We start from the raw sequence: 72,089 nt of genomic DNA on the forward strand, positions 1-72,089 counted from the left end.
TGCTGCTCTCTGAACTGCAATGGGCCAGGAGTGCAAGGACCTCAGAGACACCCAGAAAGAGACATTTGTACCTAACTCACTGGGAACTTTTGGAGAAGGACTCTCCTTGGGAAGCAACCCCCTTTCCTCCAAAGGGTTTTACCCAGATCAGTAGCTTTCTTGGGGAACAAACCCAGACACATAAGGAACTCTGGCAAGACTGAATTACTCACGGTCCTTTCAAAACAGACATTCTAGCTCTTACTTCTCCAAGTGTGTTTCCAGGTGTAGGTTCACACTTAAAGCCCCAGGCCCTCTGCAGACACAAGCTGGCTGATATCTTTGTCACATCTCTTGGCTCCTGCCTCCAGTCGTGAAAGCAAAGCCAGCCAGTTCTCAGTGAGAGTCCAGATCCCTATTCCCACTGGATGCTCTTCTAAGCAACATCCAGGACTCTGCTGTGCATTTTGCTTGCTTGCTCTGCTTTGAACAGGCTTTGGACAATGGAGCACAACCTGGCTCAGATCTGGTGTCAGCAAGCCCCAAATATTGGTGGAGGAAGAAGCAGCAGCTGTTTTGCAGTAATGTCCACCACTAAACCATGTCCCTAAGCACCACATCTACACAACTTTTAAATATGTCCAGGGACGGTGACTTTACTACTTGCCTAGGCAGCCTGTTCACATGCTTGACAACCCTTTTGGTAAAGAAACAGAGATCTGGCTATAAGAGAAACCTAAACCTGGATGGAGATTAAGATGAGAAGCTTTTGAATGTCCAGGCAGGGGCAGGAAATTTTGCCTTCAGGACTGAGCCCTTTCAGATGAAGGATAAGCCCACACTGCAGCAGAGTCTGTGCTTTTCACTGCTTGCAGCAGTCTCTCTGTGACATCCCAGATCTCAGCTCCTGGCAAGCAGCAAACTTCCCTTGACTGTCTATCAGGCTGGCAGATGGGCACCTCAGTGCCTCTCAAGCCAGTCACCCACTAGTAGCGCTTGATGCTTCCTTTTGCAGCTTTTTGTACATGCTACCAGGGCAGTTTCTCCCTGTGAATCTTGCTCATCGGTTTTGTCTGCTAACAAGGCTTCACATGCTACTGGTTGCTATGTATGAGGAAGGGGAAAGAAGCAATATCCTGGTCCCACAGGTCACCAGAGACCATGGCACCTCCTTCTCCAAGGCACTGTCTTCTGCTCTTGAAGCTTTTTGTCCAGTGGTCCTTGGAGGTCGGTGCCAAAGGATCCTAGTACTTCTTCTTGCAAAGTTTTGAATAACACTCTGTTTCTCGTTCACCCTCTCTAACACAGCGTAGCCTGCTGATTTTCTCCTGCAGATCCTCTACTCGCTGCCCGAGTGACCCCACCACAGCACCCCTAGCAGAGGTGGAGCTTCCACCCTCCTTCACCCACCCAGGAGGCGGTGTGCAGGCACAGCCCTCCACCTGGGCGGCAGCATCCCCAAAACAAAGCTCTGCCTGGGTAGCCACCTCCACTCACCCCAGGCTATCCTGACCAGTAGCTGATTCCTGTCTGCTGTGGAATGAAGTACTTGGTACTTAAAAAGTAGCTGTGAAGAAGGCACAGACCCTCGCTTCAGAAGGACCCACACAGAGAAGACAAGGGGCAATGGGTAAAAGTTGCACTGGGGGAGGTTTCACATCTGTGGTGCTGCCCTGGGAAGCTGGGATGACTGCTGCTCAGGGGAGGCCCTGTCTGCCGAGATTTGTCCTTGGTCACCCAAGGTGAGACTGCCCTGCCCTCTGCTGCTCCCTGCAGCAGCAAGGCAGGAGCCGTCATCCCAGCTGGGCTCCCGTGCAATGAATGCTCACTGCAGCTCCAGCTGCTGTTTTGGGATGGTGGCCTCAACTGGCTGGTGGAAGGGTGGACAAGAGATGAAACAGCAGTTATGCTCAGCAATAAATACCTAGGAAATATACAGGCAATAGCAGGAATAAAGCTCTAGGACTTGCAAGACCAGCATTCCCTTGCTTAGCACACCAACCCTGTGTGGAGAAGGCCTTTCTCCTAGAATCCATTGCCAGCTTTCTCCTCTGCAGCGTTGAGACCCAGGTCAGATGGAGAAAGATCCTCTTGCACTTTTGAAGGTGGCAGAACCTTCCAAAGTGCAACTGACTCTACTGAAGGACTTTTCCAACCATGAACTGACCTTCCTCCTTTCCATCTCTGCGCACAGCACAGGGGGCAGAAAGGCACGCGTGCTTCAGGGCCCAAGTTTTGCACCATTTTGCTTCCACAAAGAAAAGACGCAGATAAGGTGAAGAAGCTGGACTGCTTATTCATGGAAGACCAAGCAAAGGAATGAGCTAGGAACAGATGAAGGGGCCAGGCAGGGCCTGAAGGCTGGAGATGTCCCATGGGCAGGGAGAGACCAGGAGGCACCCAGCCTTCCACACACTCAGCTGTGCCCAGGATCAGCTCTGCACACAGCTCCAGTAGCACAGAAAGCTGGGATGTGGAAGAGAAGGTCTTCTCCTCCTCTGTGTCCTCTGGAGCGGTTCTTGAAGCACTGCTAGTCAGAAACTGGATGAAGGCTTCCTTCTCTGCAGCTCCTAGGATGAACAGGGCTGGAGATGGAGCAGCTGGTGTCATCCTTTTTCCCTTGAAAGGCTGGGACACAGAAGAACAGAGCCAAGGTCAGCACCCAGATCTGCAGGGACCCCAGGAACCCCTTCTGCCAGGGCCACCCCACCCAGCTCTTCCCATGGCCAGCAGCAGAGTCCAACAGGATCAGCCGGAAGGTGCTGGCCACGAATACCCCACATTCCCCTGAAATCTCTTTGCCCTGCCCACACCACCTCTCCATCCATGCAGGGAGCAGAGCCCTCCCCAGCCAGGACAGGGATTGCAGCTCCCCTGCCCAGGGGTTTTCCTTCCTCCCCACCAGCCTCCGCTGACACCCTGCTGCCCTCACCCTCGACAGATGATCCAGAAAGGGTGGCAGGGAGTCCTGTGGGCAACCTGGCCCCACGTTGGGTGGTCTGGGCTCCCACAGCCACTGGGACGTACCTTATTGCCAGTGCAGCAGCTGGGGCCCAGATAAAGCAGGGCAGGGAGGGACCCCAGGTGGCTCACCGAGGAACCCAATGGCCGCCTCTCTCAGGGACTCCTGTAGGCTCTGCAGGTGCAGCAGGGGCTGGCACACTACTCATCCACTCTGCTGCCATGCTGCTTCAGCTGGGGAGAGCGTGAGGGGACGGAGGGAAGGGCTGGTGCAGACTGTCCCCCTTGGCCCTGCACCAGGACTGGCCTCCTCTGCCAGGACACCCGAGATGCCCAGCCAGCAGCCGGCTGGTGTCAGGGTTTGGAGGGAGCAGAGGGCTGGGTGCTCCCCAGGGATCTGTGGTGCCACCCGGCTGCCAAAGCCCAGCTGGGCTGGGGCTCTGTTGGCACCCCTGGGTGTGGGGAAGGAGAAGACACCGTGGGGCCACGTGCCCAAGGGAAAGGAGCATGTGTGGGGTACAGGCTGGCAGCAGCGACGGGCTACAGCGGTGGGCAGGGGCAGACTCCGGGGTCTTGAGTCTTCATAACATGGGTCAAAGTTACATTCACCATTTTACAGGAGAACAGATCACTAGAACTACTGGCAAGTTCACTGCAGGTTTTATCTATAAAAGGAATAAACTAAGGAGTACAACGTTCACATTCAAGACATACAAATGACATAGGAAAAGATTTCTAGAAAGGAAACTTATCTCAATTTACATTGCAAGCTCACTGCCATGGAAGTCAATGAAAGCCAGAGTCCTTCATAAACGTTTTTACAGGAAAGCACACATATTTCCACATGTAAACAAGTAACGCTGCTATTGGTAGTGCTATATCTCCCAGGGTCGTGTAATGCACAGCTTACAGTAAAGTTAGGTCACATGAAGCAGGAAGAAAAGAGCCGTAACCTTTCTGATAACCCCTCATTACAGTTTTCCCTCTAAAACTATTCCATTTTCAACTGCAAAGACAAGCAAAGCAGCAGCTCTAATGAAAAATGCACGCATGTGCTGGCCTCCCCAGTCAGTAAACTGCACCTCAGTCAGCTGCACCCTGAAGTGAAAACTTCCCCCACGTACAACAGGGCTCCATATCCCTGTACTGAAGCAAACACCAAAACACACAAGAAAGTCTTGCCTTTACCATCTCGGACAGCAGACACGAACGGAGCATGCTTGTGTGCACAGAGGCAGGCCTGCGGGCAGGCTTTGGTTTCTAGCCAGGCAAGAGATGTCTGTCTTTGCACCGGTCAAGGTGACTCACCTGGGAAATGTTCCACTTCAGCCAGAATTCCCCTTCCACCCACTAACTACTCATCTGGATGCCTCACGTGGCACCCATCTCAGCACCCATATATATATATATTCTGCCTGACAGCCCTCAGACCAGCTGCAAGTCATAGTAAAGCATATGGAGTATGATAGCCATTGCCAGGCAAAAGGAAAAGACCTAAGCCTTCAAAATCAAACATCTTGGCAGACCATTCCTAGATGCCGGGGATGAAGATGGATACAACGCTTTGCAATGTAAATAAATGCCATTTCAAGTGGCTTCCCTTCAGCTGGTAGCGTACCCAGTTATACCACACAAAATGCCACAACACTCAGCTGCTATTTTAGACAGAAAGCAGAAAGGGCAACCTCAGCATAGAAAGCATCGCAATATTTAAAACCGGCCATCAATCACTGCTTCGTTTCAAGATGCAAACATCCACAGACATTTGAAAAAGTTAAATGAATTACAATGCTCCCAATACACAAATTGTCACTTAAGAAACCAGCAAGGATTGCACACAAGGCCTTCAGAAACACTTTTTAGATTAATTAAGTCTCTCCCATGTGGGGTTGTAATAGCTGAGCTTCTGCAGTTCTAGGTGGAGTGGGAAAGGATTCCACACGGTTCACGTGAAGTCTGAGATGTGGGTGCAGGGTTGAACCAAAGGCTGTCTTCCCACCGAAGGATGGGGCTGAAATACGTTCTGTCATGCCAGCATTACAGACCACAGCAGGGCTGACGGACAGACCATGCAAGTAACAAGCTAGGCCTGGCTACTACATGAAGGAAAGGGAAAGGAGATTGATTCATTAAGACAAGCAATTAGTGGCTAAAGGAAACCCACGAACCAGCCCCTTTGAGTGAAACTGAAAAGCGAAGTGATTTTGGCAGTAGCAGCAGCACTCTTGGAATTAGGAGTGCTTTTTAACAGCAGCTGACAAGAACTAATTGCTGCCATTGAACATTGGGGAGATGAGGAAAAGGGAAAGCTTGGGTAACATGGGAGGCCAGCCAGGAGATACAGTCATCTACATGTTTTACCACCATTTTGCAACAAGCAGAAAGGGCCGTTTCATCAAAAAAAAATAAAACCGGAAAAAATCCTAGTGAGTCCTGCTGAAACATTGACACTGGTGGATCAGTTACCGTTTGCCTGGTGGTTACTGTCAGTTCAGAGAAATTCCTCTTGATGAATCAGTACCTGTGTGAGCAGAAGAAGAAATTTTAGAGTAGACTTCCTAGTCTGCCTCAATATTTTGCTTTTATCCTCATGACATTGGCTTGGAAAACTGGATGTCTTGTACAACACTTGGGATCAAGGAGCTCTTTGCAGCACCCATCCAGAACAGGGTGTCTTAGTGGAGGAGCAGAGATTATTAGTTGTCAGGAACTGAAAGCACCTGCATGCAAAGTGTACCTGGAATGGCTAATCCAGCATCTCCTACTGAAGACAGTCAGCACGGATGCAAGTACTCCCTTTCAGATGAGATGGCATAATAAACATGTTTGCTACCTGTGAGACACTAACCCCTCTGTTCACACGGTGATGTTAGTACTGTGGACTGCTGAGGCTCAGCTTCAGAGTCAGGACAGCTCGCATGCGAAACAGTTCTATCACACCTGGGATACCATGTAGAGAGTTTGCCTGGCATGAACTGGAAAGGCCCTCCATCATCGCAAGGCACTTATTATCTATAATGAGAGGTCATTTCCACAAACTCCATCATAAACAGGTATCTTCTCTTCCAGGCTAACTGTAATTCATTCACCCCTTTCTACAGACTACATTAAGACTTCCAGTTCCTCTTGTCACTGTTCTGAACACTCTCCAGCCACTCCATCACCTTCCTTGAAGCTTAGTGCTAACACTGGATTCTGTACCCAACAGAGGATTTGTTGCACTGTGAGCAGCAGGATTACTTCACGCATCACAACAAAACACTAGCTATTTAATATTCCATCCCATTTCAAACACTTTTCTGTAGAACCACCATCTCAGCAGATTTCCCCTCATTTCATGCCTGTGTAGCCAGTAATTCCCAGGTGACTATAAGATCTGCATTTGTTCTTAGTGAATTCCAACTTCTTTTTCAGTCAAACCATAGCAACCTTTGAACTGAGCCGGTGCCGTTTTGAGCGGCGTTGGACTAAATGACCTCCATAGTTCCAATATTCTACAGCCTATTCTGCAGGTAACTTGGCATTTACTGCATCCAAGAAAAAGCCCAGTAACTGGTGATCCTTGTAGATTTTATTAGGTGGTAGCAAATTATTCATAAACTAAACAACTTCAGGTCAAGCAAATATGAAGTTATCCCTGAAAAATGGTGAGACAAGTGATCCAGGAATGTTTGGCACAGGTACAAGTTGTCCTACAGAGAGAGGAGCCAGCCTCTGATGTTCAGGCTGATCAGATTGTTCCGGATTATCCTTGTCAACAGCTACGCTACTTAACCTGGTGTCTTTAAAGACGACAGCATTCTCCGCATCCATCAATATTCTGTCTGGCTTTCAGTTCTTCTGCAGAACTTGATGGAAAAGGACACAAGGTTCATGACTAGACACTGAACTGCAGCTCTGCAGACTTTGGGTCAACCCTTCACTCTACAGTTTATTGTATAGGACACAGGAAGGCTAAAGCAATCCACCATATCACCCCACTTTGACAGTGGGAAAATAAACCTTATTCCTACCCACAACGCTGTCTTTTCTACTTGGCTTTTATATTCCTTGAGTTAAAATGAACCAAGTAAAGCATCCAGCACAGCAGCTCCCAATTTTCCACAGGGATTCCAGCACAAATACAACTGAAATAATCTTGGGCTATTCAGTTTTTCTAAGGCAAGAGAGCAAAACAAGATATTTTAAAACGTGCCAAAAATGGTTAGAAACACCAGATGGAAAATTGTATTTTTCAGAAAAAAAACAACCACCAAACACAACAAAAAAACCCACAAAAACCGAGGAAGAGAATATAGGTCTTACTTCTTTTCCAATATTAGACAATATCAATACAGGAATTAATAATTGATACTAACACTTCTTCCAGAGACATATCAATTTAACACCACAAATGCTGATAACTTCCTGAGGTCAGAGAGTGAATTTCAAGAGGACTTACCCTGCTCAGGTAGCTGTTCTTGGACTTCAGCCGCATTCATTTGATTTTGCTGGAAATCTCTTTCAGAAGGCCTTTCAAATCAGACAGCTTAAAAATTAAGACAAAAATAACAGAAGTTTTGTTTACATCAAGTCAATCTAACACTCATTCCGATAGACGATCACAGCTTGGGATAATGAAAAAGAAAAGAACAAAACAAGCATGCAGTAGTAAATACCTTGAAATACCCTAGAAAATACTGTACAACATCAGCAACAACAGGCATAAACCCCCTTACCTGAACCCCTGCCTCCCTGGCTAGCCTGTGGACACCAGCCACTACTCTGAAAGCAATAACCGACAGCTTTTTGTATTCAGTAGTCACACTGCGGTGGCAAATGAAGCAGCATTAATATTGTTTTCACAGGAAAGCAATGCTAATAAGTAATATAAGTAACGAGTAATTGCCTCTCCAAATGTTATACCAAATGCAACAGTGCTTGAAAGGACACTCCCAATTACAGTTTTCATCAGTGCAATTAATGCAGTGAGCCCTACTGCACACGTATTTCGCCTAGTTAACAAGCAGGCATCACGACAGATACAAGCTTCCAACCATACTCCATCTTTAAAGCGGAGAGTGCAGATCAGTGGAGTTTTGCGGAGCATTCATTCTGACACACGGAGCTGCCCTCAGACCCTCCCTGGGCCATAACTGGAGTCCAGTATTCCTCAGGACATCCACATCAAGGTTAAAGAAAAGTTTACCCCGTGATCAAGGCTTGTGCCTAGGGCTCAGTTATATCCTCGGACTTGTTTTTAAGGCATCATCTCAAGTGAAAGCCAACAAGATACCTCTGGAGCTGCTCACTCAAGGACACTGCTCCTAAGCACTGGCCTTAGTACATTTCTGTCACTAAAGCTGAAGGCATGAACAGACAAACCAGCTTGCAGTAAGGTATTCCCTCGCAGACTAAGAGGCACAATTTAGGTACTACTTTTCAGTCAAGAATTAAGGTTATCTCCCTTTCAGTTTCAGGAGGAGCATCGCTAGACACACACTTGGTCGCTCATCATTTCCATTTCAGTCTTGAAAGCACGCTATTATTTTGCAGTCCAAATTATTTGGCAGCAATCAAAATAAATATTTTGAAGTATACGTGGGCCTTTTCACCCTTGGACTTCTAAAAAGTCTGTTCACACCAAAGCACTCCCCACTTCACAGGCAAAATACGCAATTCAAACCACCCTCAAAAAATACCCATTGTGAAGGTCTTTTCAGTATCACAGTCCTAAAAAATGTGTTAGTATGACAGTTCTGATAACTATGTGCTTTCTTTTTTTAAAAAAAGTGCTTCAATTTACTAAAAGTAAATTGCTAGCTTTAGATTGCTTCAACACAGGATGCTTCTGTGAATCAGATGAAAATTGGTCAATTTAATTGTAATTAAAGGTCTTCCTACCCTACAATATATATAGAGCATCCTTTGTTTACCTAGCAGGTGTTGCCTGTGCTATCCGAAGCACCACCAGGCTTGCCACAATATAACTGACCTGCCACTTCATTTTATAAGCAGAGGCTAAACAACAACAGCAACGACGACGAAGGATTAATTACCTCATGCCTTTAGCACTAGAAGCTAAACTTGACAGAACACGTGTAGAGAGGGGTATACTCGTAAGTATGCAATGTCCTTTCTTCCTATTGGTGTATCACAGGCTTGTTACACAGCAGAATACTGCAGTTTTGTGAGATAGAAGTTTTTACTCTATTCCGTCCAATAAAGAATACTGAGAAAACACTACTGCGGTGCTACACAAGTATCTTTCTTCTTCATTTTCCAGCACAATACGAAGCCACATATGGAATCAAAGGTGCAAAGGAGCATATTTAAAAAGCCCAATTAAAATGGGTCCTGTCAACAGTAACAAAGACTTCACGTGACTCTTGGTGATGTTAATTTTCCTTCTGGACCACTACCCACTTCACCAGATAGAAGCACACCCCGCAGAGCAGTCAAACACAAGTACCTTTGCATCCAGTTGTCTGAATCGATGCACCATCCTGAAAACAGAAAGAGGACACAGAAGAAAGGGCTGAGTCCAGGTATTAGAGAAGCCTTGACTAACCCTCCTCCCCTCTTTGCAAAACTGTGCGGAACTGCTTTGCAGAAGTCTATCTGAAGCTAAGATATCAAGTTCTCATCTTTGGCCAAAAAGTGGTGCTAAGGCAGTCGGAGTCTGAAGCTGTCAGAAGACTGACCGCTTCCCCGAGTAGTCAGAGGCCAGTTACAAAACAGACTGTCTGCAGACACCCCTACTTGGGAACGCCAGTGTTTCATCCTCCCAAGAAGGCAGGGCTGCAGGAGGTTTAGCATTGTTTTTATTACAGGTATATTAACATATGAATTACTGTTAGTGCTGTGCTATTCCATTTTCCTTGTCAAGACACTTCTGCTTCCAGTATAAAAGCTATTTTTTGTGTGTTTGGCTTCTTATCCAATGCTTACTGCCTCCGGGCAGTCTTAATGTAAACACTTACTCGTGAACAGCAATCTCCAAAGCAGGGGCAGAGGGGCATAAAGGAGTCTGGTCTTTCCTCCCCATTCTCATCAGCTCTTCCCTTACATTTGATTTAGTGAAATATTCAACCTGCTGGAAGCTAGCTACAAAATTAAGCCATCATACACAACAGGTCACTGTTCTGGTTTCTAGCTTTCTTTATATTTCTCCTTCCTCTCATGCTATTACTCCAAGAACAGAGACAGATCCCAAAGATAAAGTGTCGTGAGTTGGTACCCGAAGAAGAGTAGTGCAAGTCACCAAAGTTCAAAACCCCATCGCTTCAAATAGCATCTTCCCCTCCCCAGAGACCTTTCCTACTCATGGCTCTTAAGTACAGACCTCCTTATAAACTGATGCTGTGGGAATGCTTGATATTCCAGGTCTAACACTAAATATTCTCTGCTAACTGCATAATCATAGAATCATTTAGGTTGGAAAAGATCTTTAAGATCGCTGACTCCAACCATTAACCCAGCACCGCCAAACCCACTGCTAAACCATGTCCTTAAGTGTCACATATACAAATCTTCTAAATAACTCCAGGGATGGGGACTCCACCACCTCCCTGGGCAGCCTGTTCCAATGCTTGACAAACCTTCTGGTGAAGAAGTTTTTCCTAATATCCAATCTAAATTTCTAATGTTACAAAAGTAGTCAGTTACAGCACTGCTTTCTTCGATGAGATCTCAAAACACTATAGGAAGACAACATTTTCTCCTCTGATGGAAAAATAGAAAGACTCCAGTACAGAAAGGTGAAATCATTTGAAAATTACTGTGACAGCATTTGGAACAAGTGTTTAATACATCTGCCCAGCTACTGTGTGCATAATATACCATTATAACCTTTGCAATGTTTCCATTAGCATTTTACCAACCTAATCAACTAATTCTGCAGACAGTCTGCAGCAGCAGACAAAAAAACCCTATCATTTTACTTAAAAATAAACAGGCATATTTATGCTGGACTTATTTATCTACTCGTTAGTATGTAAACATTTAGAGCGGCTGAAAACTTGCTTCCACTAAAAATATTCAACAGAAAAGTCAAGAGAGCGAAGACAAAGAAGGGCAGACGTACTCTTCTGATGAATCATTTGCTTTGGTATTGATTTTGACAAGGTAATTTTCCTTCATGACAGCTTCCCATGCCAGAATTTCATTGTCCTCATTTTTTGAGCCTGGGAAACGTATGTGAAGAAAAACAACAGCACTAGATTCAGTTAATTTGTCTTTCCGATGCTAAAATGTAAAGAGCCTGGGTTAGTGCTTGCATTAAGTGGCTAATGATTCCCTTTCTCTGCATCCAGAGCATTTGCAGCCCCACTTCCCAACTGTGACACAGCTCTGACAAACATGACATTAACACATTCTACTGCATGCTCCTGGCATCCAGAGTTAGTTAAAAAAAAGAAAATATGAACAAAAACCTTAAGAAGCTCCAAAAGTCTTTCTGGATTTTTTTTGAGTTTCGGTTAACACAAGTGCTTTGTGGAATGGCAGCCACATCAACAGGCATAGAACATACCAGAAAGCTCCTACCTGGGTTTGAGCCTTCCATTTGTTTCTACACTATCCCATATTGGATCATTAAGAGTAACATTTTAAGGACCATGTTATGACTTATCATTGAACTAGAGCATTTCTAAATTATGAAGCATTGACTTCTCTAAAAAACATCTCCTGTTGATGGTGTAAATTAAAGTGACACAAAGCAAATCACTTTGAGGCATCAAAGTCCTCCAGGATGCTACTTCTGCATTTTATCCTGTTCCAACAGGACAGCACAAACCAAACTGGTGTTAATAAACAAAAGTTAATGGTGCCAAGAGCAGCCCACAGCTGGCAAATGACTGAAGTTCCATTTCTTCCATCCGGTGCTCCTCTGCCCTCACACAGCCTGTTATTCTCCCAGATACCAACAAGCATTTAAGCACCCAAGTCCCAACCATTTCCCTAAGAGGGAAAAGCCAGGATTTTGCAGCAGTCAATACATTAGTGTGCTTTCTCCGTGCAGTTCTCGGTTCCTGTCACCAGCTCAGCCACTATCATATTCTGGCTCTAATGAATTCTTCCATTTGCTTTTAGAACTGCAACATTAACTGTGCATCACTTGGGCAGAAATATATGCTGTTGAGCAACATCCCCAGCAAGGAAACCAAACAGGTTTTGTTTTTTGAATGGGGCAGGCAAAACAATTTAGTCAGTGCTAAGGAATCTCATACCCCAAAGCAGGCATCTTTCTCCTAAACTAACGACAAATCCAGCTTGTGCTGCAGGGCAGCAGTCAGGTTGCTGATGGATGGGAGTAAGTCTGTCAATTAACTCAACATATCCTCTCTCATCTGCTTCTGAATGGCATTTAGGAAAAAAAAAAAGAGAGAAAACACACCATTTGTTGGGAGGGGAGAGGGAAATCTTGTTAAAACAATTCATATCTGTGCCCTCTGACAGAGTAAATAAAGGGGAAACAGCTAGAAAACTGACTGAGCTGATTCTGAATTTTTGAGGCAGTTTGCCCATACCCAGAGGGCCAGGAGACATCCTATTATTCTCTGTCAGTCACTAACAGGCAGAAGAGCCTTTAAAGACAATTTTCCTGTACTAGGCTTCCCTAGCAGCTACTAGCTGTATTAGCTGGGAGATTGTAACAGAAGGACAAAAAGAAATGCAACTCCAGAAGGAAGAGTGGCAAGCAGAGGCTAAGTCCACCTCTTGTACTAATTACCTAAACATTCAGAGCATGCAAGATCAGGGATCTCTGCCACTGGGTAACAGCACAGGAGGGATACACTACCAGATGTTAACGACAAACGGGATGGTTTACATTTTCCATGCAGACCATGAAGATAACTTTCAGCTGCTGCAGGCTCTGAATACATTTATTCAGTGCTTAATAAAAAAAACCACCCCAACCCTTTCAAAAGCTAGGAAGCAGCATAGGTAGCCCTAAACTGACAGGATTAATTTGAAGACTTCATTGATGTTTTAATTGATTTACGTACGTGAGGTAATTCTACCTTGAAATGGCTTGGACAAGAAAGCACTGGATAATTCTGCATGGTACTGAAGTAGAGCAGGTCTCACGGTACAAAACAAAAGCTCTCTAACCAGACCAAAACCAACGCTACTGGGGACCGGGGATCACAACAATGCTCAGCTGAAGTTTTAGCATAAGGAGTTAGAAGTGTAATTCTCCAAATCCCAGAGAGCACACCTTGAGTACTGATGAAAGATTATGGCTGAGAAGCAGCCAGGGGCTTTGATCTGAGTCTTACTGAAAAGATTTCCAGCAATGTAGTGGATTTGCATTCGATAGAGAACATGAATAAGCTGCTCCTCATTTCCAGTACAACAGCCACCTCCTGCAAGGTCTACATCACCCTCGAAGATTTCCCACCAAAACACGAGCTCCTGCTTTAAGCACAGTATGCCAGGGAAGGGTTGCAATGCACCTGCCACAGAGCTGATGTGTAGGTAGTAAGGAATAATCCAACTCACAACAAATAGATGGCTCTTTGCTTTCCTTCTTACAGCAGCATTTGAAACATTTCCTCATCACCATGAATATGTAAGCAAAGATGACGAAAGGGAAGGGAATAGTCAAACGACTGCAGTATTCTTGGACCAAGAAGTAACGCTGGAACTTCCACACCTGGTCATTGTTCTCTTGTACAGATCCAACAGTGTAACTAACAGGTGGAGAAAGAAAATACATACAGCATTAGTTTTTCACCAAAACCTCCATCAGAACCAAATAACACAGTGTTTCTCTTTATTATTCCAGGGCATGTTTTTATGAAGTCATCCTGGAGCTGGTAATTTTTACCAATTAGGAGGTTATTGAGTTTGTACTCCTTTTGAGAGAGAAATTTGAAAATGGAAGGAACTAAGACAATAGAAAAAAACACCCTGAAGTTACAAATACACTGGAAAAAATACTCCACATATTTTCACCACCTTAGCTCCAGGCAATTTTCTTCCAGCCCAGACACATGAGAACCAGATACTTCTTCGCGAGATACTGTGTCTCGTTAATTCATCAGCTAACTCCTTTCTAAGCAAAAAAAAAACCAAAAACAAAAAACAACGAACCCTAGAAATAGAGCATTTTAAAAAAGTGAAAAGCTCCTGAGATTTTTAGTAGAGGCATTAAGAATGCTCCAGGCATGGATCAAACCTACTGTAGTAAGCACTGTACAAACCCAGCAAAGCAACAATCACAAGAGGAAACAGCTCACAGACTGCCTGACCTTTCACTGCTGACAATAAACAGCAGATGGATGCTTCCAAAATGTCTGTGGTGAGATCCTAACGGACCCTTATATGAGACAAGCTAAAACCTTCACCTGGTGGAAATTATCTTTTGTTTCAGAAGATAAATACAATCCTGAATTTCAGAAGTATCTAAATACGATATTCACCCTTTTCAATTAATGGATTCTGGATGCAAAGAGAAAGCTGGGTTGTCTGTTGTTTAACATATCATTGTAATTACAACGTAGACACTGATGGGACTAGTGTCTGATAGCCATCAGCATCATTGAAGATTGACAAATACTTTGTACACACTAAGCACAAGAGAAGCGATCGCAGATTTCACACATTTCCAACTGCATCATGAAAAAACCATCTGGGATTGCCATTTGCCCACTGGGCTTCCCGACTTCAGCACAATCCAGCACTCCTGCTTAAGCTGTTCAGTCTATTGTTAAAATGAGCTATGAAAAACTCAGAGTGTTGTTAAAGAACTCATGCTGGTCCTTCCACTAAATAAACTGGACTGGCAAAACCTAGGTTTTTACTGGCATAACTGTATGCACTAGAGCGTTTATCATTAGGTGCTGTTGAAGTAAGTGTTCTAACAAATACCAAAGGCTTCTATGGTAGAGCTGGCTTACTGCTATGCTTTCCTTCATCAGTATGAATTGCTTTCACCTCTTCTGGGGGGTACAAGCATTGTCTGCTGTCCCCAGGTCCTGTGGAGGTTAGGAAAACAATACAATCCATATATCTACCGCACCAGTCCTAGCTGCCTTGCCAAAAATCACATTTCTGTCTTTGGAGTCCAGCTCAGCATGGGAGGAAAGGTTCAGAGCACAGGGGAGAGCAGATCCCAAAGCTGAGGCGTTCTTAACTCATTATACTAATACAGCTCATCTCAGGCCAGGAAATATTGGCACCGTCATTCAGAAGGGAGATCCTCCTGAGGCAAACCAAGAGTCCTTAGCAGTTCCTGTAAATACTCCTGTTGCCAAAGCAAATTCCTGCCAAGCCTGTCACTGCCAAGGTATCATCAAAACACACAAAAATAAACATAGTGGACCTCAAGAATGATGCCCAGGGGTTGTATGTATGTTTGTTATGCTGCAAGGGAGTGTAAAGCAGAAAAGAAGCCAGGTTGGGAAGGAAAACAGAGACACAGCACCGACCCAACTGCATCCACAAGTCAGAAGTGAGACAGGAGAGCAATGCACTCCCAGCCTGATATGAAGGACTTGCCGTTACTAACAACTCCGTGTCAGAGCTTGAAGTGTAAACAGCAAAGATTTCTGGAAGAAGCTGAGGAAACTTTCTTCTCCTCTTGCTGGTCCCAATGCAGTCAATATGTATTAGACAATGTGCGCAACAACCACCATTTTTATTCGGCAAAGCAGTGCTGGCTGTATGATGCAGTCAGCCATTACTAGCACCACATTTCAGGTGTCTGATCCAGAGGCGATAGCATTTTTCAAGACAAAGTCCTTTTGTGTGTCCCAAGGAGATGTGGCCCATTGCCTGTCACGTAGGTCAAAACAATAAATAGCAGGTCCACCAGAGCAATAACAGATCATCACACAGCAGTTATGGCTAATAAAACCATAGAGTCAATAAAACAAGTTCTCCATAGAGTCAATAAACCAAGTGCAATAACTCCTTGTTTATTCAGTCTAACAGGTCAGTTCTGACCAGTTCATACTTGGTAAAGCACTGGCCCAGCTGTCACCCCCACTGGGAACCAGAGGGACTTGTACTAAGTCCACTGTGCAAAGGATGAAGTAGAGAAGCAGTAAAAGGACAGGCAGCAAACCATCCCCAGGACATGGGGATTTTGATCAGACTGTTGTGAGAAAAGCTGAGTAACATTGCCTTTGTTCATCTTCCCACACCATACCCTTAACTTGAGAGCTCTGTTTCAAACAGGGAACCCGCTCCAGACCACTCCCAGCAATTCCTCTGCAAAGACACAGGCAGAGTCCAAGACCCAGCTTCCTGCTGTTTTCCAGGACTTCATTACCTTTCTCAGAGGCATACTGGTACAGAGATCCCAAGGAAGCGATCGCTCCTTTATTACGTACCCAAACATGGCCACGAGCAGGTTCACAAGGAGGATGTTAGTCGAGAGCATGTAAATGCAGACAAGGGGAATGGTGATCCACTCTGGGAAGCGGGGCTGGTTGTTGGCATCCAGCTCCACACACAAGGGCTTGGACTCATTCCCAGAAAAGGTGCAGCGGTCAAAGTTGTAGGTGGTACCTCAGAGAGTGAGAGTGGAGAGCAAAGAGTGAGCCCTCTCGTCCTCTTACTGTTGGGTCCAGCCCCAGGTGCTGCCACTAAGGACAATACATGTAGCCACCTCCCTCCCCATCAGACATGAAACCTTGCCTCCTTGCTGCTGAGAGGAAAGGGGTCAGCATAGGACTGGACAACCACTGAAAGGACAGAACCTTCCACCCATCTGGGAGAGGTTCCCCCAGAAGATACCTACCATCAACATCATCGGGGTACTGGCCAAACATAGCCAAGTATGGCTCGTAGATAACAGATCGAAATATCCACTCCCAGCGGTGCTCATTCTTCCTCAGGATGCCTTGTCTAGCTACACCAAAGGCCACCATCCACACAGCAAAGAGGAAGAGGAAGAAGAAGACATCTATCATCTGAGAAAGGACCACAAGCAAATGCATCAGTGTCTCATTGCATGCCTGTTGCAAGCCACACGTGGCTCTTTCTCCCCATTTTGATGTCAGGGTACCATTTTAATGCAAGTTTTCAGATCACCGCTCCATAAATTTAATCACCGACACACACGTGCAAATAATTACCATTCCCACTCAGACACCTTCAAAAACATGCACACAGCCATAAAAACCAAGGCACATTTCAGAATATAGGATATGCCCCTGGCATCAAACAGGCCTCACCCACAAAAGCCAGGTCCACATACAATGACTATTTATGCACAACTATAGCTACAGACCCCGCAGCCAAGTGTCAGGTGAAAGCAGCCACCACTTCTGAAAATGCCACTCTGGATGGCTTCAAACCAGTATTTATAGTCCAGACACTCTGGCTGAGTTTCATGAACTTCCAGCTCTTGACAGTACACAGATAACTGAAGACTGGTAATATCCCAGTGGAGCTTCCCCTTTTGTTGCAGACCCACCTCCACCAAGATCTGCCCTTCCACTAGCCCCAAGCACCTTCATGGTTAGACTTACTAAAAAAAATTCACCCTTTTTGAAGGCCAAACAAGAGAAAGATGGACAGGAGACAAGCCTGTGTTGTTGCTTGTGTATCGTAAGGCACTGTAGGACCAGGTAATCTCTAGACTTCAGCTTTGCAGCAGTGGTACGTGGCAAAATAAAGGCTTTCTCGGTAAGCTGCAGACCACGCTGTTACTCCCATTGTCACCACACAGCTGGTCTTTAACCTCCACATACAAGATTGGCTCCAGGTGACACATACAAATACGAGCGGACATACCCCCGCTCTCCAGCGCTCTTCATTCCCACACCTACAGTAACACACATTAATCTACATGGAACCCCATTCTCTTCCTGTGACCTTCCCCAGCCTGCCAGCAAACACCCCCGCCAGGCACAAAGGGCAGGATTAGCCCAGCCACTCCCCGAGAGGCTCCTGGCCACCCGCTTCTCCAGTTACTTGTGTGATGGATGCAATGGAAAACAGAAATCCTCCTCCTACGCCATTTATTGTCATCTTTGGTGAATGCTCACATGAACGACACGAGTGATGGAATACACCACTGAAACATTTGAGACATGGAAGACAAAAGCTACCAGGAAAGAAATTTCCTCTTCTGTTCTTCAGCCTGATCTTTATTCTCTCCCTGTGCAGAGGGAGAGAAAAAGGCCCTGCTCTTAAGAAGACCCTATTTAAATCTTAATTAATCCTGTTTAGCAGATTTAAGAGAAGGTGAGAACTTGCTGCCATCATCAGAACAGTGGTGATTTTCACTCTTGAGGAGAAAAAGGTGTCACATCATTTATTTACACTCTCTTGAATAGCTGCCAAACCTTACCATCCTCTGCAGCATAATAATTTTGGGTCCTAGATTCCTGCTAACTGTGAAAATATGGATCAGCCTCAGAGTAAACACTATGTAGTCCAAACAGAAAATGACTCTCCCAGAATACCAAGAGCTTTCATCAGATGAGTGAAGCCTGATGGAGACAGTAAAAGAAAATGAATTCAAGCACTGGGTAAAGCATGCAGAAGTCTGGTAAAAGTACAATGAAACACTGAAACGAGGAGTGGAAAAGTGAGTAACTGGAAAACAGCATAGCTAGCCAGGGCCCCATGCCCTCTCCCACCCACTCCCACCTGATGACTGGTGGCAGAAATGGGGAGCGCACACCTTGTTTACACCCTTCCTATCTTAGCTGCATCATCACTGTCTCCCTCTCCCCCTCTAGAACTATTAACAGCAAAGAAATCTTGTACCTTTAGCACAGCCCTCCAAAAACATCACAGTGCAATGACCACCAGAACTAAGCTACAGCTGACGGAAAAATTACACTGTAAAATGAGTTTCCGTTGTTTCTTTGTCATGCTTGTTAAATCACCCATTCATGTAAAACAGCTTACGTGAGCTAATGAGTCTGTTAGACTATTGTAGGTAAAAGGGCAGTCCCCTTCAATAAAACACACGAAAACTCAGCGTCCACGTTGCCATACTAAATAGTCAATAAAAGGGAGCCAAGGAAAATCCCAAAGAATTCTGCCTCTGAGATATTAACTATCCTACCCTGCAGCTTTGCCTGATATGCTCTGTATAGCCAGTCTTGAAGGCATTGTCATGAAACCTAAGGCTATTTCAAATGTCTTTTTCTAACCATTAAAAAGAGCTGTCCTACTGGCCCAGAAAACTCTGAATTAGGAAAGACGCCTTTGATTCCAGGGATAGACTCAACTTCCAATAAACACAAAACAGAAAATATTGCATGTGGATATTCCCTAGTTAGTTTATTTCTTTATTTGCTTTTACAGATTTAGAGTCAAGACTTGCCAGTATTTGGGGCCTTCTTAAAGAAGAGGGGGTTTCATGAACACATTTCCTACAATCTCATTACAGGTTGCTGTCAAAACCCGGAAAGCAAGCCACAGGAGAAGGTATTACTCACCTGAACACAATCCCTGCTATGAAGTAGAAGATTGCTAGTGTATCCATAACATTCCACAGATCTGAGAAATACTTACTGCCGTTCATGTACCACTGGGAAGGAAAAAGAGCAGAAAGTAATCACCACACAGCACTGGCCAGCCATGGGGAGCTCACCCATCTTCCCCTTATCTCTCCCCACTGAATGCCCTCATGGGTAAACATACCGCCCATTGCAATACTAAGGATTGTTCCCTTGTCCTATTAATTTTTTGTCGCACCTAATAGGTACACCAGAATCCAGATCGCTTTTAATTTCCCCCAAAAGAGTTTTCAATTACTGGCAACACAGTTTTGCTGTTAACTTCTAACAGGGTCTTCTATGGATCAAGACTTTCTGTGTTTGGAGCTCCTTAACACATTTTCTCTGGCAGTCCAGATGCCCTAAGCTAACACTATTGCACTGGGACCAGTTAAGCACATGGGCGGCAAACACGGCACCGCAGCGTGAGTTACTGTGCTCGAAGGGCATAACCCAAGGACACGGGTGCTTGTGCGTGGGGAGAGGAAGGAACAGTTCTGACAGCAGTCAAGACTGACGTACTTCGTTCTCACACGTGTAATACACAAGCTGCCAGAGGACCTCGGGGTAGATCATGGAACGCTCCAGCAGAACACCTGCCAAATGGGTCAAAGGAATCTTGGTGTGACCCACTACGAGCAGATCAAACACTGCGGGCAGGCGGGAGGGTCGCCGTCGTGGTGCAGTTAAGTATGCTGGCTTCTCTTTCTTCACAGACCTCATTCAGTTATCTGTCCCTGGCTACACGCACGCGCTTTTGATCAAAGATGCATATTTAATTTATTCCTTTAATTACCTGGCTCTCTATTTCTGAATTGCAAGTCTAGTGAGAATTTCTGCCTATTCCCAGGCTGACCAGCACTACTGCACCCTGGATCCAATGTTCGTGCAAGAGCCAACTTCTGGATCCGACTCAGAGGTGACTCATTAGGACAAGTAGCTTAACCAGGAGAAACCTCTGCCAGGCATGAAAAAACAGACTTGAGTCCCTGATGATAATTCTTTTTAGTTTTCATGGAAATAATCAAGGCTTAGTAGAGTACTGATCAGTGAATCTCTCTATAACTGACATATCCAAAGCAGACAATTCTGCTCAGCACTTTTACAGGAAACAGATCAAGGGGAATTTTCTTCTAAACCCAGAAGAAGCTATAAGGAGAGCCCCACCTTGCTATTCCAGTTGCACAGTTGTTGCATATTCTTCATGTGATGGGATGCATTGCTAAAGACGGACAGTTATGACACCTACTAGGGTGTCAGCCTCGAGATATTACCAGAAATTATTTCAGCATCTTGGGACACCTTCCCCCACACCTATCTTACTCCTTAAGGTACCAAAGATTCAACACTGAGTAGGGACAGCACGTCTGACACCCAGGACATGGGGTTGTCTCTGTCTAGTAACTCCCTAAACCAAAGGTAAGTCATCTTACTACACAAGACAGTGACGTGGTGTTTTATGTGAATGGCCAGACACATACGGCCCAAATGCCCTTCACAAAACAATGACCATATTGCTGCACTACAGCTCTATTAAATGCAGAAGGTTTAAGTCTGATGCCTCTTCTATTAAGGGCACAATTGTGCATGGATGAAAAGAAACGAGTTCTGGTCTAAAGCAGAAACAGAGAGAAAACAGAGGCAGATGTGTGTAAACAAGTGAGAACAACCAAGACCTCAGTGCAGTTCAGTCCTTCAAATATCAAGCAGTTCCCACGCTAAGAGTGAAGATGCACAGAGGTTCTGTCCACGTTCCTTCTCCATTTGAGGAAACGGGGCTTTCCTGCACAGCCCAGAAGTCTACCCACTCACCTGGCTGGAGGCTACATCCACGTGGCTAAGAAGATAGCAGGAAAAAGGCATCTCCAATTTCACTATTGCCATGACAGCTCTAAACAAGATATAAGAAAGCAGCTCTGGCTAGTTAAAAATATCTAGGACCATCAAAACTAAAAGAGAGCTGAGCCAGTGGCTTACAGTTCAGATACGGTGTAGTTCTCCTGAAGGGTGAAACAATCTGCTTTGAATTTGGAACAACATTTAGCAGCTGCCACCCCCACAGACACAGTGCTCTAACTAGAGGGCTGATTTCACCGCACAACCAGTGACATGACTGCAGCAGCAACAGTGAGACCCCAGGCAGCCGTACTTTTACTTCTCCTTGGATGTGAAAACAAAACCTGAGGTGTGTCTTTTAAAAAAAAAATATTAAAGAGAAAGATCTTATTTTGACTGCAGAGTTAGACCAATGCAAATAGAATCTACCACCAAAGAAGCCAGGGAGATCCTGAGAAGCTTAGAGGACTGGGACACTGCTCTGTGTACTGCTCCTTAGTAAAACAGGTTTGCAGCCAGGACGCTGGCTTAAGTTAACTTTAAATCTTCAATAAAGTCTCTGTTTTAGCTATCTCCAACTCCCACAATCAAATTGGTACAGTCTGGCCACCAGCTGTCAATGGCATTACTGGGATCTGAAGCTGTTCTACCTGCTCAGAGTAGTGAGGAATAGTGACAATGGTAGGAAAAAAGGTTTCTATCCCTAAGGCTTTCCCCAGGACTTTTGCTGGGTATACACGGGAAGTGCAAGGACAGGTCCAGAGACACCAGAACCTAAATCAGCAGAAACAAACACTCCATTAGTGTTTCATTGCAAAAGTGTCTTTTACTTTTCCCCCAATTTCCTTTAACAAGTAAAGTTGCCTTAAACAGGGTACCACCTTGACTATTAAAAAGGAAAAAGACCACACAGCAAGTTAAGCACAGTAACATCAACACTAAGCAATGTCATTTGAGCTCATGTAAGAAGTGTTATTGCAGGGTGGTCTGATCCAGCAGATCACCCACAAACACTCATGTGGAGACTAATTTCTTACAGGATAATCAGAAAGCAGCACTGTGCTGAAATCACACACTCATTTCTCTCCGATTTCCCCCCAGTATCTTCCCCCTGTTCTGAACGCTGACTGGGAGAGACCAGCTTGCCTGAAAACCGCTATATCTCATAAGTCCCCTTACATAAAAAGTGAGAAGAATATCAGCTATGTGGCTGGCTATAAAGGCAGTCCCACACACTGTTCCCACACCGTACCAGCAGCGCAGGCAGGCCAAAGCTGGTCCTCGGGACTACGTGAAACTACCAAGAACTGTATTTCTGATTAAAAAATAAGCAGAAATACATAAAGGTATGTTGCTCATCAGTCAGATAAAGGGGGAGGGGGGAGATAGGGAGAAGAGAGGCAGGAATCACTTAATCTAGAGGTATGCACCCAGACAAATATGTTAAATCTCGTGTATTCTCAGGTGCTTTGACAGCCCAAGCCAAGCATTCCTCAGAAATATCTCCACTGGCATCAGCCTATCCACACAGCCTCAAAGATAATACACATTCCTCTTGGTGCATGAGCACTGCAGCTATTGAGGCACAAGCAGCATTTCAACATGGCAGGGAATAAAATAATTAACTGTGCCTTAAGTTGCCTGAGCACATCTCCCAAGAAGTGGATCCCCTGTAACTTAGAAGCAGCCTGCACTGCCTTACGCTACTAGGCGGGGCGGGGGGGTGGGGTGGGTGGGGGGAAGCACAAGCCTTTTAAATCTAGCACTAAACACTTTGTTTGCATCGCTGCCTACTTGTCTCACTTCATCACAAAGCAGAACGAAGACCAGCACATAAAGGATCATCTCCAGGACAGTAGGCTCCTTCTGGAAATCCATAAGCAACACGTAGGCGAAGAGCAACAGGAAAGCGATGTAGAAGATGACATTCCAGGAGAAGACCACAAAGGGGGAGGTGAAGAAAGACACATAATACAAGAAGAGTTTCTTACTCTTCTCCACAGGCTTTTTCCTGAGGAATTAAAAGAGGGAAAAGGTCTCAAAGCATAGCTTTTATGCCTGGAAACATTTGTGCTCTTCATCAAAATGAAAATCTGAAAGATGCAAAGTCTAGCCCAGGCCATCACTGCAAAAGTAATGCCGTTCTGCAACCACTGACTTCAGGCATGCAAGTAAACTGGCATATATTAACTCCGGATCAGAGTGAGGACATGATCTGTTAAAAGCTCATTCGGACACTGAATACCTTTATTTGACAGTGACTGAACACTGGAATAGGATTCCCAGGGTGGCTGTGGCGTCTCCATCCTTGGAGATATTCAAAACCCTAACTGGGCACAGTCCTGGGCAACCTGCTCTAGCTGGCCCTGCCTTGAGCAGGGAGGTAGGATCAGATAGTCTCCAGAGGTCTCTTCTGGCCTGAATTGCCCTATGATTCTATAATTAATTGACTTGCTTTGCTTCTGCTAATAAAAGCCAGTTGATTACCTGAATGAGATGAAACCGCACCCTATTAAAGGGAAAAAGAACAGGCACAGTATAATTTTCCAGTTCTTAGTATCTCTTGAAATCTCTCCATACCACTGCTTGGAAAGGAAATTCTGTAGGGAAGAAGAATATATCCTCGTTTGTTCTAACAGTAACAAAATAACGTAGGAATGCTATTCCAGGACATTTGTTTTGCTAAAAAAATACCAACCCAAAACTTTGAGATTTCAATCAAAATAACTGGGATTCCCATTTCAACAATACAGAAAGCTTTCTGCATCAGTAACAGGGTACTGGTTCCTTAATCCAGCCATCCTCCAGTCTACATGACTAGGAGTTCAAAACGCGGCTGAGCAGGGCTTGACCTGATTTATAAGGCACTTTATGCTGGGCAGTACATCCACACTGTGCATACACAGAAGTCACCTCAGGCAGTCTTATTCATCCAGCTCATTATGGTTTACAGCTCTAAATCAAGTCTACCCTTCCTGGCTTAGCATTTGTGGGCAAATCAGCTACCTCCTTTTTCAAGGAGAGGAGCCACACACCCCGTGTCCCCCACCAGCCCCAGTCAGTGCTCTCTGGGATGCATTTCACAGCACTGCAGACATTGGTTCTGTGAACATGCTGCAGGACACGGCTATGCCGTCACCGTGCAAGGCTCAGCATTCACAGGGCTGGGAAACCTCTCCCAGAGGTTCTCAATTCCCTGAGGACAATTCCTGAGCATCGGCCTTTCGCAGCCTGTTTACATGGATGTAGCAGTTTCATAGCAAGAACTTTCACTTTTTAAAGTGATCCAGATGACAAGAGTTACAATAATCTATGCACCTCCTTTTCACTGACATTACCTGCACCCCTGGCTGTGCAATGAACTGCTGGTCTTTAGCTTCCACTGCTAGTTCCAGGCAATTGCTCCCTCCCCAGGCTTCACAGGAATAAGTCAGCAGCTGCTCAGCTAGATCTTCGTCATTGCTGTAGCACTCTGTGAACAGCTCTGGAGGAAAGAGGCAGCCCCACACTGAGCTCCAACTTCAGACTCAATCCCCCACCAGCTCAGGTGCAATTGTCTTCAGTGACTTCCAAAGCATATATTTATAATATTAAAGCATTCAGACACAAGAACATTTTCAGCACGATAAAACAACATGTGCATTGCTTTACAATCCCATTTGCATCTATTAGGCTTTCATACAGAATTCATGTCTGGATGGAAAACTGTGATACTAAATCAGCTCACACACAGATAGTATCGAGTTCTGCACTAAAAAAAATATGAACTTCTCCTACTGACTCACTATACCTGCTTGTTTCATCTTCTTTTCATTCATTTATCACTGATCTAGTGACTTACAGGCAGCCGCCTCAGTAGGCCCACATCAACAGCAGGGCTGAACAACAATATCAGAATTTGATGCTTTTTCACTGGGAAATGCATTGCAAACATACTTGTTTTAGAAAAGCCATGAGCATCTTATTCTATAGATTTTTGCCATTAATAATGCACATAGAGTGAAAAATTACTTCTCTTTCCAGCTTTGGATGTCTCCCACTCAAAAGCAGTTCTGTTGATATATCTGTGACACAGCACAACTGCCCCGAAGAGTGATCCAACCTCTTATAAAACACACCAGCCTTCACTAGAAACTCTTCTCTCCAACAGTGCATTTTCCCAGTCATTTCACAAACGGCTGTTACCATAACTGGGAGGATGCAGACATACAGCAATACCTTTGGCTGGTGTTACTGCATACACTGCAATATGCAGAGAGATCTTAATAGACAGACTTCTATGGGACCCGTTCACCTCTCGGTGTCTTGCTAAAAAAAAAAAAAAATAAATAAATAAAAAAATCAAGCCTGAGGGATGTAGATACTTTTAAGAAAGCCTATTTAAGCAGTTTTCACCTTGCCAAATAGGAGATACTTTCTGGTAACAAGCAAGATACTTTCAGTGTGGCCTTGCACCGTTCCTGAGTGGCTACTGAAATAGCTTTGCTGATGTACACACAAACAAAAATAAGGCTCAAGCTCCACAGGTCAATCTAGTCTCCATTGACTCCAAAGAAGGAACAAACATGGTCTGCTTTCAGGAGCGATAAAACAATATCCATCTGTAGAGATTTAAGTTTTGGCTAAATGAAGCCATGACTGAACTGATTTGTTCCTGGTGGTAACACCACCTCAATGAGAAGACTGGACTAGAAGCCTCCAGGATCCCTTTCCAGCAACGTTTCTGTAGCGTCCTATTCAACCTGCAGGGCTACTGCACTTGACCTGTCAGCTAATCTGACTTGTGGTGACAGCAAATTGCTGGGCAGCAATGCAGTTACAGATCCGTTTTCTGCACTAGGCAAGAGAACAAGACCACAACCTGTAAATAAAGCCCCAGAGACAATACTGTGTCGCGTCTTCCTCCAGGTTTAGAAACCAAGGCGCTGTACCACAGGGTACACCACAGATAACATTGTCGGTTCGACAAATTAATCCCTGCTCTGGTATCTGCCAACTGTGCTGGCTTTCATCTCATTTGCATGTTTCTCTGAATAATTTGCAGAATAACTAGACACTGAGGAAATACCAGAATTATTGCTCCAGAAAATGGAAGTCCTAAAAAAAACCCCACCAAAACAACCAACCAACATCAAAAAAAAAACCCCCATCCTCCTGCTCTCCTGTCACCCATTACCCTCATTAAATAAGAAACTATTGGTCACTCTAGCCCATGAGATGCAGAGCTCAGCTCTGAATCACTGACAATATTTGCAAATAGAGAAACTGAAGGTCATACCAAAAAAACACCCAACAACTGAGCTAGATTCTACATTCTCAATGAGCAAGAGCATCGTTTGCCGTCTTCAAATAAGGAAAGTATTATGCTTTTGCAGTTCAGAACTTCAGAATTCAACCAGCTTTTTACCCAAAATTTATTCTGACTCCCCTCAAGTAATCCTGCAAATTTGAAAGGTGGCTCTTCTCAATCTGAGTATCACCACCCATCATGCAGAATGCATCTCTTGTGCTATAGTCCCCTTCCTATTTCTGGGCACCCCTCTTCAGCCTTGCCTTTAGAGCCAGGTAGCTTTGCTTCCCAATGAAAGAAATTCTCTACCCCCCAAAAAAACCCCCACAACACTCACTTTTGGTGGCAAGCTGTTCAGACAGGACACACAGTTTCTACTGGGAACAGATGGTGTGGAAGAGATTTCCAAGCAGCAAAAACACATTTTGACATTAAAGGGAAGCATTTAAAGTTGGTTATCTAGTTTTCTAAATAAAGCTTTCTTTCTACTTCCTTTTGAGATGTCATTTCTCTTTAAAATTCAGGCTGGATTTCTGGGCAGCCAGGATAATTGAATGAATAATCTTGCCTTGCATTTTGCTGAACAAACCCAGCAGGTTTATCAGTTTTGCTTTGCACAAAATAATAATAATAATAAAAAAAAATCACTATGCAATCCCTGGTACACACCAGACCTGGAGATCATTAAAAGAAGTAATGGTCCAAGAAACGAAACAATTTCCTGATCTCTGACCCCTCCTGTTAAATCTCTAAAGGACTTAAAGAAGGTGCTTACCTACTGCTCTTGTCTCATACTCATTAGCGAGCTCCTCAGACTCACCAGCAGCATTTATATCATTCTTCACCTTTGCCATGCTTTTCAGGAGTTTACTGGCCCCAAGAGCTGCCAATGTGCAACCTCTGGTCTATGGAGAGAGAGTTAAGTCACGCAAAGCCCTCTGCAAAGGGAATGTGATATACTTTTTAAAATGTATTCGCCCTTTTTTTGCAGCTGCTCAGTTTCCAGTCAAGACTGGCAAATGAAGATCCAGTTCCACAAAACAAACTGTAACCATCAGCGTACCGGTTTGATTAACAACTTTGCAACTAGTTTGGAAAGGTGTTGTGTTTAGTAGTCATATATTAGCTTTGCATCTCTGGCTGAAGACTCACAAAAGAGGGTCTGGCGTCTCACAAGCTCCATTACTGTTTTCACTGTCCACCAGTCTGGACCAGTTGGGTGTACCCAGAACTGCCCAGACTACATTAGTCTATTCTACTCAAAATGTACACGTGCAGGGAAGCAGCACTGTTTTGGACACACAGGTCAACGTGAACAGGGGCATCCATTAGCTTTACTTGCATAAGCCTCATATTTAGAGCCTGTGAATTATGTATTTGATACAATCATCATTAAATGTAATTCTTAATCAAAATTATAAATTATTTCAATCAAATACCTGGGATAAGAACACATCCATATTGTGGAATGGGTGGGAACTCGCATCCAAGCTTGAATGTAGATAAGAACACACAACTATAGGTACCTGCTAGCTTGGACTGCTGACTCAGCAATGACCCTGGGAAAGTATGAAATCCACACCCAAGCACAAAATGGGTAATATTAAACCTACTTACAGACTCATCTAGCAATTATCTCTTGCAGTTTTGTGTCTGAACATGGATCCAGCGCCTTCAAAGGCCTATAAACCAAAGACAAGGAATGCCACTGTACTGTTTGTAAAGAGGAATAAATAATTCAACTTACTTGCTCCCAAATGACTTTAGACAACTCTTTCTTGTTCTGAAGAACCGACCAAATAAACAGAGCTTGCAACGGGTGCCTTGTGATAGGACACTCATCCTGAACGAAAGAGCAACAACTCCTTAGACCTAAGCTCACCAAACCGTTTTCAACTGGAAGAAATCCTAGCCTGCCACTCTCCTGCTTTTGTATTTTCTTTCTTTTACAGCCAGCCCACTGATCCTCTCTCCTGCCTGCCTAGCACTTGTTACACACTAACGTGAGTTAGGTTATATTTTATATTCACATTAAAGCCTTACATTTTGATGTGGAAGACTCAGCTTCCCCGTTTTTCCTGAAGCTGGCATTAAAGGACACTTGGGTCAAAGTCACTTTCTGCTTTAACCCATGAGCTTCAAATAGCCTCATTCACAGCTTGACTCTGTGTTTAAGTAACACAGATTAACATCCTCTGGAAGGAATACTAACTTTACACCAGTAAGTCTTTTGTGTTTAAGCAAGACCCTGAATTTCACATAAACTTATACAGAGAGGAATTTTTATACCACCATCTTCTTTGCATTAGAGCAATTAGCCCCTGGGGATAGCAAAGCCATCACGAAATGACTCCTGTACAACAAAACTTTTAACCGTCACAAACTTTGGTGGAAACTCTCAAAATTAAGCAGAATCTTCAAACCAAGCTTCCCCCAAATGTCACGTGCTGCATTGCATCTCTGAAGTCAACAACTGATTTCAAAAGTTTCCTATCCAATGCCTGAGGTCCAGTTCTGAAACTCAGATCTGGATCTGATGTTTGGACCTACTGTGCTGCGATAACTAAGAAGCCTAGTTCTACCTGGCAATGAAATAAAGTCCAGAAGGTGCCTAACATCCTTGCAGCAAGCAAGGTTTAAGGTACAAGTGTCTGTACCAAAAAATAAGAGCCCAAATTCCTCACACCCAGCTGGCACCTCTTACCAGACTCAATCCATACCGGTATAAATTACAAGCATAACTAGAGCAGTAATTGCTCTAATGGAAAATATTTTAACACCACACCCAAACTCACCCATTTTTCTTGTAGTTAAATGACCCCTACATGCATTTGTAAAGCAGGGCAGTATATTAAATGTAAACCAAGGCTGAGACCATTAAAGCAAATCTGCTATACCAGAAGCAAAACATCATTTTTGGTTTTTCCTTGCAGGGGATGAACAGTGGAATCAAGATGTTCGCCACTTACCGAAAGATGTATTTCCATCTCATCCTTGTTATTTTTGTCATCTCTTTTGAGACCTCTTCGGAAGTCTTCAACCATCTTCCACACAAATGTGAGGAGGGCATCATTATAGGAGTTCTTTGCAATCTGCAGGTTCTTGAACACCAGGCTGCTGAAGTTGTTTGTGTAGAGCTCTCTGAGGACCTCTGTGGTAAGGAACTTCCTCAGATTCAAGCCATTTTCCAGGAAAAGTCGGACAAATTTGGGCCTGTCTTTCACCAGGGCTGTGAACATGACATCCTGTAGGTCAGCAGACTAGGAAGAAATGGAAAAGCAAATATTAGGGAGCACGTGAGACACGTAAAGCTTACCTAAGGGCCTGACACATGTGGCTAACTGCCACATTTTCATCAGGGTCAGTTTTTTCTGTATGCCTTTGTGGGATGGCCTAGAGTATTTCTGGCATGGGCAGATAACCTTTGCAATCAGTGATGTCAGTGCAGAGAGGAATAGACACTCTTGCTTATCACAGAAGCTGGGGTGCTGAGATAGTGGCCGCTGTCCCAATGTCTCTCTTCCCACTGGTCCCATGTCACTGTACTCAGAAGTTGTCTGTACCTCCCAGTTTCGGTCATTGGTGAAGATCTCATCACTGGCCAAGTCCAACTGGTTCCACTCCAGCAGCAGCTTCAGCTGCCCGTTCCAGTTATCCCTGTCATGTTCGTTGGTGCTGAAAGCTGCAGAGGAGGAACAATGCTCTGGGTAAAAGACCGGACACAGAAGAGCTCCTTGGCATACTTATTTGCCTCCGCTTTTCACACGTTACCTGACAAGACCCCTGTCAAGTGCATGAGTCTGAGGAAAGGCACATCTTCCCGACTGGGTCTTAGAGGATGCTGGGGGCATAAAGACGTATTTATGGCCCAACATAGGCCACGAACAAGCAGCTAGGAGCACCTCAACAACCAAAATTAGAACAACATTTCCTCCAGGCTCCTCAGTGTCCTGCCTCCTTTAAACAAAAGGAATTCTGCAGGACTCCCCATGAGGCCTACACAAGAAGTGTAACGAAAAGCTGTAACATTCATAGGTTTTCTCCATGCACAGGCAGGTAAATTAGGCCAGCCCAGCAACCTCCACCGAGAACCAGTTCTGCTCTGCTGGAGTAGTAGAGGTCCCAGGCCTGAATTACTCATGGCAGCAAGTTATTGGGATTTGAAAGTTAGCAAGCAGCCCTACACGTTGACTGTTAATTAGCCGGATACTTCTCTCCCTGCTGAAGGCCAGTCAAACCTCTTCAGCCCACATATATACCAAAAGATACTTAATTTTACATTGCAGCATGCTGAGTAATCCACTTCTGCAGTATAACCAGAAAAGATCCTTTGCTTGGCTTCCTGACTCCCTGTTGTGTGCTACTTTCAGAGATGCTGTACTAGTGTCCCCAAAGCTCTGCTAAATGCCTTCCCAGTTATCTGGACTGGATTTCAATCTCACCCAAACTAACAGATCCCATAATGCTGCTGTAGCCTGTCCACATCACTTTGGACAAAGACAAAGTCCACACCGTGGCAGAAGCCTAACTTTAGAAAGATAGCACTGCTCCAAGGAAAGCTGTTCTAGAAAGTAAAGAGCCACCTTTTGCCATCTATTAAAAAAACCAAATGCACAGAAACCCCAAAACAACACAGAAAAAAAAGCAATTACTTGCCTTTGTACAGAGCAAACGAAATGGCATTGCTCACAATTTCATCTCCAGCTTCTTCTATTTTGATAACTGTCAGTAAATGAGGGTTCTCAAGGACTTCTTTGATCTACAAAAAGGAAAAGTTCCATTTCAAAGCAACCTAGGCTGTTTAGTAGTTGATCTCCCGGAGTATCTTTAAAAGAAATTTCCCATCACATCATAGCAAAGCTGCTTCTCATCAGTCCTATTTCTACATACAGTTAAAATTTAATCAAGTCCAGATAGAGGTAGATAATGAGATTTAAAGTTGAAGTATAAGATTAATTATCTTCCAAAAATACAAATAACTGTGATTCCCCTATGCATAACCAAAAACATATAGTCTCAGTAATTAGAAACTACTCATAAAGAAAAAAGATCGTGACAGCACAAGTTTCAACAAATGTCTAGCAGTTTATGAGAGAACAGTTTCTACCTCCTAGTGCTTTGTCAAAAACAGAGATCATTTCTCCCATAACCAAACCTTATAAAGTTACTTTCATTCCAGCACATTGAGAACAAATAATCTTAGCAAACCCTGACTGCAGGAAGAGGTACACTCCAAGGCAGCTCAGCAGAAGCTGTGAGGAGTGTGGCCAGGTGACCAAACAGGGAAAACCACCTCCAGCAGCTCCCCACACCCCATGCAAAGCTCCTTCTGCAAACCAGAGGCTCACGGTCTGCTCGGAGGGCAGCTCTTTCTCTTTAGGTTTGGATACCACAGCCCCCAGCCTCAAAGTGCAAATTCAGACTCAGTTTCTGCAGGACTCTCTCTGCAAGAGGCCATGCCCCGTTCCTGCACTTTTTGTTGTAAGCATTGAGGCTGGAAGACATCGCTGAGGACCCAGTCCAAGCCTGCTGCTCAAAACAGCCAAGTGGAGCAGGTTGCCCCGAGGAACTTACAGGTTGTCCCATGACCTCACTCTGCCAAGCTCTGACCAAGAGATTTGAATTTACCACAAACAATAGCTGCTTAAACTTAAAAATTCAGTAGCAGAAGCTTGCTTAGTTTGTACCAAAGAAAATACACACATAACTTTGAGTACCGGAATTCCTTTCTGGGGGCTGCAAAAAAACTTGCAATAGTACATTCATTTAAAAAAAAAAAAAACACAAAAAAACCAACAAAAAACCCACCAAAAACCAAACTAAAAAACCAAAACATCTTCCATCCCCCATCACAAACTTTGAGGTTTGAATATGCAATCGCTCCCCACGCCCTGCTCCCCACTGTGAGCGTGGGTAGGAGATAATTAACCAAGGGAGGAACACAGAATCAGACCCCAGGATAAAGCATAGGGCAGTTAATTGAGAGAGTCAATTAGCTCGAGTTAATGGATTGTTCACTGAGCTGAAGTGTTCTTGGAACTAAGACTTCTGAAAAATAACAGGACACTAAGATTTTTCTGGAGCTCCATTTTGTTCTATCCCTGTTAAACAGAGCAGAAGTATATCTAGAAACAAGTCCACCCGAAGGTCAGATAACCAGAGTTACAACAGTCTCCTCAGACCAGCCCAAGCAACCCAAGACAGCAGACACTCTCCTTACTTCTCCAGTTTTCCCAGCCTCCAGAAAACTCTTGTAATAAACAGTTCTATATGGGATCGCAACAGTGACTACCATCCTGAAGGCTCTACAGAGGCAGAGGTCAAAGAGGCAAAAAGGAGCTAAAGAAAAATTTGCTGGTGCATGCCGTGTTGTACTTTCAGCTGCACCCCATGTACGTGGTATTATTACGTCTATACAGAGTCCCAACGAAGATGGTGTAGGGACGTTACTATGGTGAACAAAAAAAAGACCAAGTCCTAAACATCCCACCCCTAGTCTGTAAGGGAGATATGTCCTGCCCAATATCTTAAGGGATGTGGGAAGAAAGACAAGAACCTTTGAAGAAATGAGAGAATCTTGAAGTGGAATTCCTACAATCCGAGAGTCTGTGGGGTAGCAGCAATAACCCTTTGCCTCTGAGCAATTCAGCAGGATTGAGCGTCATGAGGCCTGATTCAGCAAACATCCAATTTCTCTACCTTCACAAAGCACACAAAGGAATCGCAACATGAACCAGCACATCAGCCAGTGCTCCAGAGGAATCTCAAGCACCTGGGGAGTACACAGTTACAAAACATCTGGCCTTAGCTCTCCTGTACCTTGACACGTGCTGTCTTTCCAAAAGATGACAATCCCCGCTCCTTTTGTTCCAATTCCTGTAAGTTACAGGACTTTGGAAATTTTCTTTTTTAAATCCCCATGGATTTAAGGAGCCCCAGACAACCTATAGGTATCACCTCCTGATCTGGAAGTCACTAGCTGCTCCCAAACTCCTGTTCCTTCTACCCTTCTCCTGCTTTCAGCCCTGCTAGCTCCCTGCAGTAGCCCACACTTACCCACTTGATCCAGCTTTCCGTCTCCTCCTCCGAAAGCCTGGAAATGGTACGAGGCAGATACCTGAGCAAGCTCTCCTTGACGCATGTAGAAGCAAGAGTGCCTTCTGCCTCCATCAAGCTAGCAATAACATCAGCGATCCGGCCGGAGCCTTCCACCACAACACAGGGAATTTTACTCTTGATGGCCACGTTGATAGACTAGGGAGCCAGAGAAGGAGAGGTGATCGCCTCAAACATGACTGTGTTGTGAGAGCCTACTATTTAGTAAGAAAGCCTAGAGATTTTATGTTTGCCTTAAGTGAGAAAAACAGAAAAACCTGTGGTCCAGAGCAGCATTTTTATTACTGCCTGCTGATAGCTCACCAATGCACAACTCTAAAAACAGCATTCACTCAACAATAGAGGGCTGTGAAGAGCCCTACAGAAACTGAGGGACAGAAATCACCATCTGCCAAATTTTAGAGTTGATTAGCAGACCAGGAAAATAGCTAGTAAGTATGTGTTACGTATCATTTCTTAACAGTGGGTTTGAGGCCTCTCCATACATGTAGCTACAAGGCCGCCCAACTAACTGTGCTGCATGGCACATAGAAACGGCTCCTTCGGTGACTGCCAAATCCTCTCTTACTGGCAGTTTGGAGCTAAAAGGAGATGGACGTGTTCAACACGTCATTTTCAGCAAAGCTTTGCTCCAAAACCTGAATAGATGCTTCATTTCAGCTTAGGAGCTCTGATTAACACACCCAACTCTGCATCTGTATTCACCTGTAATCTACCTGTGGGCAAAGCTAAAATTAATCACGCAAATAGAACTGAAACACCCAGGAAACATATAGGGAGGCTGGGATAATGATCTGAAGTTTCACAGAGTGGTTCAGACTAATTTAATAATGTCACAAATGAAGTGGTAACAGAGACTCTGCTTTGGATTCACATTGTTTGTCATCCTGAAAAGCAAAACAGTTTGATTAGCCTCAATATTAACAGCATAGCTCTGATACCAAGATCATCTCTTCAAGATAAGTCATTATATATACTACCCTGCTTCAACTTCACTGTCTCAAACACTGACATACTCTCTTCATTGTACCTACCCTTTTGCCAAATCCAAGCAACACTTTTCCCAGCTCTTTCTCAAGGTCCTTCAGCTTAGTCTGCATCAGCTCTTCTTCTTGCTGTTAGAGCCATCTCATCCTCACTGTTACTGTTCCCTTCCCACACAGCCTGACTGCACATCCCCTTGCTTTGAACTCCCCAGTGCCAGGTCCCTTTGCTCCCTCAGTCACACCCTCTTCACTCCTGCAGGATGGAGGGGGAAGTAGCAATCCTGGTTTTTAACATCGAGACAGATCTAGAAGTCATCTCTTTTTTCACCCCTTCCTTAAGTGTCACTTAGACATCTTGTTTCAAGAAACTTCTTTCTATCTTCTCCATTCTGTTTGTCCTCTTCCTACCTGTCATCTATTTGAGGATGCTGCCTGCTCCCTCCCCTTCTGGGCTTAGAAGGGTCAGAGTCAGCAGGACCCTCCTGCCTTGTTCAGCTGGCTAGGTTTAAACTAGGTGCAGCCCACAGTTCTCAGGAGCAGCAATCACAAGTCAGTAAGAGCAAGCTTTGGCCTGGAGTATCTCCAGCATAGTCAATATTCCCTGTATGTATACAAGAAAGCACTAATTTCCACTGAGCATGGTCAAGCCAAGTTTTCCCAAACCGCAGTTTAGGAAATTTGTATAAGAAGGATCAAGAGCTACATGGCTGACAGACTTCTGATTGCTGCTCAAATAAACACAAGAAACAAACATTCCTGCTCTGGATTTGTTAGGGAAGAACTGAGACAACTGAACTCTCCAAGCCAAGGGTTTTCCAGGATGTCAGCCTGAGGTAGAAACTTTGCACAGAAGATTTTGACTGAAAAAAACTTCACGAGCTTAAATGAATTGCAGGCAAGATCCTTCTATAGCAAATGCTGGGCAAGCTTCAGTAGATAAGAAGACTGTCTACCAAGTTGCTTGTGGAGTAACCTGTCTGAAGTATCAGAGCGATGTCCCTACTGTCACTACTGGAAATCAGTAAAAGAAATAAACTTACTTTCAAGGTCTCTTTCCCTCCACCTTGGGCAAAACACACAATTGGAATCTTCCCACCATAATTAGATTCTGTGAAACATGCCAAAAGGAAAAAAAAAAAAAAAAAAGATTCAACCCATTAATGCAGTTTAAACAACTTATTTTTCCAGAGTACAATGAAAGAACTTCCAAGCAATTAATGCAAACACTCTGATACTAGTTTACTGTTGATTTTGCCAAATCTATTAACAGCCCTTCCTATTTTTAATGAAAACTCAGTTTTGCCTAACATTCTGTGTAGCTAGCCTCAGACAGTCTTCTCCAACACATGCTTTTTTCCTCCCAACAATCATAATTTTAACTAGCTCCAAAGTCCCCAAAACACGATTTTATTGTGTTTACCTACTGATTTGACCATTTTGAGTCTAGGGGCAAGGTTTTTATCAGAAGTTCAAGATTCAGAACATCTGACTTCACATTTTCGATTATAAAGGAAAGCTAAGAAGCCCATAATTTTAGGAGCTAGTGTTTAAAAGACATACCAAGTTTCATAACGATTCTGGGTGCTTCATCATGACTAACAGCAACTATGCTTCAGTTGAGGTACACAGTAAAAAAACCACCCCAAAACACCAAAAAGCCTCAGTCAAAACACTCTTCAACTCAGAATTTCCTGTCAAGGCTTTTGATTTTTTTTTTTCCATTTTGAGAAAGAAGGGGCTGAAATAAATTATTTAGGAGCATGCTGCAGATGGAACAATCACCCTCTCAACTGAATATTTTGGGAAAAGCCTCATTTCAGCTCTCATGTAGCTGTGCTTCAGCTACCTGGAATTCAGTGCCAGGTAGGAAGTAGACAGAAAGGACAGCAAGCCCAGCAGGAAAGGAGGGAAGGGCTGTATGGCTGAAATCGTTCATTTGCCGTGTCCCACAGAGCTCTACTGTGACATGAAGCAGGAAGATGAGGGGAGGGGTATTGCTCTGAAGGGGGCTGGTTGTCCCTGAAAGTGCTGAAGATGCAATGCAGTTACTGCATCCCTTCCAGTTCAGCATGCAAGGGATGTTATCACTACTCTTCTTCCCAGAAAAGTCACTGTGCGTCAGCCCCAAAGGACACAAGGGCTAAGAAGGAGGAGGTTTGCAACCTGATGCCCACACCTACCTGGGATAACTCGCTCCGAAATGTACTTTTCTAACTGAGTTCGTACTTTTGCCTCTATCGTTGGGTGCCCATGGGTGCCATTATCAACAAGTAAGAGATGGGTGTGATTATTATCCAGGCAATACAGGGGGTCTCTCTTGAGATCATCCATTATGTAGTGAGCCAGGTAGTACCCCTGGAAGCACAAGCACAGCATTTAACAGAGATCCAAGGGCAGAGCATGCACCAGCCTTCAAGGACAAGCCAGTGACAAGCTCAACCCCTAGCCACCAACTATTCCTCAGTAGTTAGGAGTCTGAATTTTCTGACTCAAGGCACTGCTCACTGGCAGTTCCAACAGCAGCAGAAGACAGCGAAAAAAACCCCAGGCAAGAGCACAGCATAAATATTTGCATAGAAACTTTTCTTCTTTACAGAGCGGCCTGGTGTGTGATGATCCTCTCAACTTCATCTCAGCCCATGGAACAGTGGAAGTTATTTGCAACAGTTTAGTCCTTTCAGAGATCCAGTTCTGCAACGCATGCTTCCTTCAGCTACCACAAACATTAAATCTGTGGCAAACTCACTTTCAACACCTCCCCAGATTTTTTGTAGGTTGGAAGGGACATCTTGAGATCATCTAGTTCAACCCTCAAACCTCCTCAGAACCCTCAGTAAACCAAACTTTTATTTATCTAGCAGGATGGTTTTTAGACACGTTCTACTGTGTCTAGTAGACAAAAGACAAGGGGAGCTATGCCCATGTTATCTGGCAGGCAGAACAACAGCATCAATGAGCAAGCTCCTTAACAGTAGCAGCAGGTACAATATGTCTCAGCTCATGGGAATGCCCACCATGGGCGGGCGTGCAAGGATTTCACAGCAGCTAGAATAACCATGAAAGAGGTTATTCCCTAATGCAATGCCAGATACGAAATTAGAGCAGCTGAACCTCCACACACATGCTAAGCCCAGGTGAAATCCTTCCCACCAGGCCAGATGTGTGTGACCATCCTGAACGTGAGAACGCTTCAGTTTCCTCCTGGTTCTGGGAAAAGCACCTGATGTTCTGTCTCACTGCTATGTATGTTGAAGAAAAGCTAGCCCCAGGTTGAATTGTTCAGGACACAGTAGGTCAGGCTAAGTAGACAGATGTGCTTCTACACAAGCACTGCACTGGAAAGCATCCTGCTGAGGTCTGCATCGCCAGACATTGAGCAGAGCTTGACTGACCACTCAACTCGGTCATCACATGGCTGATAACATCAGCCTACCACAGATACCGTCATCGCCGAGAGCAGCGGTCAGTCAGGGACATAATCCATACAATTGACAGCTGAGCCTCCTCTTAGTTCCCCCTCTCTCCCCCCCGCCGATACTTGTTTCTTACATCATTGTCACCACTGCGAATCAGACTTTCTCGGTTGGAAATCATGCCCCATGCTGCTATGCCAATAGCCACCACATTCTCCTCTGAGCTCCGACTGATGGTGTTGTCTCTGACCACTTCCCCGATGTACTTCATCAGTCCATAATGTGTGCCTCCTGTGAAAATCCAGGCCCCTGGGGGACAACATTCAATAACCTGGGGAAACGTAGCGGAATACCCACCCTCCTAATGCATTACCTTTGAGATACAACCACCCAATCCCCTCTTAAGATCTTACCTCAGAAAAGGCATTTATTCTTCAATTAAACACAAAAGATATGCTACACAACTGACCTTAGGTTATCATGGGCATCCGATGGCTAGCTCTCAACCCTGTCACTTCCAAACTGTTACGTCACATCTGCCCCAAGGGCACCAGCCAAGCAGGAACAAACCAAACGCTCTGCTTCCCTGCTGACCCTTCGAGCTGCTGCCACTCCAACAGCGTTACGCAGCAAGAAAATAATACAGACACATATGCAGGTCTTTACCTTTGGACTGGGCAATGTAGATCAGTCTGCTGAATATCTTGCGCATCCGGGGCTTGAGCGCAAAATTCTTTGCGCCCCCGGTGACAGAGATGACAAGGTTAGGGGTTTTCAGGTGCCAGTGCTGGGTCATCAGATCATACAGTGTTTCGGAGTCTGTGTCGCATGACAAACGGATGTACTTGGTTGAGAGAAAATAAGAGAACAAATACAGCAAGAGATAAATAGTGATAGCTAGCAACAGACCAGAAATTACATTTTCTTCTCTAACGTACAGTCTTATTCCAACAACCAGTTGAAGAAGGGTGAAGTAACTGTGAATTCTGTTTCTTTCTCTAAAGCATCTTTATCCTTCCTCTACAACTAGGCACCCAATCCACCTTCTGCTCAGAGAAGGCAAAAGGACTGACCTTGGGGTTCAGAGGACCATTGGAAGGATGAACAAACACCAAGGAAGTTTACAGTATAACAACATTAACAATAAATAACAATGTTATTTATATCTTAGATTATGGATTAATGGTAGCATTGTTCAAGGTGAACTAGTAACAATTACAGTTGTATTTTGATTACACTACTAAAGCCTTAATTTAATGAACTACAAATTCCAGGCTCCATTTGGATGGTGTCCCTACATAACATATATCCATAAAACATTTGAAGTATAATATATAAGAACTTCAGCAAATATGTAGTAAAGCCTGAACACTGTATAACAATGCCAAAAAGCACACTAAAAAGATAATCTGACTTCAGATGGACCTACTACGTCTTCATTTATGTGAAAGGTCCTCTGACTTTTTCTTGCTATGCTATTCAATAGGCCCTTTACGATTTTATCACTGTTAGTAGTTTATTGTGATGGACTTTTGGAAGACCATCACGGCTATACAACCCATATCAGGGTATGAAGAGGAGTAACATGGACCTGTATCACAGGGGATTTTGTGCAGATTGCCCGATATTTGCAGGAGAGCAAACCCAAGGGATTGGTTGGAGGAATAAATGTCCATTTCTTGAGAAGCATTTAACCTGAACAAAAGCACATGTTTATTCCAGAACAAGTTCCCAGGAGCAGTTATTACATCTGGGCTCAGAACAGCACGTCACAGAGGAAGTCTAGCAGGCTCCAGCAGGTACACAGGAGAGCTAAGGGACTCCCACAGCTTCTGCTCTAAGCAGCATCAGTCACATGGAGCCTTGGGTGTTTTTCAGGAGACTGTCCCAATAGTAGTGGAGCCACCTACCAGAAAAATTAACTGCTTCACAGAGCCAGTAAGCCATCCCCACAGCAAATCTTGTTAGCTCTGTAGTTAGAAGGCAATTCTCCTAAACCCTACTGATACACAAAGTACCTGGTATCTGTATGACTGCCTTTGCTCCATCAACAAATTAAGGTTTCCAGTTGAATGACTTGCTGTGTTCACCTAAGAAGTCATTTTTATCTTTTATAAGGTGCTTGCTTTAGATAGATGCTGAAGCTGAGCTGCCCGTACAGCTTACGTCCTTCTTTCGTACATCTCGGCGCATAATTGCAAACACACCTCGGTTACACCTAAGTTCCATTCCATGCATCAGCAACTACACCTCTGGCGGCTGCCACGCGGAGCCCTTGGCAAGGCTCCACCGGAGCGGGCGACCCCCCTCGGGGCCACCACTCGCCTTCTCCGAGGTGCAACGGTGCCACCTGCTGGTACAAGTGGCTGCTGCAGCCCGACCATGCCCGATCCGACCCTCGCAACACGGGCGATGCCAAGCGTTTCGGAAGCTGAACTCAGAAAGGTATTCGGAGAAGCATTTCTCAGATTGATGGCTACCAGAGCATACAACGCAGCTAACCGCAACGTTCTCAGATGTCACAGGACCTGTGCAACACGGCAGGAAAAGGAGTGCACAAGCAGCACTTCGGAAGCGTAGAGATTTCACTGGTCTGTTCACACGTAACATTCCTGCTCAGAATTTTTTAAGACTCATCTGGCCTAAAAAGCGCAATGCAGGGCATAAAACCTCCCATCCCTCGCTAATAACAGCAATTCTGGTGTTGCCTTGGGTTTTATGTCCTCCCCACTGCACATGGGATCAAGAGAAAAATATTGTGCAATGTTTAAGACTAGCAGGTGCCTTGCAGTACAGGGAGTGAGAAGGCAGAACAAAGATTAACTCCAGCCAGCACGCTAGTGGGATGGATTAGGTGACTTACGTGCAGTATTTGAACAAAGTGAGCTCTCAAACACACACAGCGGCCTTAAGAGTCTTCATGAAACAACTATGGGCACACAGAAACTGGCTTCCAAGGCGGGAAGGGGGACACAACTAAGGAAAGAACATTCAAGCTTTGAGAACTCAGAAATGTTGCGAAGAATGAACCATTTCTTCTTTCAGTAAAGGTATACAGCAGCTTACAACACTGCAGTATAAAACTAAAATATGCACATCAAGAGATAGGTGAAGTACTTGGACCCATCCAAGCGTGATTCAAACCCGTCAGTCTTACTTCCCACTGAAATGCCTCTTGTTTCTGCTACTTTGCATAAAACAAACCCAATTAATTTACATAGCATGCTCTGATTTTCCTCATTGATTTTGATTGTCACAAGCAAGCTGCATTAACAGTAAATATCGGTCATTTAGAAAAGGCAGATGAGCTCAGCTACATGTGATTCGTCACACAGTATCAGAATAAATCAGAAACAGCAACATCAGCAGTTTTCTTCTTTCCACGCCTCCACTGTCCCCACACCAAGGAAAAACATGGGGCGGGGGGGGGGGGGGGGGGGGAAGGGGGGAGGAACCCAAACCAAACCTCTGAAGTGCCACTGATACCTTAAAACCCCACTGTGAATTTACCATCATCGCAGGATCTCCACCCTAGCAAATAATCAGAACTGGTTATGGGCCTGAGCAACCTGGTCTATGTGGATATGCTTTGAGCAAGAGTTTCGGCTAGAAAACTCCAGAGCGCCCTTCCAAACAAAATTACTTTAATGAGGATGTGGGACATGCAAGCCCCATTCCAACATCCCACAACATCCTTCAGTGTCCAGCCTAAGGCCTGAGATATGACTGTACAGCCGCAGACAGCAACGATCTGCACATAAGGCAATATGGGTCAGCAGGCTCGGTAGGCAGGCGTTAGAAGACATGTTGTGCAATCTTAAAGCCATGACAAAGCACGAGTGATGATTTTATGGAGCAGCAAGCAGGTACTGAAGAGTACAGATCCTCCAAAGAAAGGTCTTACATCCCTACAGATATAAAATCCCTATGGCTGTCACCTCATGGATCCTGCTGCACCTTCAAAGGCAAAGCATGTTACATGTGCTCCTGTCCAGAGAGCTGTACTGGTGTGCACCCCCCACCATTTTCTTTCTAAAGTGTAAGTTAGTCCACATGGGGAAGGTGCAACGTTCCAAGAAACAGCCTTGTCTTGGCCTTAAAGTCAGACTGTAAGGAACAAAGCATCTTAATCAGGACCTTGATCATTCAGGCACTTAATTCAGGTTGGGTTCACTGATAAAGATGAGTGAAAGGGTACTAAGTTGTTGCTCAACACCATGACATTTCCATCCAGACGGGGACCACAAAACTGCTGCTCCAACTGCACATGGATACAGTCACTGCACAGAGTCCCAGTGAGAAACATTCAGAATGGTATTACAGGCCAATTGCAATAAAACCAGTTCCGTGAAAAAAAGAAAAGTAAAATTCACTCATTCTTCTGCCATGCCTGGAAATCTCTATTTGCTCCCATCATCAGCCTATGAAACAAACAAAATAGAAGAAACTATTCTTTGTTTCCTATTTTCAGGGCTTGAGAAACCAGCTTGTCTCCTTTGTAGCATAACTCCTTCCATTTCCATTAGAACAAAATAGACTTTAGCTGCACCTTCCCTGCTTTTCAGGGGCTTCCACTGGCATTGGGTTCAATACTCTGAATACGGTGCACCCAACAGGTGCCTGATGGATACCCTTAATACAATCACTTACCTTTCCTCTTTTTCCCATGTTTTCAAACTGAATGTCCCCAAAGGCATCAGTAGGAAGCTCCTTAGTGTGCTTCTTGTAGTTCCATTTTTCGTTGCTATTAATCTGGGTGCCCTCTACGTGTTGATTTTCAGGGTATCCACATTTACATAAGTTACCCCTGAAAGAAAAACGAATAGACATGAAACCCCACACTTACCATCCTGAGCACAGAAAAGTAAGCTCCGATATGTGCACTGACAAGGGACAGAAAAAACAGCTGACACCACAACTTCTGTTCAATCTGGACATTCCCGAGAAGCGTTACTCTGCAACAAACCTGGAGCTGGTAGAACACAGGGTGCCTGCAGCAGCAGTCATATCGAGGGCAAAGCCTGGGAGCAGGGCTGTGCCAAGACAACAAGCCTAGTGGCAGGTGGAGCTACAAACCCAGCTGTACGTGGGACTCTACTTGGATTTGCTGCCTGACAAGTTAACAGCTAAGAGGAACCAACCTTCAGCTGAGACCAGCACTTAATCACGCCTCCTGCCCCTATCATCTGCTTCTGTGCAGCACCAGGCACCGAGCTGAGTTCATCTCAGGAGCCAGTCTGTGCCGAGAGATCTGCCGACACCTCTGGATGGACCTCACCTTTGTGACCTCTTTCACTATCACAAACCAAGTTAGCTCGCCAGAAGCTTAATTTGAAACCCTACAACTATGCACAGAAAAGAAGAAAATTAACGAGAGCTTGTCATCAGACAACACCGGCAGCGACCTCATCGGCTGCTAACCTGCGCACAAATGGTTTCTTTCGCTTTCTGTGCTCTCAACCAGATATGAAGAGGTTACTAAGTGTAATTGTTTTCCATGCAAACCCAGGGCCTGACTGGTGTCCAAGTGCGTCCAAAGCATAGTCACATCAAGATGCATGTCTGGTCTCTGAGCAGATTTGGCAGGCAGTTTCCTGTGTTCCCAGCACATTTCCCACCCCCACCCCACTCGCCTCATCGCATGTCATGGTGTGCGGTCACTAACAATGCCCTCTCCACCAACACTGAAATTGCATCAAGGGGTGGAAAAATCTGCAATTTTGTTATGTGGGACTAGATGGGAAAGCTAGGAAGCTAGGAGAACTCTTTTCCTAGGAAGAGCTGCAGCACAATCCATGAAATCTTCCATATATCCTATATCCCTGCTTCCTCAGAGGGCATGGAGAAGGGGTAGTTGCTTATGAAAGACAGGACTGACAACTGCAGTCAGCAACAGCAACAGGAAGGAACAAGTGTGGCCCCTACACTCTAAGTTAACAAGAAACATCAGGTAAACACTCGCCCAGTGCTAATTTTACTAACAGCACAAAAATGTAGATGAAGAGGAGAAGCAAGAGGAGCAATGCTGTTAACAGCACTGTGCAATCTGGCAATATATGGGGGGTGGGGAATTAAAAAAACCAGATGCATCAGTCCAAAAGGATTAATATGAGAACATGAATTTATGTGCTTACAGAGGCCTTTATGATTAGCTTGCAGCCTGCAAACATGAGACTGAGAAATGCCCTCCTGTGAAGATTGCTGTAAGGGTGAGTCCCAGTGTGCCTCTCTGAAGGACAGAAAACTTACATGGTTTCTTCCGCTCCACTATAACTTGCAAATAAAAGCGGTTTACCTTAAAAACGGATAGACAAAAAACCCCAGCAAGTATCAACTTGCAATCCTTTCCCAGTGGGCTTATGTAGGAAGAGAAGCTGATAAGAACCAGCTCTCCCATCTTTTGCTGGTTCTTTGCCAGACATCCCATTTTAGATGACAGAAGAGGACCCTAAGTAAGACTTTCTGAAATGAGACTAATTTCCTTCCCTCCCTCCCCCTCTCTCCAAGGCATTCTTCCTCCCAGCTTCAGAGCAGAATGGGGTTACTGAGAGCCCTTAGAATTCTATATTAAGACTTCTGCAGCTGCTTTAATTCTATCACTGTTCTCCTGAAATTGCAAAAAAAACCCAACAACCCAAAACCAAAACAACAACCAACTATCAAAACCCAGAAGCAATGTTATGGTCCTCAAACTTGCATTGCATAGGTATTTGTGCCTGAAAACGGAGCAAGTACGATATCCTATCTTAACAGAACATCAGCCTGAGCAAAAAAAAAAAAAAAAAAAAAAGACTGCCTTTCTCTGCTGTAAAGGCTTGCGCCTGGAATTTGTGATTTGGGTTTAAAATGAAAAAATTTAAATTATTCAAGCTTCTGATGCATACCTACGTTGTTACACACCAATGCCAGTACTGGTACTGCATTCCTAAAAGCACGTCTATACTGCCACAATTATGCTTCAGATAGGGGATTTGATATCAAATCCCCTTTCAGAGCTGCTGCAAGACATGCTGACAGAATCAGCCCCTAGTTTTGCATCAAGTTACTTGTGGACTAACTGAAACTGATACAGTTCCAGTTTTACACAAACTCCACCGAGTCTAGAGCAGTGGCCTCCAAAGAGGGGAGCATATGACATGAACTTTAAAAAAGAAAAAGTATTTATTTCATCTTTCTCTCACCCTTTTTAAATTGCTATTTTTGTGTATGTTTTCCAATGTACATAATATTATACAGTAGTAGATGTATATAGTTTATAAATAAACATACATTGAGGGGTATGCTAAAAATATTTTTCTGATGGGGTGTGCAATCAAACCAGCATGGAGACCACTGGTCTAGAGCTAGGAGAAGCACTCCAGTGTCTGTCCAGCCATCAGACTTCCAGCTTTTGACCACCACTGCAAAATACCCTAGGCATAAGCAAACGAGCCAAACAAGTGACAACAAAGAGTTGTACAAGTGAGACTGAGGTGAGGTTGCACTGCCAGATTCAGGCTCCTTATAAAATCAAAAAAGTTTCCTCCCCACCTAAACCCCACCACACGGCTTTGCAAACAGAAATACTCTCAAGCTCCCAGCCCCCCACACCCGTAGAAAAAGAGAAAAAATATTTACTTACATCGACTTGGTGTCTTTTGTGAAAAAGACACACTCTCTCTTCTTAAAGTTTTCTTGGATGAAGTTGACCAAATCCTTAAAAATATTTTTAAAATAAAGCTTATTTCTGACAACTCATAAAGCAGAAGAAACCTCAGCAACAACACAGTTGGTTTAAACACAAAGAAAATGGGTGCAAATTTGTAAGTCTCCTTTCTCAAAGCGGATGGTGGAAGGCAATTAGAAAGCACTGATGGGAGCTAACAGGACACAAAAGACTACTAAAAATCACAAATAGGCATTCCAAAAAAACCCCCATGTCATACTAGTATTTTTATATCTATCAAGCAAAATATATACTCAAGAGGCAAAAGGTATGGCTTCCCCCTCCAAAAAAACAAATAAAATTGAACATCCAAACAGATTTGATGCCCTAAGAGTTGCTGGAGAGCCTATTTGAGTTCCAGTTTTTAATCCAAAAGACCCACCTAGAAATCGTTTTACTTGAATTCAGTGGCACAATAGAAGTAGCTGTAAACTACACAGCATTTCCAAATAACTTACAGCACTAAAAATATTTTTCAAATAGTGGTCAAGTGCTGTAAACACTGCTCAAAAGCCTATGGTAAACACTGTTTCTTCCCAAGAAAAAAACCCAAAGACATCAACATCCTATTGGGTAGGGGCTATTTTAATTCAACAGAAAAAGACCCCAGTAGAAGACCTGGATAGAACTTAAAATCATGCTTTGTGTGAGCTTAATAGAATGCAAAGTCTCTCCACCTTGTTTAACCATTATCTCTCATATTAACCCTAAAACTCCACAAGCGCAGGGGAAGCTTTCGAATTCAGGCAACGCAAATTCATTCCTAATCTGCCTATAGGAGCTAGGAAATGCAAACAAAAATCTCCATTGCTGATAAAGGGTTGGAGGGTTGGTTTGGTTTTAAGCATAGCTTAGATTTGCAAGGCAAGATTTAGCTTGGGATGAAAAGGGCAGACATGCAGCTGTAGTTTAGTTTACCATTTGCACAGAACACTCATAGTTAAACAGAAGTTAGAGGAAGTTACTCCAAGTAGAAAAGCATAACGTCCAAAACAAAGACAATAGAAGAGAACATAATTAGCCAGTAAAAGCCACAATGATGCAAGACCAAAAAACTAAAAGGGAGGGGGAACCACTTGCTAAAGACCTAAGAGTGAGTCATTAGGCCTCTTACAAGCCCATCAGAAGCAAGAAATCTGCCAGGCAATCACTGTGATCAGCAAATCATTGAGGTTTGAAAAAGATGTTGAACATAATTATATGTTGTCTGCCTTTGCCTTCAAGTTGTGTGAAGAGGTTGGGGTTGTTCTTTAGAGGCAGAGGATTTGTGTCTAACTGAAACGTGAAAAAGCATGTTAAAACATAAATGACTAATAACGTACAATAAAAAGTTACAGGGATCAAAAGGAATACAATGCATACTTAGACTTTCACTACTGCTGGAAGGGTCAGGGGCTAGGAAGACTTCTCCATAAAAGAAAACTGGCAAATCCATCATCCCTCTCCTGATGTGATGCAATTCATAACCACTGTGGCCCACTCCCAAGATAACACCCAAGCTTGTCAAGAATGCAGCAGATACTCACAGCGTCACTGCAGGACACATCTGTGCTGCGAGACATGCTGGAATAGAGGAGCCTGGAACTCTCAAAATTGCCATTTCTTCGGTGCCTCATGGTGCCCATAGAAACCTGAAAGAGCGTGGCAGAGGAGGAGGTGATGAAGCAATGGTAATTTCTTTTAGTAGGTAAGAAACAGCAAGGGTACTTAAGTGCCCTAGGAAGGCAAGGGAGATGTTATTTGTATCCAACATAAATAATTAGGAAGTATATCAATTCCTAAAACATGAAACTAACATTCAGAGAAAAATCTTTTCTTTCACACCACAAAGACTTTCCTCTTTCTTTCCCCACTCCAAAAAGAACTCCAAGTCAACATGCTTTGAGAAAGGCGCATGCCTTACACACCATCCCATTCAATTCATTGCCATATCTTAACTCTTGCCCTTCCCATCTCTGATGCTCAGGACTTGTGCTATTCAGCGTTGATACACAATGAGCAGTCCCTAATTCAGTGTCTTTACAAAATAAAGGGGATAATATGAAGAAACATTTCAATCAGCAAACTGGAGTGTAAAAGGTGAAGAATCTTAGAGTAGCTGCAGCACCTGAACATGATCCCTCAGGCCTCTGTCCACTCCTGTAACAAGGACTGTCAACATGTGCAATCTGAAGAGTAAGTGGCTTTAAAGTTTGTTGGATCCAAAAGTGAAGTCACCCTTGGAAGCAAACGCACTTCAGTTGCCCACTAGAGCAGATACCTGTATGGGCATCACTTTGAAGGAGCATCACTTCATTTGCACAAAAGCACAGGGCAAAAATTTATTTATGCTACAGCAAATATTCCCATTCCCTTCATGTTACTTCATGAATAATACTGGAAACGGTCTTTTCCTGAAAGGAAGGCTGGCAGGCAGCTAACACAGTGAGAACAAATTCTATTTCTCCTTCCAACACTGTTTTTCTCTCTTGCCTTTTCCTCTCACTGTGTACAGTGGGCTTGCCCCTTAGGTGATACTGCCACTGTATGGCAAAAAGCATCCCCCCAGAAACAGGAACATGCATTCTCCAGCTCTGATGAAGCATCCCTGTGTAAACATATTTCTGAGATCAAAAAAACAGCAAGTGTGAAACAATTTACTTGGGGCACTCAACAAACTGGGAATGGCACAGGCAGCAAGAAGGTGTAGTCTTAAGTAGAACGATGGAGTGTGACGTGAGCAACCCCTAAAGCAAGAAAGAACAGGCAGGTTTTCACAAAGACATGTACATTTATACTTCACAGTTATTTTAAAAATACTACGAAAAACATTGCACGTTGAGGCGAGCACAGTTGACTCAGTGTTGTTTACTGTGCATGGTCCACAAATACTTCCCCCAAATTCTTCAGCGTGCCTGGGATTTCAATCACTCTTTTTATCTCTGTTGAGTGATGGAAGAGCACAAAAAAGGCTCTGTTCCCCCTTCCCACCTTCTGCATGCAACAGGAATGATTTAAACCCAAGAAAAAGCGAAAAGCTGGAAAGTACATTTCATTGTGGCTAGACACTGGGGCCCAAAGAATGGTAGCATTGGAACTGGCTGCCTTGGAAAGAGATGGAATCACCATCCCTGGAGGTATTTAAAAGACATGTAGATATGGCACTAAGGGACAGGGTGTAATGGTGGACTTGGCAGGGCTATGTTAACGGTTGGACTCGATCTTAAAGGTCCTTTCCAAGCTAAATGATTCTATAGTCGTATTGCAACCTGAGTAATTGGCGCATTGCAGTGGTCCCAGCTTCTGAAGTTCTTTAAATCTTATTTATTCTGCACTAATTTAGTGTTGTATGATAACAGGATGCCTAAAACGGTACCTGCACTCAATTCAGGCACAGGTTTTAACTTGACCACTTGGAACCACGACCTATGGAAAACCAGTGTTCACCAAAAGCTTGGAAGAACAAGTAAGTGTTACAAGGGAACGGAGTCTCTCAAAGAACGGCCAAGAGCACAGCATTTCACACAGACCTGGCACTACTGTTCCACGGAAAGAAAAGCCTATTCCAAAGTCAGGGCTCCCTGCAGAAAAAGGCAGGCAGGCTATACACCCTCTGCAAAACATAAAACCAGAACAGTTAAAATCCCATCTCAGGCCTCCCAAGCCAACACTGAGCTAGCTTGCATGCCATGGGAAAATCATGTAATATTGCAATTCAGGCACAAACCTAAAAAGCTGGTACATGGTCTGACCATCTGGTTGCATTTCATGTGGACTCCACAGATACCTGAGCTTCTAAGAATCACACCACCACCCACAGACCCCCACCATGGGCGTTTGGGATCCTCAGCCCAGAGGAATAATTTAAAAAGCCCACTCCTTTTCTTTGAAAACCAACAGCCTATAATCTCTTCACATCTCTTCATCTCCCATAATGAACTCTCCCTCAAATTTCACCGTTGAAATAGATCCAAAAGTGACTTTCCAAAACATGTGCCATTGAGAGCTACAGTTGTGTTGACCTAGGCCTTTCACAGGGGAACTCTCTTCAGCTGCAGATAAATGTCAGGCTGTACACACTTGCTCAAGGTCTCAGGGACAGTGGATCTGCCCCAGACCGATTTGTTTTCTCATTCAGCACTGCAGAAAGGTGTTAGGCTGTTTAAGTAGAAGCTGCAGAAGAAAACAGACCACGCTCCTACTCTGAAGTTTATCATCTCCTTTGCATAATTCTCTAGCACTTCCACCTCAGAGCAAGGACAGAAGTCTGGCAAGCTTTACACCAGATTCAGGAAAAGGCTTTGTAGCCAACTACAACAGCTCAAAGCAAAACACTGGAACGAACTGACCTCCAAAGAGGCCACCAGTCTGGTTGTGCCCTGCTTCAGATCCCCAGAACAGAAGCGTGCCTTTATTTGCCCAGGAACTGCAAGGGTCTGTAGAAGGAGCGAACGTCTGTTCCTTTAAGGGTACCTGCTCACGGGCCTTTTCAACACAAAAGGAGGAAGCCATAAACAAGATCACGCAGAGAAGAAAATCTGACTGATAGACAACAAAGGAGTGATGAGACCCAAACCTGATATACCACAATAAGGGTATGTGGAACAGGGCAATGTTTGTTCCAGTGAGGTTATCTGATGAGGTGGGCTTGTCAGGTGGGATGAGAGGGAAGCCATACACAAAATATACAGAGGCTCAAACCTAGCAAGCAAACATCATGGAGACAAAGATAAGAAAAAACACCTTGTCAGTCAGTAATTGATGAGTTAGCCAGAAGCTTTGTGCAAACTCGGACTTTACAGCTGCTGAGGATGTAAGCTGAAGTTCAAGGATGTTGGAGGGGGGCCAGTGGAGCCCTGCCAGCTGAGGAGGGAAAGGCAGACAGGGGAGAACAGAGGAGGAATTAGCAGAAAGGGGTATAAAAGGGACCCTTTGCACATGAAACAGGGCTAGTGCACTTGTCTGGCTGAGCCTTGCACCTGCACCTGATCACTGCAATCTCTCCTGTCTTAATAAATTATTTCTTAACTGTCTGGGCAGGGGTGCTGCGCAGAGGGGCTGTGCCAGTGCTCAGAGATCTACCAATATATGAGTGCCAGTCAACCCCGAGAGTGCCATGCGTGTGCCCTGTCTCCCCTGGCCCAATGGGAAGGGGGCCAGTAAAGGAATATGAAGCACTAGAAGCTTGCCAAGAGCAGCCAGGCTACCATTTCTGCTCACTGCTTTCCCAAGATCATTTCAGGGCCAGTAGAACCTCATGCTGGGTAGCCATGAGAGTTCCATCAAGGAACCACCTATGAATTATTTAGGGACTTGGCCAGCGTCACTCCTTCACTGACAGATGCAAGCCCAAACACTGGTCTTCATAGTCTGGTCAAATAGTTTGGCTTTACCTTCCCTAAATTTGGGACCACCCATTGCCTGGCTGTAGGCCTGCCTGAATTTTCACGAAGCTTCCAAATGAGTCCAGGGTCCTGCAGGTAATGACCCCCTTTCCCTGCCTGACCCTGCCTTCAGCGCAGATCAGGAAGGTCCTGATAAATAAAAAGTGCTCCGTCAAAAGACTAGTAGCTCTCACTGCGTTTCCAAACAGGGCAAGCAAGCTATAAGACGAACAGCTGACTTTGCTGCTATGACAGGTTTCACTCAGCACCCCAAACATTTTTAGCATCCTTCCTTCCCTCCCCAGGCAGGACACGAGCTTTGCACATTTTACCTAGCGCAAGGATGTTTTCCTGGCATGAGCTAGAAGCAAAGAAGCAATTAACAAAGCTTTAGCAGTTTCTCTTCTAGGAGGACACAGTGCCAGAGGAATTTAGATGGCCACAGCCACGAAGCAGTCATCCTGCCCTCATGAAGTGCTAGCTTTGGTTAGCAACCAAGGCAATGGCTGAGAAAATAGTCCCCAAAACCACCAGATTGTTCAAAACAAAGCAAAACCACACACCCACACCCTCCACCCACCGTATCACTCATTTCACTGAGGAAAACCAGCATCTGCATTGGGGGACATATTTCTTAACAGCCCAGAAAGCAATTCTTAGTTCACAAAATTGATTTTTTTAATGCTGTAATTCAGAATAAATTTCCACAGGGGGAAATACATTTTGGTCAGGAATCTATGCAACTTATTTATTGACAGAGGTTTACTTTAGTTGCTGATCTGTTTAATAAGTTAACACCAGAAAAGTGACTATGGACGTAACTGAGAAGATTAAGAGGAAACAAGGGCATTAAATTATTCATTCAAAAGAGTAAAGGATTTCAAGTTTGCCTTGCTGCATTTGTAAATAATTTATAAGAACGAACACGTTGCAAACAAAGTAAAAAAAGTTAGCAAGGGTGCAAAGGAATTCTGAAAACCTTGGACTTATTTTTAAATTTAAGTTCTGAAGAGCTGCATTGATACCACCGAGTTTAGCTGATTTTTGTAAGCAAATCTCATTAATTCTATCAGTGTTAGAAATAACACAGCAACCGTGCACACTTTAAAAGATGTGACACAGCCACAGTCTACGTAACAGGCAAATTAATTCATTTTCTATTGTATTTCCAATCCATTAGGTATATAAGAAGACATTTTTAAAGCATGGACTACTGCATTAAAGCATAACTTTAAACTAACATGTTTTTAGAGTAATAGCCATTAAATAAACACTAGAATAATCCTCATACTATGAGTTTCACAGCATTTGAAGCAGCATATTCCAAGGAAAGTCTTCAGCTCAGAGGTGACTAAACGGAGAAGTGACAGTAAAAATAACTAATTCTGAAGAAAATTTAATGAATAGGCTTTTAAAAAACCTGTCTGCAACTGACAAAGCAAGACCAGCTTCCCCTCTAAGAAAGCAGTCAGATAAATCTAACCACTATTTGCACTAACATATTTCTAGCAATTATGTGAAAGCTGTCAAAAAGAAAAGACGTTACCAAACTTCAGATGCACAGCTACCTCAATTTCAGCATATTAAAAGTATATACTCTTCAGTACAGCAAAAACCATGCCTAAACACGTACCCCTGTAGAACACTTACCAAAGTCTCCAGAATGTGCCCCAGCAATCCTACTGAAATCATTACTCAAAGAGGAAGGTTTTGATATACTTTGGCTTGCAAAGCCCCACCTTTTTTATCTGTGTCATGCTTTCCTTTTAAGGGAGGGCACAGAGGAAGAGATAATGCACGGGAGCAAGCAACAGCAGGATTATTCACCAATTAATAACGAAGGCACACATAATTGCAGTAGGGCACAGGAAATAACAGTTGCAGGTTATTTCTATGAGAACAGCGATGTTTTGGTCCCACCTGCTACCAAGGTATTACAAAAACTAGAAACAACACTGCAGCTAATTTACACAATCAACAGCACTATTAGAAAGCCAGAAGTACAAGAAAATGCTTGTGGGAATAAATAATTAGATATTAATATACCAGAAGATAATGAAACAGTTCTAAAATCAACACTTATTAACATGATTTACTACAAGGTTGTTGAAACACTGGTGAGTACAACAGAGGGCTTTGCAGCTACCGACGGTTTGACCCAACAAAAACCTTACTCTGTTCCCTAACTTTTTGTTTGACACTTATCAATGTAATCTGGTTTTCTTCGGCCTTTAAGTTAAAGCTATTGACTTCGGCAAGAGCAATTTCTATTGCTGACATTCACAGTGCCTCCTTGGAGAGCCAGACTGTTCCCAGCCCACTGTCCTTGCAGAAAGCAGAACTTGGTGTGCTGCTGGAGAACCTTCTACATCCTTGTAGTGACCCAGTTTGGGCAGATATCACCACCCCACCAGCCCAAGCACTCCCCCACAATCCTGTTTTGCTTTGCACTGCAGTGGATGAGCATGCAAGGAGAAAATACATCCAGCTCTGAAGGGCAGAAGCTTCTAATCCATGAGCAATCCCAGTGCCAGAGAAAAAGAACAAAGGCATACCGTTCAAAAGGCTCAAGACAAAACAAGTTTGTGTTGCAATTACAGATCTGCTGTTGAAAACACAACCGTTAAAACCAAGCTGAAGTGTTTTGAGTTTCTGTTGATGGTCAAAAGCTCACAGTGATATTTTCTGGTAATCGGAAGAGTCTCTAAACTGTTCAGGTGTGTTCTGAAGCATGATCCCAGAGCACCCAGAGTAGGGAACTCTGTGCCATGCACTGGGCGCCCTCCGCTCGCCCAGCTCCAGGCTTTTCTCCCTTGGAAACCAAATGGAGGGAATGATGCACATAGGAGTCTGTTCCCAGTGTGCAGTCAGTAGGGTAGGACACGTAAGTGGATAGCCACCAAAAAAAAGCTCAAAAAGACTCCTGTAGCATTTTTTTGTAAAAGTAGGAGTGAGAAGTCTCAGATGCACTTTTCCCTCCAGTCACAGTGAGGCAGGTGCTGCTGCTCTGCCAGGACTCGCAGCACGAAGGACTAATCAATCCTGATAAGTTATTCTGCCAAGAGACGCTGGCAGAAGAGGGAATAGAGCTGGAATTTTCCAACCTGCAGCCTGGCCTCAGAGCAATCTTTCCTTTTGTGATGGAGATAGCTTTACCTACCTTCCAACTCACATTACCTTGGCATACGCACATCTGCATTTGCACGAGTTTTTACTTAGAGGCTTAACTTCATACTGCAGCACCTACCAGCTGTGTGCCTGCTCTGCAATACACACTGCACACCAGCAACTAATAACTTAGGAACAGGCAGCTGCCGTGTACTTCACTGCTCCATTTTCTTTCCTTCTTGGCTTGGTTGTCCAATTGGTTCCACTATGAAATAAGTACCAAATGGACTGTAGGAGCTTAGACATCAAACACCACTAGGATCACAAAATGGTAACTGCACAAAACTAAGTCTTAACTAAAGCCGTAACGCCTGTAATTTCGTACACGTGTCTCCACTTCCCCTGTCACATCAGAGCTATTATCACACAAAGCCTACCTTAAGCCGATAGTAAAAAGCGGTTAAGAGTTTAAACTATTGGTGGCTATTGCAGTTTCCATTTTATTTGCACTGCCAAACTGTCACAAACATTTTCTCTCATTTCCTCACTCAATCCAGACCCCACAACATAGGCTACAGGTTCACCATCCATCAGAGAAACTTCTCCTAGAACTCCGTACACCAGGGACCTTGTATTTAACGCAGGAGTCACCACCATCCTGCCTGCCTCTACCACACGTGTTCAGCCCAAAGACATTACTCATCCAAGTGATCCACGACTGCTAAGAACCACTCAGAAACACATCAAAGACGTGCAGCTAATCCTAAGAGAGATATAAATCACTTCTATACATCTTCTGCCATCCTATTTCACAAGAACACAGAGCTTTCAGGGACAGACAGAAACAATATGATCATGCATCAATACTACTGACGTACTGAACATGAATCTTTATTGTGGTTTATAGCTGCAGTAAGTCCCTCAGTCAATACCCTGTGAAACCAGTCTGGCTGGTAACAATAAGAGAAATTAATGAATACGTAAATACTCATTAGTTCAGTCATCTCTTAAAAAAAAAGGAGCTGCAGAGCTGGGGAACAAACTCTTCTGCGTGTTTCTCTCATGCACAGCAAACCTGGGGACCAGACAGATTTTTGGGGCCACTTCATGGCTCTCAGGTGTAGCAAATTCCTCCATACCTCAAGTAAGAAACGGGGCACCCTGAGCATAAGTCAGAGATGCTCTCCAAACATATCAGGAAGTTTTAGTCTACCTGGGCAAAGATGGTAAATGTTTTCTAAAGATAAAAGCTCTTCCATTGGCGATTATTCACACTTCCCAGCATTCCTGCAGTCTTGGTCTGAGAATACATATGCAAGTATTCCAAACCTACAGGAATTACATTAAATGCACTAATATTTACTGCATTCCAGAAACGTCAGGTCTGTCTCCACCAGAAAATTTCACTAAGAATTTACCAAATGGCACAGAATTTGCCGTCTCCTAATTCACATGAAGTGTAGAACTCCAGTTTTGGACTAAACAAGAGGTGAATATTTGTGAACTATAGGAAAGGGGTTATTGTGGATCCTGACCAAAAATGTTATGTTTCTACGATCAGTGAAGTGAGAGCCCTTATCCTCAAGATCAACATTCAGAACACCAGTGTCATTATCTATGCAGAAATGAAAATACAGCGAGCACCTGTATTACTAAGACATGGAAATTCACATAGATATTAAATTATTGTCCATTGTACTGGGAACAGAGAAAAAAAAAATGTTTCTGCACATCAGTAAGCCTTATGATCCTTTAAAAAAAAAAAGTATAAACAAGAGAGCATTTAAGGCAAATGGTGCCGAAGAGCTACAGGGATTTCTTAACCCTGCAGCCTCCACTGTGCAGAAAGCCAGGTACTATGGGATTCATTTCAGTGGTTGGCAGTAAATCACTTTCTATCCCATCACCTGAGAGCTTAAGAAGGGCTTTTAAAGGTGAAAGCAGAATTGACAGTGAACCTGTGAAGTTAACCAATATATCAATTATTTTATAAAGTTTCTGCGGGGTTTTTTGATTGTTTTTTGTTTGTTTTCTTAAGTTAGTCTCATTTCACCACTCCAAACGAAATTTTTAATGCCAAGGACACTGTCACAGGCTGACAGCATTAAAATCACCACTACTGGCCATGAAACCCTTTTTTAGGAACAAGGTTGTTTTGGCTAAGCTTTGAGCCATACGTTATTAACCCACAGTTTAAAGACAACGTCTTACTGGAGGTTTGTATATGGGGTTTCACAGCATAGCCACCACAGAATTTAATGGATTAAAATATTCTTGGGTCATCTGTTCCCACCTGAAACTCGGAGAGGAGCCCAAGCAAAAATACAGATAGGTTTTGCAGCACTATAGAAGCATGATGGATCAAATAGTCAAAAAGGCAAAATACTTCTGCTGAGTGCTAATCACCACCATTCCCTAGTCTAAATTCTCCCCATGGATCACCAGAGAGAGCAAAATGCCAAATACTGTCGTAGAACAGCCAGGGTACTTCGTAATTACAGAAGCTAAAACAAAGTGTTACATGGAGCTTCACAAAGAACATTTCTATCACAGAAATCCCCCCGGATTTATTTTGCTTTGGCTGCAAGCTGTTAACACTGTTCCTGTTTGAGCAGGAAACACACTGATGCAGTTGCACACAGAAGTTCATTTACTCTGTATGATGTGCGTTCTGTACCCCCTTTTATCACTTGCTATAAAAGACCCACTTTTTCCCTTTTTATCCAGACTGCAGAAACTCACCTCAAGCAGGGGTAACAGCTAGCGTGGCTCCCTAGCCTACCCTTTTTATGTAGCGATTTCGGATTCATAACCACTGGGAAGAACAAACCCATCCCGCATCGCGTTTCCAGCTTAGATACGGCATTTCTCAACAGTGTTAGAAGAAGAGGGAGAGAAAGCGATACAAATTATTCAACGTGAACTAGAATACTTTAGCACTTCTCAACCTCAAAAGCACCTTGAATGTCATTAGCATGAGCACAACAAACCTGAGGAGAAATAAAGATATTATCTGCCATTTTAACCCCATGCCCTTTGTCTCTCTACCTCCCTTGCTCCTTAAATGCCCAGTTGTTCTCAGCGAAGCAGAGAAGTTCTCTGTGTCTTTTGCTATTTCCCAGCTCTGGCCAAGGAGAGCATCTGAAGCTGCTGCCTGGGTGGCAGGTCAATACCCTAGCAGCAGGCACCCCAGAAAAGCATTGAGATCAAGCAGAGGAAGCTCTTCAAATCAAGCAAAAGGACAAGGATAGGCTTCCCCGCCACCCCTTTTTTTAGCAAGAGCAGACAGATCTGACTCCTAGTCCTGTGCGTGTGGACCACTGGGATGCACATTTTGGATAATAGACAATTTGTTGACTTCACTTCTGGTTTATAGGAAAGCTCAGTAAAATGAGGACCTGCAGAAGGTATTCTTCACTGCAAGGAAGGTCAACAAGACTATTTGCACTACAGCAGAGTCCAATCTGAAGCACAGATGTGGTAGGTCCCATTACAGTACAACTTTGGCAACAAAAACACAGATAGCAGAGCTTCTTTGGGGTTTGGGTATTTAAGAATCTTGGAATAGCCTAAAGAGCGCTTCTCTGGGGAGATAATTGCTCAAGAGACATGGTTCTGTGACCAGGCAACACTTTCTGGTTACCCATTTCGTCCTGTGTTCAGGAAGGCAAGCGCACTGGCTGGAGATAAACGAAGACACCCAGCTCCAGTGATTCTTACTCATTTTGAATGGAAAACCTTGTAGAATAGCATATTTCCAGCTGGCTGCTCAAGTCACAAGGATTTAATATTAATTACTGAAAGCAATTTTGTTATTTTTAGCCATTTTCCTTTCCAAGGTATGTAGCAGAATATTCTATCAAGTCTACAATGACACGCTAAAGGGCACGCTAAAGAGAACAGAACCTAGTGCAAAATGGCAACATTTTGGCAATATACAGGTATTTGATCTGTTCAAAAAGGGATTGTTGACAGAGTCCAAATCCATTAGAGGCACCTCGTATTAGTCTGTGTGTCCAGTTAGTCTCATTTAAAGAGGACAGCCTCCTAGGCAAATGGAACTGGGACCTCTCGAAGATAGAGACCTAGTGTTATGGACTCTTGAAAGCTGGGTTACAACAGAGCAGAAAGCTGTGATCCTGCCCTCTCTTATTACCCATCCTGCTGTTTCACAAGCATTTAAAATCTTTTTTAATTTAGGTTTTAGGAATCTAAAACCTTTAATTTAGATTCCTAAATGCAGACACTTGTATTTACTTTGAGAGCACACTGCATCTGGAGAACAATGGGTGAAACTATTCCAATATGCATGTTAGCCCAGAAAGCTTTAAAAGTGCATTTTGGTGTGAAATATTAATAGGTATGAACAGAACACTGTCAGATTCTTTCTGTAAAAGCCTTAGAAATAAAAGAAATCCACCAAAAATGATTATGTAATTTTCAGCTTATGAATGTTCAGAGTGACTAGCAATCGTGCACCTCAGGCTTTTATGCACTTAATTTGATGGAAACGTTCTGAGAAAGTGTTCATCAAGCTTTAAAAATGAGGAGGAGTGAGGAGATTAAAAGCATAGGACACTTTAGATCAGCTAAAAAAACCCCAGAACACACAAAAAAGAGATAAGCAAGCCCCTAGCCTCACACATACTAGTCGATTGAAGACTGGCTCCCAGTTTCAATGCAGGAGGCTCACCAGCTTAGCTTTGCTACAGCTACGTGGATTTCTTTAAATTCAACTAGGATCAAAATAAAAAATGTGCATTAACCCAAGATAACCCAGGTGACGAGTGTCACAGAGAAGTCTACTGCATTTACACAGCAGTTCTTTAAGGTACGGGCTTGGCAATGAAAGCTGTCAAAACTAAAAGCCAAAAAATTGAAAGTGGTAATAATTTCTCTTCACATTGGCATCAAAACTAAACTTCAGCAAAATCGCCTTCTTTAAAAGGAAGCATGCATACTTCAGTAGTGAAGTATATTTGAATATATCCAAAATGTTTAAGAAGAATATCAAGTTCATTCGTTTTTATAAGGCTCATTGTAACATTGCTGCAAGATACAGAAAATTTCTTTAGTAATAACTGGTACCACGCACTGTTGCAAAGTTCATAACTGAGACACGCTAAATATTTTTCTATTTTGAGGGGGGGGTTATGCATAATATTCATATGCCTATTTTGCATGCACTGAGATCACACATATAAAGCAAAGCTATATTATATGGCACAAAGACAAGTGGTAACACTGAAGAAAAAGCTTTCACAAATGTTAATTTAATCAAAAGAAACTGCTCCAGTGAAGAAGTACATCTGTTTTTACAAAGACACATTACTAAAGTATGCTGTCAAATTCATCTAATCATATTCTGTCAAAATGAACATATGCTTGTGACTATTTCAGTCTCCATTCTCTGGAAACTGGATGTAACATGCAAACCTCATACATCAAATTTCACACCACTACGTGGATAACAGTGTGTGTCAGCAGCAGGCATTTGATTATCTCCCCCTATAAAAGGTACACTTAATCAAATCTCTAAATACATTCTCTTTGGTAAAATGCCCTTCATCTATGGAAAACATAGAATCAGTCTCACATAAATGGGAAGGTACCTCTAGAAGCCCAGGTAAATCAGAACTGAGCAAGCTTGACGAGAGTCCAAGGAGCATCTGAATGATGCTCTTTGTCATATGGTTTGGTTTCAGGTACTCCTGCAAGGAGCAGGGAGCTGGACTCTATGATCCTATGGGTTCCTTCCCATTTGCGATACTCCGATTTTACGTATGGCTCTATCTCAGAGAACATCAATCCCACAACCTCTCAAGACCGTTTTTCCCCCATGTTTGACCACTCTTGGGCTGATTTTTCCCCCTTAGTATCTACCTGCAATTTCCTTTGTTCCACCTTAAGTCCATTGCCCTATTCCCACACATCTCTGAGAAGTCTGGACCCATTCCCTCTACACCGTCCCACATTAGGCACTTGCAGACACCATTAAGATCCCCCCCCCCAGCACCTTTCTCAGCTTAGCTTTCCTCATGTATTATGTGCACCAGCGTGCCCACCCCAGGCACCCTGGTGGCCTCTGCTTTGTCTCACTTCAGTACATCCACGTCTTTTTTGTACTGATGAGCTTCAAACTGGACACAGCACTCCAGATGTGACCTCAAAAAAAAAAAGCCAAATAAAGAGGAAGAATCACTTTGCTGGACCTGCTGGCCATACTCTTGCCAATAGACCCAGGATGTCATTGGCCTTTCTTGCTCCAGGGAACTCTGCTGACTCATACTCGACTATTTGGCCCACAGATTCTTTCACCTTCAGATGCAGCTAAGGACGTTTTTGTTAACCTAGGACAGGATTCACCAGAGAAGAGACCAATAGCATACAGTCAATTATATACCCCTAGTATAGGTGCAAGCTTAAGTACAAACTTGGTAATTTTAGGAACATACCGCCTATTACAATTCCTTGACCAGGCTGACCAGGGATAACTTGTCCAAGTCCTGTTGCTTTCTTTTCCCGCTGTCCCTTTTTGTTCTGTGGCAGCAATCATCGACCCCATGGAGCTAACATGAAAGCTGTGCCAAGAGAAGCGCTCAGCTGAGAAGCGTGGTTGGAAATGCAGGTCATCCAGAGTGACAAATTTAGGGTGCCCTGACTTGATGAAAACTGCACTTCCAACAGCAGGTACTGGACTACTGATTAACAGCACAGAACAGATGTGGGCACAGGCTAAAATCACTTACCAGTCTGTAGTAGCTGTTGGAAGTAGCCCAGGTGCACATGCTGCTGTTGTAAAGGAGTAGGACTGTCAAAGACATGGATATTTTTTACTTTTTCCCAATTCAGCCACTGTCTGGAGGAACCCTAACTTGCATCATTCTCAAGCCCTTCTGTGTAACAACACAATTCCATGGAACATTTTGTGGGAAGCTGTTACCGGCCCCAAGATGCCCTAGGATTCCAATAACCAGAGAGATAACACGAGCAAGAAGCTGGATTTATAGTTAACCTAAGGCTGATAGGCATAAGAGAACAACATCAGGCTCTCTTGAGGCAGAGAAATCAATTTCTTGGATGCTGGCAGACACCCTTGAAGGCTGTCCATGTAACCACAGACAGCAGCTGCCTCTGCATTGTAACAGCCTGACCACAGCATCCCACACTCCGCCTGTCCCATTTCCCCACAGACCCTCCACGATACCTCCCAGTGCATAGTACAAGTACAAACAGTAAACACATATCTTAGGGTACTCTACAGTGACAAGAACACATCGCATGTTGACACCTCACTTGCCAGTGGTTCTATTTAAATCATGGTGATTCCTGAACAGACCTGATGAATGAAAAAAAAAAAATATAAAAACAATCAGATAAACTCCCTGCTCATTAGCCTGCCAAGCCCTGCATGTTTCACAAGCAAAACTAAGAAAGGAACAACTTGACAAACCACTCTTCACACTTGCTTTGGGTTAGCGAGCTTTAGCAAGCGCTGTATCTTGTATCTACAGTGGCCTTTTGCTTAAGGAATTGGATTGTGGAGCTACAAATATCTCAAATCACCTGTGCTATTCACCCCAGATCACTCTGAACAACTTATTTTCTAAAAAAAACATAGTGATGAGAGGCTAAGGACACCCTTCTGTTTTGCAGTACAGAAGTTGGGTTCAGTCACGCTTGCTGAAATAGGAAGTGATGAAAAGTGGCAAGGAACGCAGAGAAGACAAACAGAATACAGGAACCCTTGCCAAGTCAACAGGAAAAAAATAAATTAAAGAAATAGTCAGACTCCAGGCTTGAGGTGGGAAAACCTGACTGAATTACCCAGTTTGAGTGGTCTTCACACAGAAGACCTAACTCCTCAAGCCCTCTCAAAATGCTTTGCATTACTCAGTATTTTGTTCTCAGCCCAGCTGCTGCTGGAAAGTCAGTTTGAGAAAATTAGGAGGATGAGAAGAAATTGCTTCCAAGAAATTCAGTTCAGATCAAAGTCAGCGAGAACTGTCCACCAAGACGGGAATGTTCAGAAAAGTTTTGAGCTCAAAAGTCTTAAAATAAGCAGCACTAAAGGCTACATTAATAGACAGAGCTAGCAGCTCTGACAAGAATTTCAGCACACAGGGAGAGGCAAAGAGGAAGAGATATAGTCAATGGAAAAAAAATCCCTTAGAGGCTGAGGTCAGACTGATTAAGACACTGTTTCAGTCAATATCCACTAAAAACCATAGTTGAAAGCAAACAAACACTAAATATACTTTTTCAGAGTCTTACAAGGAAAAGACTCATAGAAAATGTATGAAGAAGCTTCCAAGTAATTATAGATTAGCAAAGGTATACTTCTTTCATTGACCATTATTTTAATTAATTATTAATCAGCTGCTTCTGTCAAGCCTATGTGCTTAAAAACACCAGGCAGTCTGTTCTTTACAGGAGTAGTTTATAAATTTGATTTTATGTCCATCATGCAACACTAAAATGAAAGTGATTTAGAATAAACCATGAATTTGATACACTCACACATTTAATAATTCTCCCAAGACCGTAAGGACCTTGGTGTCTGGGAGTTGGGTGGCTCTGATAGACTTTAAGGGAAAGAACAGCACAAGACCAAGGTCAGGCACAAAAGTGAAGTGCATAACATGTCTGTAGTTACACTTCTGGAGAGCTTCTGCAGACATTGCTGATTCTGAGACATCCCCTGGACTTCACACACAAGAGTGGAGAAGAACACAAAGCATCATTTTCACCAGAACAAGATTGTCTAGCTACAGTCACAACCAGCAGCAAAAAGGGACCAGAAGCACCCCTCTTACTCTCCCTCTCTCCCTTCTCCGAGCATATATCAGTTCTGACAATAAGTGTCTCTAGAAGGCACTGGTATTGCATAGAGAGTACACGTTTCTCATAGGGGCTGTAACTTCTCCAAGTCTGGTCACATCTGCCTGTCTTCCAGCATGTCTATAGCAAGTCAGCAGTACAAAGCATTCACTTGTTCTTTCCCCAAGACACTATATTTATTAGGTTAAAGTTCACCCAAAGTCCCAGGACCCAAAGTTTCCTCCTAAGGACAGCTGGTAGGTTTAAAGCATGCTAGATTTACTCCGTGCTGTAGCTATCCTGGTCCCTCAGTAACCTGCAGTGAAGCCAGAACAGCGCTTTGGCTTCGGCGCTGCCATCAGCCTCGGTCCCAGCTGGAAGCATACCCTGAAGAAAGTTCCACAATACAGCCGTAATACTGAACATGGCATCATCTTATGGTGATCAAGATGGGGGCTGAAAAAAGGCAAATATTATCTTCACTTCATCTCCACAGTTAAAAAAAACGCACCAGAACAATTGCTTCTGTGATGTCCATTCTCGGGGACAACGCAATTCCCTTTGATGCTCTCCTAATTTTTCTTATCATTATAGTTACTCCTACAACTAGAACAGACTTTAGCAGAAAAAGTTCACCACTCTCAAAGCTGAAGGGGAGCCAAGCATGCCTTCAACAAGGATCTGGGCCACCTGCCGACAGACTATAGAGCCCTGAGGGCAGTCAGGGTCATGGGATGTTCTCAGTTCTCTGGGTGAGGAGAAACGGTACGAGAAGGGCACCGATACGCAGGTCAACAAGTGGTTGCGGAGCTGGCGTTGTTTTTTGTATCTGTGACCACAGGACACTGCAGATCAGCTTCTGTGTAGGAGAGATGGGATCCACCACCAAGTGGGGAAATGGTATTTTTGCCAGTAGAGTGGGGGAATTGGTAAAGAGGGCTTTAAAATAGAAATAACCGGGGGGAGAGATAAACACCAGCAGCACTGTGAGGGAGTGACAGACAGGGCCAATGAGTGAAGGCAAAAAAAGATATTTTTTAAAAAACGAGCAAACCTAGTCAGTCACACCAATTGATGAAGGCATGTGCGTGTGAGAATGCTTACTCCAGTGAGATCATCCGGCTGGCGACCCTGTCAGCTGGGAAACCAAGGGAAAAATAGGGAAACCAGAAACAAAATATATAGACACAGACCTGACAAAGGTACCATGGAGACAGTGACAAGAAACAAACCTCACCAATCCCACTAATTGATGGGCTGGCCAGAAACCACAGGCACCACTTCCAGCAAGATCAGCATGAGCCAGCAATGGTGTGTGTCCCAAAAAACAGCTGCGGGGGGGGGGGGGGGGGGGGGGGGGGGCGGGATTACTGTGAGTGAGGAGTCAGAAAACTGGCAGGGGAACAGGCTTATAAATAGAAACCAAAACGTGAGCAGAAGTTGTTTGCTGGGATTAACCTCCGGGCTTGCAAAATCAACCGTTAAGACCTTTAGGCTTGGCAGACTTGAGGGCAAACTTGGCCTATAGGTAAATAAGCCATTTGATATTTCAGTTACCTTCCAGGCCATTCAACCCTAAAGTAAGCCTGTGCATTCAAAAATACTTTAAAATGCAGATAGGGCAAGGCTGAAGTTCTCCAGGCTCTTTAAGCCAGAGAGATATTTTAAATGGATGATTACTGAAGTCTGCAGAATTTGCTGTGCTTCTTAATACATGGCAAATATCAAGAACTGTGAGATTAAACAGTACTAGCGCTGGGCTAATTTTAGCCAACTATTTCTGAACAAGAGTAAGGGTATTACAATGAGCTCTTCATTACAATTGCAAATCTTTCAAGGACTGTCAAATTTTCCAAGGTTCAATGGATTCCTACCATTACACCAAGGTGTCTCACCCTCACTACCCTGTGGACACCTAGGACCAAATCTCTTTTTTTGCCTGTTTCACTGCAGTTACAAAACACCACAGCTTTGTGATTCTCGCCGCCTCTACGCAAAGTCTGAACATCCAGGTCTACGTTGATTTAAGTTTGAGGACCTCGACATAGTTGTAGAGTCTTTGTCTGGGTTCACACCGAGAGCTGTGTGCTCTGAAGACTTTTTAAAGATAAAGCATATAACTGGGCACTATAGACGATTTGAGAAAGCCTAGAGCGGGTAGCCATTCCACACAGATCCTGTGGCAAACAGAGCTTTATAGCTAATCCTCTACAAAAAGCTGAATTAAGGACAAAAATCCTGATATGTTGCATAAATAAAATTAATCTCAGCACACAAAACAGCAAGACAGCTCTATTTATTCAACCTCCAAAGGTAACCTGAAGTACCACAAAACCTGCCGGCTGTATCGAAGTGCAGCAACCGCCCAGTCTTTAACTGGACTGTCCTGATCCACCAAGGCACCAGCAAGCCTACAGTCCCTAGTGAAGCTTATTTATCACAGAATCACAGCATGGTTTGGGTTGGAAGGGACCTTAAAGATCATCTAGTTCTAATCCCCCTACCATAGGAAGGGACACCTTCCTCTAGACGAGGTGGCTCAAAGCCCCATCCAGCCTGGTTACAGAACAAAGTGATCACAAACAAGCCAAACCTTCTGTCCCATCTCATAAGGGAGGATCTCCAAGGAGTGAAGAACCACCCAGCTGCAGCAGTGAACGCCTATCACCTTTTTGTCCTCCTTCCCTCCATGTATCTTCTTGCGTGCCACCGATGTTGTAGGCTTTAAGGGGAAGGGAGTAATTGTGCTAGTTCCTCATTTCTCCCTATTTGCAAGGTGGAAGCCACAGCAACGTTAAGATGGAGTCAAGTCAAACACACCTCTGAATCAAACGCTTGCACACACAAACTCTTTCACCTCTCTGAGCAGTAAATCTTGGAGCGAGCAGTAACAGTAATCCTTCAAAGACTTGCAAGTTTTCAAGCTATTAGCACTGGTAACATTTTTGGTCTCAAACTCTCACCAGAACATACACACCCCAAAGACGTGGCCCTGAATTTGATGAATAACTGCAATTATTTGTAATGAATAGGCCTTTAGAAATCACAGAAAAAGAAAGGCTGCAGAGTACACTGACAGATGAGGACCATTGAGACATTTTACACAGAGCTGTGGAAGGGAAATGAGAAGAGTAAGAAATATTGTTAAAATATAAGAAGGATATTTCATACAACTTCAAATACCTAGATTATAAATGCATATACCATCTGCTAGCAATTTTTTGAATTTCAAAGAGTCTCAATCAAGTCAGCATCATTCAGCTTTTCACACCGCAAGTGGCAATATTAGAAAGATCCGTTCTAAACTTTCACATCATCTTCAACTCTTCAGCTTCTCTACTCTACCAGATGGCTGAAACCACAAAAATAAAGCATGTGTTTGAAGCTGCCACTCCCTAATTTCTGAGAGAATATATTCTCGATCAATTGAAAAAATAATGAAAACATTTATGATTTCCAGCTTCTCTGAAACTGCAGAGAAAGGTTTTCACTCTAACAACTTGTATTAGCTAGCCTGGAATCTGCAACCAGCAACATTTAAAAAGTAATTTGAAACTGAAAGAGTACTTTTGGGGAAAGTGTCTCAAATGTCAGACAGATCTATTACAACAGCTCTTGACAGACTAATCTATAAGCCTTTCTTTTTTAGTGTGATATTTGTATCGATTTTTAAAATAGCAATCCCATTATTACACATTAACAGCATGGATAAGCATCTCTCAGAGTATTTAGTATTGCAACAGGATAGAGAGAACATGAGGGCAGTAATTTTCCATCACACAGAAGGTGAGGTTCAATTGTGAAAGGACCAGCTTAACATTTGGTATCTGAAAATAAAGTCCTAAAGCAAGTTTGCAGCCCAGAAGCAGCTGTACTGACCTTTTTTGTTACCAAACCAACCCCATACATGCTACTCCGCTCTCTTCCCAGTGGTCAGCTCCAACATCTCCCTTGCTTGCTGCACTGCCTCTCTCTCATAGTCAGTCATGGAAATTCCCTTTCTAATGCATCCAGTTAGGGGGCTGGGGAGGGGGCTGGGGCACAAGGCTGATGGGGGGAGGCTGGGGGCACTGGGGGGGGTGTCAGCCTGGAGAGGAGGCAGCTCAGGGCGGACCTTCTTGCTCTCTACAACTACCTGGAAGCAGGCTGTAGGCAGTTGGGAGTTGGTCTCTTGTCCCAGTGACAGGGCAAGAGAAAACATGTCTTAAACTCAAGGCTTGGGTCCTTCAACCACCAGAAACGTGCCATGCCAGAATCACATGCAGAACCTGAACCTGCCATCCACTGCCACCATTTATAGTGCACCATCTTAATGGGGAGGTGCAGTCACGGGCTGTTATCCGTTCAGGTTGATAAACTATCGGATAGAAGGGATTATCTAAGCACACACACACACAAAAGAGCACGCTGGTGACAGTTTCCACATGACATCTGTTTCCAAATTCGGTCACCCTGAGTGGTCACAGCCTCACAAGCAAACAGCAAATGTAAGAAGGATCTGAAAGGTGCCAAGAAGCAGTTTAAGGAAGCCTTTTGATGGACTTTTCAAAAACCAAGAAAAGCCTAGGGAAAGTGTAAGGAGCAGGCCTGAAAGAATAGGGGGAAACGTGTAATCTGCCAGACTGCAAGGGATTTCCTCCATAGGAGGATGGCTACTGAAAGATGGGCAACCTGGGTGGATGCCTTTGAGGCCCCTGGCCTTCCCTCCCCATGGAAAGGAAGCCCCATGTCTGCCCCATCTGTGGTCTGGGAGCTCCTGTCCCACATGCTCCGTGACTCCATCCTAGAGAGGCATGGCACCTCTCCACGGGGCTGAGACAGGACAGCCTTCCTTCCTGGCATCAAACGAAAACAGTAAATGATACAAGAGCCACCAAACATGCAAACAGACTTGGTATCTCCATCACACAGACCAAAAGGTGGGAATACACCTTTCAGGCATGCGTAAGTACAGCAGATGATGGGCTGGGAAGAGAAATGCCAGCTCCCAGCTACGTGTAAGCTACATGCAGCAACTGCATCAAGGGGAGAGTTGCTTGGCTTTTTTACTGTGCCTACTAAAATTCAGGATACTATGAAATCCCAGAGCTGCTAAATCAGAAGATTCCTGTCAGTAGAAAAAAATGCCTTGACTCTACTTTCACATGATAAATTTGTATTCAAGTCCAGCTGTGCTGGTACAGGACTATAAAGGTTCAGAACACCACGCAGAAAAATTCCAATGGTTTGTAGGACTTCACACTGTCCGGAAATAACAGCAGATGATTTGCAGGGTGTACCATAGCCATGCACTTTGCAGCTCACATCTCACAGATGGCACACAAGCTTGCCAGCCAGGCATGAAGCAGAATAGATGTGCCTCACCAGGTCCAGGCCGCCCAGAGGCAGCGTGCTGCATACATGCTTTTCCACAACCTCCAGTTACACCAATTGCAAGCCAACATTTTACCACCAGCATGAAACAAGCTGCCATTCCTGACGTACTTTCCCAGATGAGCATGGAGCACCAAACGGTGCAAGTACTAGGAAGACACCTAAGGAGGGTAGTATGGCCCGCTAGGCTTCAGCCACTCCGGCTCCTGCGCCTGCTGTCTCCCAGGCACACCTCATCCCTGCGTGCACTTCCCTCCCTTTCCCCTCAGACCATCCCCACTCATGTCCTGCAATTACTTTCTCAAAGTCCCCTCTTACAGAACTGGAAAAGAGTAATGAGAATGGACCTAATCGTTGCTCCAGCTTCTCTTGGGTGGCAAATAACCCTTGAACATCAAGCTGGAGACAGCCAGCTTCACACACGGACATCCTGCCTTGTACAGCTCCAGCACCTCCCGCCTTGCTCCTGCACAGTTTAGCAACTAATGATCCTACCTCTGCCGAATGCAGCTGGAGCGGCTGGATCGCCTCGGAGCCTGTGCTGGGTCTGACTGGGACAGAGTTTATTTTCTTCCTAGCAGTCCGTATGCTGCTGTCTTATGAATTTGTGACTATAACAACATTGACAACACACCGATGTTTTGGATATCACTGAGCAGTGCTTGCACAGCAGCAGGGCTGTCTCCTTTTCAACTCTGCCCCCTCAATGAGTAGGTTTGACATGCACAAGAAATTGGGAGGAGACACAACCAGCACAACTGACCTGAAATGACCAAAGGGACGGCCCACAGCATGCAGCATCATGCTCAGCCAGGAAGGGGGGAAATATTTTACTCTTCCTATTTTGTTTCCCATTCGGCTGAAGGGAAGAGGAATTGAGTGTGCATCTGTGTGGTGCTTAAACCACAGGATGTCATTGGGCTCCCAGGTCTTCCATCCTCTCTGAGGATGCCACCTACCATCTAAGTGCACATCAGTCCACATTCAGTGGTGTTCCCTGGCATGTGCTGGTTGCAAGGGGAAAAGCCTTGAGCTTCAGAATCTGACGTGCAGAAACCTATTGATAGAGCTCAGAAATGCTCAGAGATTTTCCAGCTAATCTTCCCATTAGGGCCCTGTTACATAAACCCCCAAAACTTAGGGTCAGAGGGATATCAATTTGCTTTCTAAATGGATTCTGTGCCCTTAAGGGTGCAGACCATAATGGAAAAAACCAAAAACCCTCAAACAGGTCATGTTCTAGAAAGATGATAAAAACCACACCATTAAAGCAGAGATTTAAAGACAGTTACATTATTCTACAGATCTGATTCTGCTATGAAATATCTGAGGGCATTACAGAGGTTCAAATTAGCCCCTCCATCTCCATCAAAGAGGGTTTGCATAGGCTTTGCCAAGAAGAGTAAAGAGTTAAAAAAAAGATTAAAGAAAGAACATTCCACTGTTTCCACAATTATTCTTACAGAGCCATGGGAAAGAAGTGGGGCAGCCAAATCATGCCCAGGGAACTTCTTGCTGTGCAAGCTTACTGCCACGCAGAACCCATGGCTGCTGTCTTTTAGAGGACACCTCTCATATCCATTATTTTGATTTCACTACACTTCTCCCAGTCCTGCAGAGAAGAAAGCAGAATAGAAAAGGGAGCTGTCCCATCCCATGTCATACATGTTTGAAGCCTGAGCTACTTTCCGCAAAATATTTGCAGCAAAGACTATCCAGCAATACATCAAATATCCTGGAGACACAGCAAGACTTGTGAACAAAACATCTCTTCCTGCCCCCCACCTTGCCACTCCCCTGTATTCCCACAGTGCTTACAGCCAGGCTGAAGTCTGCTCCCGCTGCTGAGGAGCGCCACATCTGCTCTTAGAATCTGATGGCCAACAGTAGGGTGTACCTCTCGAGAGAAACACACCAATAAATACATTGGGAATGTAAATAAATTGCGAAACACAAGGGATAAATGGCTTCTGGAAGGAGCAGCAAGGTGTCACAAGACTGAGGTAAGCTGGAACAAAGAGCAGTCTTACTCAGGTAAAACTGTTTCAGCAAGTCTTCAAGCTGTTTCTCAACAGAGCAGCACTAACAAAATCAAGTTGCAGTTTGTCCCCGCTGCTTCTGCACCAACTGCTTTTGTAACTAAGAGCCAAAACTGTTTTCAAGTATCAATATTTAAAACCCACCTAATTCTTACATCCGTATAAACCAACATGCAGAAGAAGACAAAAAAAAAAAAAAAAAAAAAAAAAAAGGCTTCAGCGCCCCATTAAAAAAACCAAAGCCCCATTAAAAAAACCAAAAAAACAAAAGACACGGACAAAAAAAGACCCCAACCAAACAAGAATCACTTTTCTAAATACCATTTTGACCGCCAAGATCCAGCCTCCTTTTTGCCACTAGATGTCCCACGAGTAAGAGGAGAAGCCGAACGGGGAGCACTGTGGGAGCCCGTACTCAGACGTTGCTTACAACGTAACCACGGCGCAGGGATACACGCCGCTGTGTTTACATTACCTGAATAATTAGCGGCTCAGACACCGCAGTAACGGTACGGATGCAGAATATGTGATGCGAAATTCCTGCTGTGGTAATCCTTACAGACCGTGAAATATGTAGCAAACTCCAACAAGCAGCATCCCTTAAAGATGTAGCCTGTTGTGGGGTTTGGTTGGTTGCTGGGTTTTCTTGTTTGTTTGCTTGCTTTTTTGGGTTATTTGTGTTTGGGTTTTTTATTATTTTTTGTGGTTTGGGATTTTTTTGTTTTTAAAAAGCCTTGTTGTCTGCACTGACTACAAGGCATATACAGGTTTAAGGAGCTATTCCACTGGAACATTGGAATTGCTGAGCAGTAAGCTAGTTGTAAGTTGGATTTTCAGTCCAGCTGCTTTGTACTCCACGACATTATTTAGCTTAGTAAAAGCTTCCTCAAATTTTGGTAAATACAAAAGGAGAAATACATTAAGATTCTTGCTTTATTGATATATTCATTTAACAGTCATATTGGTGTTATATTAGTTATTAATCCCATATTCAGGTTGTTTCTACTCTTATTATGTAAGTTTTAAATAGAATACAATTCTAGCAGGGAAGCATTATAATGAAGGTACTTCCAACATGGGAACACCACAATTTGTTGATGCTTGCTTCAACATTACAATGAATTATCAGAGGCTAGAACTGTAAGGTATCATTTTAAAATCTATCTATTAGAGCCAACATTATAAGGAGAGAAGTGTGTAGATAACTGTATGTATCTTTAGATGCTGGGAACTGCCGGTGGTGGAGCATCAGACTAAGCCTCCAAGCTGTGCACTGAACACCGAGCAGACCCCATCCGTAGAAGGTATTTTCCCATTTCAGTTATTTGAAGTATAAGATTTTCTTACAAGAAAACAAATTATCCATTGTTTCTCCAGTCAGACAGACGCCATGGTCACATGAGAACTTGCTGCAGTGTGAGATCAAGGCAAGGCCAGGCAGATGGTATAATCGCAGCTGCCCGCGGGCTCCTCTCGTCAAAGGAGGTGGCTATGACGGCACAGGCCTGGGCAGACACAGGTTAAATATTACATGGATCACCGGCTCCTCCAGCATCTTCACATCAGGATTGCTGCAGAAAGTCTGTTGAAAACATGAAAAATCACCTCGGATTTAAGCATTCTGCTGTCCACAAAGGCACAAAAGATGA

General features: G+C 43.9%; 1 protein-coding gene across 3 annotated transcripts; it reads right to left on the bottom strand.

Moving 5' to 3' along the window:
* Positions 1-3,585: 3,585 nt before the first annotated feature.
* TRPM8 (transient receptor potential cation channel subfamily M member 8) lies at positions 3,586-52,792 on the bottom strand. 3 transcript variants are annotated; one of them, XM_005437574.4, is made up of 26 exons: positions 52,751-52,792; positions 47,264-47,368; positions 45,654-45,727; positions 42,683-42,839; positions 38,699-38,876; positions 38,169-38,341; positions 36,800-36,974; positions 35,660-35,727; positions 33,574-33,771; positions 31,174-31,276; positions 30,081-30,199; positions 29,487-29,777; positions 28,265-28,360; positions 27,293-27,422; positions 24,566-24,711; positions 23,715-23,827; positions 23,022-23,238; positions 19,332-19,423; positions 18,230-18,371; positions 16,673-16,844; positions 16,263-16,440; positions 13,426-13,616; positions 11,006-11,105; positions 9,392-9,425; positions 7,382-7,468; positions 3,586-5,461 (listed from the first exon to the last, which is right to left on the bottom strand). In XM_005437574.4, exons 1-25 carry the CDS (start codon positions 52,790-52,792, stop codon positions 7,418-7,420), a joined length of 3,345 nt encoding a protein of 1,114 aa, XP_005437631.3. In that variant the 3' UTR covers positions 3,586-5,461; positions 7,382-7,417. The 3 variants fall into 3 exon arrangements, with proteins under 3 accessions (XP_005437631.3, XP_055575282.1, XP_055575283.1); XM_055719307.1 differs by lacking the exons at positions 30,081-30,199; positions 31,174-31,276; positions 33,574-33,771; ... (6 more) ...; positions 47,264-47,368; positions 52,751-52,792 and having other exon boundaries at positions 23,031-23,238; positions 29,487-29,866; XM_055719308.1 differs by lacking the exons at positions 3,586-5,461; positions 11,006-11,105; positions 30,081-30,199; ... (8 more) ...; positions 47,264-47,368; positions 52,751-52,792 and having other exon boundaries at positions 7,381-7,468; positions 29,487-29,866.
* Between the last annotated feature and the right edge of the window lie 19,297 nt (positions 52,793-72,089).

Source organism: Falco cherrug, chromosome 8 (assembly GCF_023634085.1).
Source record: "Falco cherrug isolate bFalChe1 chromosome 8, bFalChe1.pri, whole genome shotgun sequence".
Classification (NCBI taxonomy): Eukaryota; Metazoa; Chordata; class Aves; order Falconiformes; family Falconidae; genus Falco; species Falco cherrug.

What these genes read in the sequence shown, in the direction of transcription:
- TRPM8 (XM_005437574.4), bottom strand. Translation starts at nt 52,792, where the DNA reads ATGATTTCAGTAGGATTGCTGGGGCACATTCTGGAGACTTTG. An exon ending in ATGTGTCCTGCAGTGACGCT is followed by an intron (nt 45,728 to 47,263) that starts GTGAGTATCTGC and finishes AATATTTTTAAG; the next exon opens with GATTTGGTCAACTTCATCCA. An exon ending in TTATTATGCTGCAGAGGATG is followed by an intron (nt 16,845 to 18,229) that starts GTAAGGTTTGGC and finishes GTCCTTTCTCAG; the next exon opens with ATGATAGATGTCTTCTTCTT.